The following is a 72,089-nucleotide window of genomic DNA, read 5'->3' on the forward strand; positions in this document are numbered from 1 at the left end:
TTCTGTCTGGAAAAGTTCCTTTGTCAGTCATTGTAAACTTTCTCCCTCTAAGGGTTCTTGTGTCAGATTTCAGAAAAATCTGTCTTCAAAACTTCTTGTGTCAGTTTATATAGAACTCCAGCCATTTAACGATACACACATTGTTTGTCTTATATTTTGGAAGCAAATATAGTACAGTGTGTGTAGTGGAACGACCACATAAAACTAATTGCAGGTAAGGCAGACCACATTGTTACTCATTGGAAGACTCACCAGGAAATGTGGTTCACCCCAAAAGATGTAGCTCACAAAACTCTCGTTCAACCGGTCCCTGAATATTGCTAGTCAGTCTGGGGTCAGTACCAGTTAGGATTGAAAGAGACAATAGAGAAGATCCAAAGAAGAGCTGCGTGTTTCGTAGTGAGACTGAGATGTTCAGCCAAATCCAGTGGAAGACGATACAAGAGATGCATTCTGCACCCTGGTATGTTATAATGTCAAAGCAGCGAGAGCTTACGTTTCTGTAAATGTCAACCATGCATTGCTTCTTCCAATGTATATCTTGCGAAATCACCATGAAGATCAGTGAGACTCGAACTCACATGGACGCTAATCAATAATAGCTATTCATGCGAGCCATTAGCGACTGTAACAGAAAAGGGGGAAGTAACATGATGATGATGATGATGATGATGATGATGATGTTTAGTGCGTGGGGCACTCAACAGCGCGGTTGTCAGCGCCCGTACAAATTCCCAACCATTGCTCAGCCCAATTTCGTCACTTTTATGAATGGTGACGAAATGAGGAGGACAACACCCAGTGATCTCGAGGCAGGGGAAAATCCCTGAGCCCTGCGGGAATCGAACCCGGGACCCCGTGCTCGGGAAGCGAGAACGCGACCGCGAGAGCACGATCTGCAGACAGGGAGGTAACAGTGATATACAAAGTACCCTCCACCATACACAGCAAGATGACTTGCGCAGTATTGATGTTGTTGCAGATGTCGATGGGGAGCAAATGATACAAAAAGTTTGGGCAAAACGTTATAAGTTATATGCAGTCAGTTCTCTATTAAAACCAATTGATTACATGAGTTTTCGAAGAGAGGCAGCAGAACAATGTCAGCGTTACTGAAAGGAAAAAGAACGCTACGGATACACAGAGCAGAGGTGTCCGTTTTCGCGCAGAAGGCCACTTCTGGCATAAAGAATGACACAATGTTGCACCACTACATATGCGATAGTGACCTTTTCATGGAGGAGTAAAGAAGAGTTAGCAACGGATTAAGAAGGAATGGGTTTGATGTCTGCCATGAATGATTTCGGTTGCCGTGTTAGTTTTCGGTTGTCTTGATCTAGCGTTGCGGAAGCAGCTCAAGCTGTCACGAGGCCCAGCACGTCGTGAATCATCGGCAAACCGCCTTTTCCAGCCGAGTGGCCGTCAGCTGATGATGTGGCCAGAGCATGACGGAGCAGGGAGCACCGGCTCGCTTCAGTGGAAACGTCGACAGTCTTCTCGGTAATGTGTTTCACGGGTGCAAGACTCACAAAGAGGCCCTGTTTCTTCGCATGGCGAATCACCCCACCTCTATGATCTCTCTAATTTCTCCTGTGGGGTGCTTGTAAAAGGGGATACATCTGATGTCAACAACTACCGCCCAATCTCTCTTCTGACTGCCTTATCCAAAATTCTTGAAAAAGTAATGTATTGTAGAGTAGCTTCACACCTTTGTAAAAATAAAGTTTTAACAAAATGTCAGTTTGGTTTCCAGAAGGGTTTTTCAACGGAAAATGCTATATATACTTTCAGTACTGAAACATTAAATGCTCTGAGTAGCCGGAAGTCACCCATTGGGATTTTTTGTGATCTATCAAAGGCTTTTGATTTTGTAAATCATGGAATACTTCTAGATAAGTTCTTGTACTGTGGTATGACTGGAACAGTGCTCAAATGGTTTAAATCATACCTAACTGGAAGAGTGCAGAAAGTTGAAATAAACAGTTCACATAATATGCAAAAAACTGGTGATTTCTCAAACTGGGGAACAATCAAGAATGGGGTGTCGCAATGTTCGGTCTTGGGTCCTCTCCTGTTCTTAATATACATTAATCACTTGCCATTCTATATTAATGACGATGCAAATTTGGTACTTTTTGCCGATGATACAAGTGTAGCTATCACACCCAACAGACAAGAATTAACTGGTGAAATTGTAAACGATGTTTTACAGAAAATCATTAAGTGGTTCTCTGCAAATGGGCTCTCATTAAACGTTGACAAAACACAGTATATACAGTTCCACACAGTAAATGGAATGACACCATTAATAAATACAGATTTCGATCAAAAATCGGTAGCTAAGGTAGAATATTCAAAATTTCTAGGCATATGCATTGATGAGGGGTTGAACTGGAAAAAACACACTGAGAATTTGTTGAAACGTTTGAGTTCAGCTACTTCTGCTATTAGGGTCATTGCAAATTTTGGCAATATACATCTCAGTAAATTAGCTTACCACGCCTATTTTCATTCTCTGCTTTTGTATGGCATCATATTCTGGGGTAACTCATCATTGAGTAAAAGAGTGTTCATTGCACAAAAGCATGTAATCAGAATGATTGCTGGAGCTCATCCAAGATCATCCTGCAGACACTTATTGAAAGAGCTAGGGAACTTCACTGTAGCCTCACTATATATATATATATATATATATATATATATATATATATATATATATATATATTATATATTATATATTCACTTATGAAATTCGTTATTAACAATCCGAACGAATTCAAAAGTAATAGCAGTGTACATGGCTACAACACTAGGAGAAAGGATGATCTTCACTACTCAAGGTTAAATCTAACTTTGGCTCAGAAGGGGGTAAATTATGCTGCCACAAAAGTCTTTGGTCACTTACCCAATAGCATCAAAAGTCTGACAGATAGCCATATAGCATTTAAAAGGAAATTAAAAGAATTTCTTAATGGCAACTCCTTCTACTCATTAGATGAATTTTTGGATATAGTAAATGGGTAATTTCCCAACCCCACAAAAAAAAAAAAAAAAAAAAAAAATGAAATAAAATAAAATAAATTTAAAAATACTGAGTGTCATGTAATGTTTTGCCTAATGTAATGTCTTGTATAGACACCTTTTATTAACTTGACACGTTCCACATCATTACGAAGTGTCGTATTCATGATCTATGGAACAAGTACTAATCTAATCTAATCTAATCTCTAACCAAACTTCTAAAATGTATTCGAAAAGTCGAAAATGAGTTTATTCCTTTAATATTAATAATTCCTTTAACTTATTATGTGGAGCATAGGGCTGCAACAAAGGATCGCCACCTTGTTCTGTCTTCTGCTACTATTTTCTCTTCTTCCCATCCTATTCCTTGCTGTTGACCTTTTGTCTCAGCTGCTCGCCTGCACGTCATTCTGGCTCTCCCTCGTCACCGCCGTTCCTGCGGTATCCAATAAAGTGCTTCCTTCGCGATATGTTGATTTGGTCTCCTAAGTGTATGTCCTAATCATCTCCACTTCCTGCTTCTTATTTGCAGCTCAATTGGCTTCTGGTTGCTTCTTTTCCAGAGTGTTTCGTTAGAGATGGCATTTGGCCACCGTATCCCCAGAATGTTTCCCAGACATCTGTTGTTGAATGTCTGCAACTTATGAATTATCTTCTTTGTCACTTTTCATGTTTCTCATCCCTATAGAAGAACAGAGCGTGCAGCTTTGCTTAATTCCTATTTCCTCTGTAGCTGGATCTGAAAGCGTGTACACTACTGGCCATTAAAATTGCTACACCAAGAAGAAATGCAGATGATAAGCAGGTATTCATTGGACAAATATATTATACTAAAACTGACACGTGATTACATTTTCACGCAATTTGGGTGCATAGGTCCTAGGAAACCAGTACCCAGAGCAACCACCTCTGGCCGTAATAACCGCCGTCATACGCCTGGGCATTGAGTCAAACAGAGCTTGGACGGCGTGTACAGGTACAGCTGCCCATGCAGCTTCAGGTACCACAGTTCATCAAGAGTAGTGACTGGCTTAATGTGACGAGCCAGTTGCTCGGCCACCATTGACCAGACGTTTTCAATTGGTGAGAGATCTGGAGAATGTGCTGCCCAGGGCAGCAGTCGAACGTTTTCTGTATCCAGAAAGTCCCGTACAGGACCTGCCACATCCGGTCTTGCATTATCCTGCTGAAATGTAGGGTTTCGCAGGCGTCGAATAAAGGGTAGAGCCACGGGTCGTAACACACATAAAATGTAACGTCCACTGTTCAAAGTGCCGTCAATGCGAACAAGAGGTGACCGAACGTGTAACCAATGGCACCCCATACCATCATGCCAGGTGATACGCCAGTATGGCGATGACGAATACACGTTTCCAATGTGCGTTCACCACGATGTCGCCAAACACGGATGCGACCATCATGACTCTGTAAACATAATCTGGATTCATCCGAAAAGATGACGTTTTGCCATTCGTGCACCCAGGTTCGTTGTTCAGTACACCATCGCAGGCGCTCCTATTTGTGATGCTGCGCCGAGGGTAACCGCAGCCGTGGTCTCCGAGCTGATAGTCCATGCTGCTGCAAACGTCGTCGAACTGTTCGTGCAGATGATTGTTGTCTTGCAAACGTCCCCATCTGTTGACTCAGGGATCGAGACGTGGCTGCACGATCCGTTACAGCTATGAGGGTAAGATGTCTGTCATCTCGACTGCTAGTGATACGAGGCCGTTGGGATCCAGCACGGCGTTACGTATTACCCTCCTGAACCCACCGATTCCATATTCTGCTAACAGTCATTGGATCTCGACCAACACCAACAGCAAAATCGCGATACGATAAACTGCAATCGCGATAGGCTACAATCAGACCTTTATCAAAGTCGGAAACGTGATGGTACGCATTTCTCCTCCTTAAACGAGGCAACACAATAACGTTTCACCAGGCAACGCCGGTCAACTGCTGTTTGTGTATGAGAAAACGGTTGGAAACTTTCCTCATGTCAACACGTTGTAGGTGTCGCCACCGGAGCCAACCTTGTGTGAATGCTCTGAAAAGCTAATCATTTGCATATCACAGCATCTTCTTCCTGTCGGTTAAATTTCGCGTCTGTAGCATGTCGTCTTCGTGGTGTAGCAATTTTAATTGCCTGTAGTGTAGTTTTCATATATGCACTTGACAAGAGCAGTTATTTTCTTGGGAATTCCATATTTTTCTTCTAATTATACTGTTGAAGGCTTTTTCAAAGTCTAGAAACAGCATGTATAGCGGTGATTGGTATTCAGTTGAATGTTCAGCTGCCGGCCAATGTGGCCGAGCGGTTCTAGGCGCTTCAGTCTGGAACCGCGCGACCGCTACGTTCGCAGGTTCGAATCCTGCCTCGGGTATGGGTGTGTGTGATGTCCTTAGGTTAGTAAGGTTTAAGTAGTTCTAAGTTCTAGGGAACTGATGACCTCAGATGTTAAGTCCTATAGTGCTCAGAGCCATTTGAACCATTAATGTTCAGCTATTATTCTCAAGGTGTTTATCTGGTGAATCCTGCTTGTTGTCTTCTTATTTTCTTATCTACATATAATTTTATCCTATTTAGGATTATTCGCGAGAGGATCTTACTTGGAATTGACAGCAGGGTGATGCCTCTCCAATGATCACAAACCGATAGGTCTCCTTTCTTGGGGAGCTTAATGAACAAGCATCTGTTCCAATGCGTTTAAATTAGTAATATTAATGGAATTGGACGAGATCTGAAACTTGAGAGTTTTCTGGTTGAAACCAGATAGCTGAACAGCACAACTGTCAAGCAATTTCGCAAGGCACCCAATTGCAGCTTAATCTTTTGTGTACATTTTTTTTTCTTACTCATCTTATTGCTCAGCGCCTAGCAGCTTTGAATGTAACTAATGCGCACACTTTCGCTCTCATTATATTTATTTACATTTTCTTGATGTAATGTAGATGAGCTGTTTGAGATCAGGGTGAATACCAGGTGGGCTGAGGTGTAAATTGGAATTTTGATTGAGTAGGGAGGCGTCGTAGGGTAGTCCGTGCAGTTGTACAAAGCCACTGTGTCACAATGGCGTAGTAATTATCGCGTCTGCCTACTGAGCAGGAGACCCGGGATCGAATCCCGGTCTTGTTACAAGCTTTCATTTGTCGCTTCAGTCTGCATATATACATAAAATGGTTCAAATGGCTATAAGCACTATGGGACTTTACATCTGAGGTCATCAGTTCCCTAGACTTAGAACTACTTAACCTAACTAACCTAAGGACTTCACACACATCCATGCCCGAGGCAGGATTCGAACATGCGACCGTAGCAGCAGCACGGTTCCGGACTGAAGCGCCTAGAACCACTCGGCCACAGCGGCCGGAATATACACATAATAGATGTCTAAGGCTTGAGAAGCTCTCTGGAATCACTTGGCTGTTTCTGTACAGTTAGGACAGTCCAAGAAGGCCGGCCAGTGAAAAACAGCACTACCAACATTGTATTACCCAAATAGTTGCCTAACCAACTGCAACATTCTCGCTTGCTGGGACAGGCTGCCACACGAGCAATCTCGCTAAACTAATTAAAAAAATTAAAACGGTATCAAGATGTCTGTCTGGATAATGATGTAAATTTTCCAAACAAGTAGCAGCAAAATAAAGTTTTTTGCAACTTTCGATGGTGTGCATAAAAATGTCTTATATTTTTATTTATTCAATCCTTAACTTTACCACAAACAGGAAGATCAGGTGCTCTCTTACATTAAATAAATCACTACCTTTTTATAAACTTTTATGTAACGAATTATAGTAGGATATTATCGAGCGTCAGAGACCACGCAAAGAAACTCTAACACTTTTCCGCAAGCTTTTTGTGCAGCCCAAAAGCATTGTATTACTTCTCTGGCCGTCTGCCATCTCTCTCTGTGAACAGCAACTCCATTTCACTTCACCGTCGAAGGCCTTGTTGATTTGTGATCTGTACTTTGATCGGTCACAGGATGTCTTCCTGATTCAGTTAAATTTGCTTGAGGTCTTTCCTTATTTCGTTGAACCATTTATCGACTTTAGGTGTGTTGATCTGCTTCGTTAGCCGGGTTGCATCCGTCCTGAAAAGATCTACATAAACATACGTTCTCCACAAGCCATCGTATGGTGCACAGCGGGGGTACCTTTTACCACTACTATTCATTGCCTTTCCTCTTCCACTCTCAAAGAGAGCAAAGGAAAGACGACTATCTATACGCTTCCGTTATTATTATTATTATTATTATTATTATCATTATGTAGTATTCTGCCTAGTGGCAGGTCCATGTCTTCGAACGGACAATTTCTGATTCCACTGCTCCCTGTCTTCAGCTTCTTCCTTCAGTCTGTTGTATCTCCTTCCATCTTTCATGTCGTCCAGATGCTGAATTCTTTTTCTTCCTCGTCCTGCGTTTCCTCTGAGTTTCCCTTCGATGACATCATGTATGAGTCCCTCGTGTCTAAGTACATGTCCAGTCCAGTTGGCCTTTCTCCGAAGAATTGTACGCAGAATACTTCTCTTCTCTTCTACTCTTCGCAGTACATCGTCATTTTTTATGCGATCTGTTCACTTGATCTTTTCCATTCTCCTTCAGCACCACATTTCAAAGCTCTCTAAGTAGTTTTTCTCCTTCTTTCTCATGGTCCATGTCTCTGCTCCATACAGTGTAATGCTCCAAATGTAGCACTTTATCAGTTTTTTCCTCAATGCCAAACTTAACTTGCTGGTTAGCAGAGTCCTCTTCTTGTTGAAAGCAGCTTTGGCCATGGCGATTCTTGCTCGGATTTCGTTGGTGTAGTGGGCATCCTTTTTGATAAAACTTCCCAGGTACTTGAACTGATTCACATTTTCCAGTTCCCGATTGTCAAGTTATTTTCAAGTGTTTCTCACGTTTTGATATGCGCATCACTTTTGATTTTTCGATGTTGATTTCCATGCCGTATTTTCTTCCCGTTTCCACCAAATTGTTCATCAAGTGTTGCAGCTGTCTCTGATTTTTGGCGAGCACTACCAGGTCGTCTGCATACTTGATGGTGTTAATGAGACGTCCTCTTACTTTGAAGTTTCCGCATCCTTTTAGCGCTTCTCTCGCCAGCATTTCTCCATACAGGTTGAAGAGACTTGGCGACAGACAACATCCTTGTCTGACTCCCCTTCCTATTTTCACACTGTTCGTTTCTCCATAGTTCAGTCGTAACTTTACCCTTTGTCCCAGGTACAAGTTCCTTATAAGTCTCCGATCTCTCTAGTTGATTCCTATTTCCTTAAGGATGTTTATCAATATATTCCAACTGACTATGTCGAAGGCCTTCTGCCAGTCTATAAAATAAGCGCAAACTTCTTCATTAACGGCCAAAACTCTGTCTGACAATATCCTCATCATGCCAAAGGTGTCTATGGTCCCTTTTCCTTTCCTGAAGCCAAACTGGTCTTCTCCCATCACTTCTTCAATTTTGTTTTCCAACCGTCTATTTAGTATTCTTGCAATGATCTTTGCACTTGCGATATCAGACAAATTGTTCTATAATCACTACACTTCTTGGCTTGCTTTTTCTTCTCAAGAGTAACCATTGTGGCGTCCAAAAAGTCTTCAGGCCATTCTCCAGTTTCATAGATTTTGTTTATCAGTTGTGTCAGAACTGTCAAACTTTCATTTCCGATTACTTTAAGGAAATCCACTGGTATGTCTCATCCCCTGTAGCTTTCCTACTCTTCATGTCCTTTATCGCCTTCTCTACTTCCCTTGTCAGTATACTGGGCCCTTTTTCATTTTCGTCAGTAGCTTCCTTTGGATCTATGTCGATGTCATCTGTGCGATGTTCTGTATCATATAGTTTCCTTACATATTCTTCCCATGTTTTCAGCACTTCCACTTGTTCAGTAGCCACTTGTCCTCTAGAATCTTCTACTCCGAACGTCCTTTTGTTCTCTCCTTCTCTCAGTTCCTTCGTTTTCTGGTACATGAGGTCGTACCTTCCTCTTCTTTGTAGTTCTTCTATTTCGTCACACATTTCTTGTAAGTACTTTTCCTTCGCTTTGTCTGTTTCCCTCCTGAAGGCGTTGTTAAGTCTTCTGTGTTCTTCTGCATTAACATTTTCTACACTTCCTCCTTTCCTCCATCTTCTCCAGCATCTCAATGGTGATCCAGGGTTTTCTCGCACTCTTTGTTTCGCTCCCAACTTCCGCTTCCGTTTGAGCCCTAATTTCTATTATCTTCGTCGTCCTTACTTTAATTGCAGGATATCTAAAGCTTTTTAATAGTGTTCCTCGAAAAGAACGTCATCTTCCCTCCAGGAATTCGTGTGTGTATTCCCAAAGCGTCTCCGTAAGTTTCTCTTGTTGTTCCAACCTAGCGGTAACAAATCCAGCAGTCCGCCTCTAAACTGCTTCCGTATCTTGCTGTAATCCGACCTGGTGGGGATCTCAAACACTCGAGCAGTACTCAAGAATGGGTTGCACTAGTGTTCTGCAGCGATTTACTTTACAGATGAATTACACTTTTCTAAAATTTTTCCAATAAGCTTGAGTCGAACATTCGCTTTCCCTGCTACCGTCCTTACGTGATCGTTCCTTTTCATATCGCTTTGTAATATTACGCCTAAACATCTAATCGACATGACTTTGTCAAGCAGTACATTACGATCGCTGTAATCGAACATTATGAGATTGTTTTTCCCAGCCTTCTGCATTAACTTACATTTTTCTCCGTTTGGAGCAAGCTGCCACTGCTTACACCAACTAGAAATTCTGTCTCATTCATCTTGTATCCTCCAACAATCACTCATCGTCAAAAATTTTTCGTATACCGCAGACACACCAGCAATCAGCAGCAGATTGTTGGTCACCTTGCCCGTCGGAGCATTTATGATGAAGAGAATAAGAGAGGTCCTAACACACATTCCTGGGGCACTCCTGACGATACCCTTGTCTCGAACGAACACTACCGATCGATGTCAACGTACTTAGTTCTATTTCTCAAGTCTTCGAGCCACTCACATATCTGAGAACCCATTCTGTATGCTGATACTTTCGTTGACAGTGTACGCCGGCCGGGGTGGCCGAGCGGTTCTAGGCGCTACAGTCTGGAACCACGCGACCGCTACAGTCGCAGGTTCGAATCCTGCCTCGGGCATGGATGTGTGTGATGTCCTTAGGTTAGTTAGGTTTAAGTAGTTCTAAGTTATAGGGGACTGATGACCGAAGTTAAGTCCCATAGTGCTCAGAGCCATCTGATCCATTTTTTTGTCGTCATTTGCACGTTCTATTTGGACAGAGAGGGCAGCACTGTTTACTTCCGCGGAATTTTCTAAAGTTTGTAGTTAAACCACGTTGAGTCTTTCCCCTCCTTAATTCACTTACTCGGCACATATTTCTGTAAAGTATGATCTACAATCCGTTTAAACTTTGCCCATAATTTCTCTACGTCCATCATACTGGAATTAAACGATATCATTTCAGTGCCTCGGTGGGATTCTAACTACTGCTTAGCTGATCTTTCCATAAAAAATACTCTGCTAGCATTCGTCATTGACTTACTAAATTCAGTAACCGTCGTCGCTATGACGACACCATGATCACTAATCCGTGTCTCTATACTGATATCGTCGATAAGGTCAGGCCTGCTAGTAGCTACAAGGACTAAAATATTTCCAGTACGTGTGGATTGTCGAAACAGCCACTCAAGAAATTTTTGGAAAACGTGTTCAAAAGTATTTAGCAAGACTGTCAGTCTGTACCCCCTGCAATGAATCCGTAGACGGGCCATATTGCATGATCTGCGTATTTCTGCGCTACTGACCGTAGACGTTCTCTGAAAGACTCTAGAACTCTCACAGAGGAACTGGGTAGCTGGCAAAAACATCCAACAATTAACTTGATTTCACCTTCCCCCGTTAGACGCGTCCAGATAACTCTACTGGCACACTTAAAATTCGACTTCAATACAAACAAATTTTTGTCAACACAAATGAACACTCCTCCTCCTACGGTGTCTAATCTTTCTTTCTGATACACGTTGGATGACTCGCTAAACATATCAGAGCTTTCTACTTCGGGTTTCAACCAGCTCTCGGTCTCGAGAATACTCTGAGCGTGAGAAATTTCCTGGAGGACAGCAACTTCGGGAACTTTGTTATGAATACTCCAATGATTTCCTGACAAAATTTTGACAGTCGAAGTGTCCATACTCTGAAAGCGGTCTGATTCCGGTAGCTGCGTGTCGACTGGCGAGTATTCATCAGAATACCTGAAATCCTGTAGAGCTAGAGTTATCGTTGCCTTATTGACACGATCAACCGTTCATTATCCTTGTATAACTCTTTCTATCAGTCTGGCTGTTATCTCAGGACCCATTATTTTCCGAGAGACCTTGCGCTCAAACTTCTCGGATTCTCTTAGGCGAGGCTTTCCTGTCATTCTGAAGCATTCACTTGCGTATGGACATTCGGTATTTGATCACTGCTTTATTGTGGATGACTTTAGCCAGTTGTTTTAAATTTCCTTTGTCTTGTACAGAACACGCGTTCTACGAAAAGCAGCGGCCACCTTCTCTCTTGCTATCGTTGGCTTCTGTTTCGCTAGTTTTTATCCGTATCATTCCACCAAGATATCTGAAACTGTGCACTTTTTCTATTTTAACGTACTTTGTTATCAGATGAGGCTCAGATGGATTTTGGTTATGTACTTTGTGTTCTCGAAATAAATCTGCAGGCCAGCTTTTTCTGTCGTTCAGGATATTTGTCACATTATCGATGTACATTAATGTTAACGTAAAAACAAACATTTCCCAAAAAGCGAAGAAAGAGAAAATTGCGGACGAGTGTTATAATACACTACTGGCCATTAATATCGCTACACCACGAAGATGACGTGCTACAGACGCGAAATTTAACCGACAGGAAGAAGATGCTGTGGTATGCAAATGATTAGCTTTTCAGAGCATTCACACAAGGTTGGCGCCGGTGGCAACACCTACAACGTGCCGGCATGAGGAAAGTTTCCAACCGATTTCTCATACACAAACGGCAGTTGACCGGCGTTGCTTGGTGAAACGTTGTTGTGATGCCTCGTGCAAGGAAGAGAAATGCGTACCATCACGTTTCCGACTTTGATAAAGGTCGGATTGTAGCCTATCGCGATTGCGGTTTATCGTATCGCGACATAGCTGCTCGTGTTGATCGAGATCCAATGAGTGTTAGCAGAATATGGAATCGGTGGGTTCAGGAGGGTAATACGGAACGCCGTGTGGATCCCAACGGCCTCGTATCACTAGCAGTCGAGATGACAGGCGTCTTATCCGCATGGCTCTAACGGATCGTGCAGCCACGTCTCGATCCCTGAGTCAACAGATGGGGACGTTTGCAAGACAACAACCATCTGCACGAACAGTTCGACGACGTTTGCAGCAGCATGGACTAACAGCTCGGAGACCATGGCTGCGGTTACCCTTGACGCTGCATCACAAACAGGAGCGCCTGCGATGGTGTACTCAACGACGAACCTGGGTGCACGAATGGCAAAACGCCACTTTATCGGATGAATCCAGGTTCTGTTTGCAGCATCATGATGGTCGCATCCGTGTTTGGCAACATCGCGGTGAACGCACATTGGAAGCGTGTATTCGTCATCGTCATACTGGCGTATCACCCGGCGTGATGGTATGGGGTGCCATTGGTTACACGTCTCGGTCACCTCTTGTTCGCATTGACGACACTTTGAATAGTGGACGTTAGATTTCAGATGTGTTACGACCCGTGGCTCTACCCTTCATTCGATCCCTCCGAAACTCTACATTTCAGCAGGATAATGCACGACCGCATGTTGCAGGTCCTGTACGGGCCTTTCTGGATACAGAAAATGTTCGACTGCTGCCCTGGCCTGCGCATTCTCCTGATCTCTCACCAATTAAAAACGTCTGGACAATGGTGGCCGAGCAAGTGGCTCGTCACAATACGCCAGTCACTACTCTTGATAACTATGGTATCGTGTTGAAGTTGCATGGGCAGCTGTACCTGTACACGCCATCCAAGCTCTGTTTGACTCAATGCCCAGGCGTATCAAGGCCGTTATTACGGCCAGAGGTGGTTGTTCTGGGTACTGATTTCTCAGGATGTATGCACCCAAATTGCGTGGAAATGTAATCACATGTCAGTACTAGTATAATATATTTGTCCAATGACTACCCGTTTATCATCTGCATTTCTTCTTGGTGTAGCAATTTTAATGGCCAGTAGTGCCTATCTACTCGTATAAGCGGAATTAGGCTGCACAGTGGTTAGACGCATTGGACAAGAATTTGTGAGGAGTGGAGTTCGAATCTGCAGACGACCAGCTAGATTTAATTTTTCTGTGGTTTCCGAAATTCTTTCCAGCAGTTGCTGAGACGGTTATCCGGAAAAGGACAACCTAACATGTTGGATTTTGAGGCCGCTGAATTTGAACGATGTGTTCTTAATAGAGTTTAAAGTTCCGCGACGTGACTTGGTGACTGCATTAAGTGCTGCACTTCCTAGTGGCATCAACACCTGAACTTTTTACCCAAAAGGCGTTTCCTGCTAGTTTATCCTGCTAATCTATCCTGCTCAATTATCCTTCTGTGTCAGGGTGTAATGGTGCTCGGGGAGTCACGCTCTTTCCACTCACAGCCTGCGATTTCTCCGAACTCTAGTCTTGCGATCTTTCGATATCTGTTGCGTTCGCAACACCGACGAGAGACTCGCCTGCCTGTCCCCACTATGCTCGCCGGCCAACAAAATTAAATGCAGTGCCTGACAGAAATATAAAGCAAACAGCAGAAATGGCCGGATGTTGAAATCTTTCCTGGGTATCTCAGTGACATCTTTCACTGAGTAGTGCAGTACGCTGGCTGGAGGGTAGGTTGCTAACGTCAGAAAGCCTTTTTCTCGTTACCTGCGTCTTGGCTTGAAAGAATTCTCTGTCTCTCTTCGAATTACCGTCCAGCTATATCGTGTATGCCCCGTAACACTGACTTCCTCTTCTCTTTGGCGTGCTGCTGAATGCTGAAAACTCGCCAACGGACTGCTTCTCTGCATACTATTAGACTGAAGCGCCAAGAAACTGGTATAGGCATATGTATTCAAATAGAGATATGCAAACGGGCAGAATACGGCGCTGCAGTCGGCAACGCCGATATAAGACGTCTCTGGCGCAGTTGTTAGATCGGTTACTGCTGCTGCAATGGCAGTTTATCAAGATGTGAGTGAGTTTGAACATGATGTTATAGTTGGCGCACGAGCGATAGTACACAGCATCTTCGAGGTAGCGATGAAGTGGAGATTTTCAAGCACGACCATTTGGCGAGTGTACCGTGAATATCAGGAATCCAAAAAAACAAATCTCCGGCCGGATGAAGATCCTGCAAGAACGGGACCAACGGCGATTGAAGAGAATCGTTCAACGTGACAGAAGTGCAACCTTTCCGCAAATTGATGGAGATTTCAATGCTGGAGCATCAACAAGTGTCAGTGTGCGAACCATTCAACGGAACATCATCGATATGGGCTTCCGGAGACGAAGGCCCACTCGTGTACCCTTGATGACTGCACGACACAAAACTTTACGCCTCGTCTGGGCCCGTCAACCCCGACACTGGACTGCTGATGACTGGAAACATGTTGCCTTGTCGGACAAGTTTCGTTTCAAATTTTACCGACCGCATGAACGTGTAAGGGTATGGAGACGACCTCATGAATCCGTGGACCCTGCGTATCAGCAGGTGACTGTTCAAGCTGGTGGTGGCTCTGTAAGGCTGTGCGGCATATGCAGTTGGAGTGATATGGGTCCCCTGACACGTCTAGGTACGAGTCTGACAGGTAACATGTACGTAAGCATCCGGTCTGATCGACTGGATCCATTCATGTCCACTGTGCATTACGACGGATTTGGGCAATTCCAACAGAACAATGCGATACGCCAAACTCCAGAATAGCTACAGAGTGGCTCCAGAAACACTCTTGCCAGTGGCCACCAAACTCAATAGACATGAACACTATTGAGCCTATCTGGGTTGCCTTGCAACGTGCTGTTCAGAACAGATCTCCATCCCCTCATACTCTTACGGATTTATGGACAGTACAGCAGGATTCATGGTGTCGGTTCCACCCAGCACTAATTCAGAGATCATTCGAGTCCATGCCACATCGAGTTGCGGCACTTCTGTGCATTCGCAGAGGCCCTACACGGTGTGACGTAGTTGTACCAGTTTCTTTGGCTCTTCGGTGTAAATGAGAGAATTTTATTCTTTTGTAAACGACGTACATTAGAACAGCTTTTTACACACAATAATTCTCTGTGGGGTTTGCAAATATACACTACTGGCCATTAAAATTGCTACACCACGAAGATGACGTGCTACAGACTCGAAATTTAATCGACAGGAAGAAGATGCTGTGATATGCAAATGATTAGCTTTTCAGAGCATTCACACAAGGTTGGCGCCGGTGGCGACACCTACAACGTGCTGACATGAGGAAAGTTTCCAAACGATTTCTCATACACAAACAGCACTTGACCGGCGTTGCCTGGTGAAACGTTGTAGTGATGCCTCGTGTAAGGAGGAGAAATGCGTACCATCACGTTCCCGACTTCGATAAAGGTCTGATTGTAGCATATCGCGATTGCAGTTTATCGTATCGCGACATTGCTGTTCACTTTGGTCGAGATCCAATGACTGTTAGTAGAATACGGAATCGGTGGGTTGAGGAGGGTAATACGGAACGCTGTGCTGGATCCCAACGGCCTCGTATCACTAGCAGTCGAGATGACAGGCATCTTATCGGCATGGCTGTAACGGATCGTGTAGCCACGTCTCGATCTCTGAGTCAACAGATGGGGACGTTTGCAAGACAACAACCATCTGCACGAACAGTTCGACGACGTTTGGAGCAGCATGGACTATCAGCTCGGAGACCATGGCTGCGGTTACCCTTGACGCTGCATCACAGACAGGAGCGCCTGCGATGGTGTACTGAACAACGAACCTGGGTGCACGAATGGCAAAACGTCATTTTTTCGGATGAATCCAGGTTCTGTTTACAGCATCATGATGGTCGCATCCGTGTTTGGCGACATCGCGGTGAACGCACATTGGAAGCGTGTATTCGTCATCGCCATACTGGCGTATCAAAGAGCGTGATGGTATGGGGTGCCACTGGTTACACGTCTCGGTCACGTCTTGTTCGCATTGACGGCACTTTGAACGGTGGACGTTACATTTGAGATGTGTTACGATCCGTGGCTCTACCCTTCATTCGATCCCTGCGAAACCTGCATTTCAGCAGGATAATGCACGACCGCGTGTTGCGGGTCCTGTACGGGCCTTTCTGGATACAGAAAATGTTCGACTGCTGCCCTGGCCAACACATTCTCCAGATCTCTCACCAATTGAAAATGTCTGGTCAATGGTGGCCGAGCAACTGGCTCGTCACAATACGCCAGTCAGTACTCTTGATGAACTGTAGTATCGTGTTGAAGGTGCATGGGCAGCTGTACCTGTATACGCCATCCAAGTTCTGTTTGACTCAATGCCCAGGCGTATCAAGGCCGTTATTACGGCCAGAGGTGGTTGTTCTAGGTACTGATTTCTCAGGATCTATGCACCCAGATTGCGTGAAAATGCAATCACATGTCAGTTCTAGTATAATATATTTGTCCAATGAATCTCCGTTTATCATCTGCATTTCTTCTTGGTGTAGCGATGTTAATGGTCAGTAGTGTATGTATGCAGAGTGAAGCAACCAATGAAAATTTGTACGAAGGACGAGATTCGAAGTTGGGTCTCCTGCTCATTTGACATATGCGCTAATCACTATCCATCGTGGTACAGTGGCTTTGCATAACTGTCTGGACTGTCCTAGCACGCCTCTCTGGTGGAATACGAAGTGAGCAAAACCAATGTGCCAATGTGGAGTAGTGGTTAGTGCATCTTCCTAGTGAGCAGGAGACCTTGGTTCGAATCCTGGCCTCGGTGCAAAATTTCATTCTTCGCTCCAGGCTGCTTACACACATTTTCATTTAAACTGCTCTTGGTTTACAGTTGTTCTTTGCTTTGCGATGTTTCAGTTTATATCTTCGCAAATCAGTCTCAGTTGTAGGCACTTGCAGATCAAAGGCACCGCAGATTCTAGAAAATGACCATCCCGAAGGCCAAAACTTTGGCACAGGTGGGTTTTCTCCAGCAGGAAGGGCACCCAACGGTCCTCAGGGGGAGTGGCCAGCGAAGACCATATACTCTCACAAAAAAAGCTCGCATGTCAAAATCAAAAGTGAAATACATGCTTGTGTGCTTCTTTGATTCCATGGGGATTGTTCATAAACAGTGGGTGTCTCCTGGACAAACAGTTGACCAATATTACTACAAAGAAATTTTAGAAAGACTTCGTAAAAGAGTTCTTTGTGTCTGTGCCAACATTGCTGATAATTGGATTCTGCATCACGATAATGCGCCATCCCATACTGCTCTGTCAGTACATAAATTTTTAACCTCAAAACAAATTTCAGTACTGCCACAGCCACCTTATTCACCAGATATCGCTCCATGCTACTTTTTTCTATTTCCAAGAGTCAGAACGGCGGTCAAAGGACACCATTTTCAAACAACACAAGATGTTCAAAAAGCTGTGACGAGGGTCTTGGAGGATATTACAGAAGATGAGTTCCAGAAATGTTACCATCAATGGCAGAAGCTCTGGAAGAAGTGTGTGCAATCAGAAGGGAACTACTTTGAAGGAGACAACACTAAACTTGACTAAAACGGTAAGCAATATTTTTTTACATCAGTCTCATTACTTTATCATCGCACCTCATACATGCATATTAGACGGAACAGTGTACAATATGACTTGTAAACAATGAAATACAATGAAATAGAAAGTGTTTCCTACCTCGTAGGGTTAAAACGACGATCACAATGAAGAGCCCATCCTGTTGCGGGAATCACATATTGTGTGTGCGAGGATTAGGAAATGTGGACAGATGTGACATATGAAGTACGGAGCAATTCATTCGCAACGATCTACGCCTGCATCCCAAGAAGTGATAGGTATTCACTTATCTGTCACCGGAAGCATCGTCTACACTAAAATGACGACGGAGACAGCATGCGCTGACGTGGATCTACAACACGCACACGGACTGAAGTTCAAGTATACTGACGGGAACGTTCGGGGGATGACGGAAGGCCACGCTGGCTTTGGTTCAAATGGCTCTGAGCACTATGGGACTTAACATCTGAGGTCATCAGTCCCATAGAACTTAGAACTACTTAAACCTAACTAACCTAAGGACATCACACACATCCATGCCCGAGGCAGGATTCGAACCTGCGACCGTAGCGATCGCGCGGTTCCAGACCGAAGCGCCTAGAACACCAGCGGCCAGCTGGCTTTGGTCTCCAAACAATTCGGGTGTTGGAGCTCGCTTTCGAGGAGCCCCAAGACGTGGTCACTGAGGCCTTCTGACTCGAAGGTGGAAACATTGCGGACGTTCACGACTTAACACTTGTTGATGGTGTGTCTAACAGATCAAGATCGAGCTGTGTAAACATGTACCATCCTGTCTGCTGATAGGAGGCGTGCAAGTCATCATCACATATAGCTAGCTGTGGACATTTGCAGTTTGTGGACAAGAAGGCCATGTTAAGTCCGACTGTTTCCGTCGCTGTTTGCTCCAGATCCCGACCGGCGATGCAGCTCCCAAAGCGAAAGTCGCATCTTTACCAGCACCTACGGAAATGGCTCTGAGGACTATGGGACTTAACTTCTGTGGTCATCAGTTCCCTAGAACTTAGAACTACTTAAACGTAACTATCCTAAGGACATCACACACACCCATGCCCGAGGCAGGATTCGAACCTGCGACCGTAGCGGTCGCGCTGTTCCAGGCTGAAGCGCCTAGAACCGCTCGGGCACTTCGGCCGGCACCAGCACCTACTCCTCGGGCATGTATAACCTGGATGCCTCACTTCTGCATGCGCCTGCTCTCCCACTTGCACTCCCCCTCTGGAACGACGATGTGGTCGAGATCTCACCGGCACCATCTCCTATGACGGCGACGAGATCAATAACTCTCTAGAGTTTGATGAACGGCCCGCCTGTCGTGATGAACATCGAACCTAGTGTGGTTCCTACCTCTCCTTTCCTCCAGATCGGCACGACATCTGACGACGAACGGCCGTACTCCAACACATAAAAACACCTCCGAAAACAGTGGTAGCCCAGGAAGCGGAAGAAGCGAAATGGAAAGCACTCCGATGAAACGGTACTTTATATGGCATCAAGGGTAGAGGACCAGATACCTGACAGTGATCCCAACGACAGAAGTGGCCACTCCTGATGTTCCATCTAAGGAGCGTCCTTCCCACCACCTGCCGTCCCACTGACAACGACGAATCCCGTGGAGGGAGGTTCCCCAGATGCCACCGTGCCAGTGTCACCACTCCCAGCCTTTGATGGCGCGACAATATCCCGCCATCAGTTTCGATCTCCTGGGCTGACGATGTAGAAGATGGAGCAGATCTGGAAGCTGGCACACCTGTCGGGGAGTGCCCCACAGTGGCGCCCGACCCAGTTTCAACCCAGTGATTTCGGCCACAGTGGCTGTGCCAGATATTTCACGCCATCAGGACATCTCTACAGGACCTTTCGTGCTAATAGAGGGAGTATATTCACAACAATATAGCATCGCGACAACGAATCTAGCCACCATTCGGGCTACCCACAAACTGTCAAAATTCAGAGACACAATGTAATCTGCTTATGTCGAAACTGTTGTACTCCAAGAAGTGTTTGTCACTGATTTCTACACTCCCACTGGCTACACGGCCCACATCTCTCATGCCTCTGATAACAGCAGTTGAGTGCCCACTTCCTCAGCGTAGGGCTCACCTCTTAAGATGTGCTGTATCTTCCTAATGTTAGGAGTATGGTCTTTCTGCTGTTCGCCGTCCGCATCCTCAATTTATATGCACCATCCAGATCCAGTAGACGTCGCGAACGACACACCTTCTTTGCTGACATCCTAACGCCACTTTCTGAAGGTTCCATGGGTGATCTAGTCCTGGGTGGAAACTTCAGCCGGCCGGTGTGGCCGTGCGGTTCTAGGCGCTACAGTCTGGAACCGAGCGACCGCTACAGTCGCAGGTTCGAATCCTGCCTCGGGCATGGATGCGTGTGATGTCCTTAGATTAGTTAGGTTTAATTAGTTCAAAGTTCTAGGCGACTGATGACCTACGAAGTTAAGTCGCATAGTGCTCAGAGCCATTTGAACAATTTGGAAACTTAAACTCCACACAAGGGCCCACTCATCAGCTCCCACGAGATTCCCCATGTACGGTATTTTCTGTCACCATCGACCGACTTCAACTTATCGATACACGGACGAAAGTTCATGGCACCAGCGCGGGTTTCACATACTACACAGCGAACTCGTACAGTCGCCTCGATATATCTATCTCACCTGCTCTCTTGCTGTTGGCATGCAACATGCGAATGTTTGGCCTCAAGCTTTCTCCGACGACAAGGCCTACATCTGTGATGTCGCCCTTGCTCTTCATGGGGTGTAGCACAGTCGTGGCCTATGGAAATTTATCGTTGTCCACCTGGTTGCCCCTGCTGCCGACATATGGTTGAGAACATGTGGGCCCTCTGTCGTCGACATCGCCCTGCCTACACATCCAACTTAACCTGTTGGCTATCCTGCTCAAAACTGGCTCTAAGCAAGGCTTTGATGGGATATGGAAAAGGAGTCAAGGCTTGGCATATGAGCACCATGGGCTTTTATAACGCAATCCTACATGATTGCACTTCCATGGCAATCTCTCCTGTCTGTCAGGTGATAGAGCACTGAGCTAAAGCGCAAATCCCCCCACCCATACAACGACGTTTGGAAGGGACCACTGTTAGGTCCCGTATCAATGACCATCTGCTTCACGAAACGCCGTCGACGTATCTTCTCCTCACGGGACGCCAGCATCATCATCGAGTTCTTGAACACGATCTCACCAATGCAAAAGGACGACGACATGCTGCGCAATGTGTCATTAGTCACGCTTTCCATTTTCATTTTACCAAGTTGTACGCTGCCATCCCGCGAAACCGAAATTTAATTGAGGAGGCAGTGGCACTCACCATAAACACCTATCAGAGGACGGGGGTTTACAACTTCAACAAGACGTGACCACAGATGAAGTCCTAAACGCTATCAGGCAGAAGCTGCCAGTAAGTTCCCAGGACCTGACGGCCGCCCCCTCCAGTTTTACAAGTGTTTTAGCTACCTGTTGGTACCCACTTAGATGTCCATCTGTTGTGAATTGATGAACCCAACAACGACGATTCCAGCCACCTTCCTTGATGGGATCATTATCCTGGTCTCCTGGGGATCTGTGATTACCGGACCATCAATCTACAGCAGCTCAGTGGTCAGTGCGACAGAATGTCAATCCTAAGGACCCGGGTTCGATTCCCGGCTGAGTCGGAGATTTTCTCCTCTCAGGGACTGGGTGTTGTGTTGTCCTGATCATCATCATTCCATACCCATCGACGCGCAAGTCGCAGAAGTGGCGTCAAATCGAAAGACTTGCACACAGCGAACGGTCTACCCGACGGGAGGCCCTAGTCACACGACATTTACTCTACTCTACAGCGATATGAAAATTTTCACCCGTTTGTTGGCATCACGACTGAAGAGTGCAGCACTATACGTCACGTTCCTCGATCAGACATCCGTGGGCAGTGACAATAATATTCAAACAGCCCTTTGTCGTTACAGGGACATCATCGCACTCGCCAGGTCAAGACGTCTGCCTGGTGCATTGGCATCGCTTGATTTCAGTTAGGCACTTGACCGTGTCGATCACACCTATTTTGAAGACAGTCCTCTAGTACAATGGTTTTCTGTATCACATAGGAACGGTGGCAATGTGTCTCTTGAGCGGCGCGATTTCAAGAATACTCTATAATAGACGCCTCACAGCGCCTCTAACTATGGCATGCTCCATCCGACAGCGTTGCCCAACGCCTATTGGGTCTGTCACTGCATGGACACCGCTTCTGTCGTACGGCCTATGCTGACGATGTCGTCCTCTACCTACTTAGTGAAGACGATATCCGAGCGGCTCTGACATGGGTGGCGACATATGCTGAGGTATCGGGCAGTTCTCTTAACAGTTCTGAATCGCTGGTTCTGCCCATTGGAGAGGACCTGTCTGAGAGATGTGTCGCCCCTCTAAGCGTGGCCCACCACTGTCCGCTGCTTGGGCATTAATTTTACAAATGATCTTCGTCGTTTGGAGGCAACAACCACAGCAGACGTCTCGTCCAAACGATCAGGGCTGGCCTTGTTGATCACCGGCTTAGATACCTCTACACTGTCCAGCGTGCATTATACGTGAAAGTCTACCACGCTTCTCGTGTCCCTCACGTGGCTCAACTGTTCCCGGTTCCAAAAATGGTTCAAATGGCTCTGATCACTATGGGACTTAACATCTATGGTCATCAGTCCCCTAGAACTTAGAACTACTTAAACTTAATCTATGGTCATCAGTCCCCTATAACTTAGAACTACTTAAACCTACCTAACCTAAGGACACCACACAACACCCAGTCATCACGAGGCAGAGAAAATCCCTGACCCCGCCGGGAATCGAACCCGGGAACCCGGGCGCGGGAAGCGAGAACGCTACCGCACGACCACGAGCTGCGGACGTTCCCGGTTCCGATTACCTTCGCACTTCGTATGTTAATGGTGATGGGATCCTTTGACAGTACCAGTATGTTATTCATAGTTCAATATCCATCTCTTGCTCTCCAAAGGGAGCGTGGTGGGGTTGGCTTATTCCACGTGCCCGACAGAGTTATGGCACTTTTTGTTAGCTCCCAAATCAAAGCCTCGCATGGTTGCCTGACGATCCTCGCTGGACTTCTTTTACATGAATATGAGCCGGTCTCCATGTCAGACGCTCCTTTTAGCACCTTCGGTATTTCATTCTGGAATTAAGTTACATCCTCCAGTCTTTACCACTCCCAGACATAGACTGCACACGACGCACTACAAATGCTTCTGCCCCCAGTCCCATCGAACACAAGTTTCCGAAGACCATATGCCTTCGTGTATGGAAAGCGATGCATGCAGGCTTTCTCGACACCAGCGGCCAGACCGCCTGGCATACCACGGTCAATGGCAAACAGGTCAACCAGTTTCGTTTGCACTGGATCCGTCTCGCTGACACACCCCTGTGTGTTCATTATGGTGTCCGTCTGGAGCTCGAGCAACGTATCTTGGCTTTCCTTACCTGACGGACATCTCCACCACTTTCCTGGTGCATTTATTCCCAGACTTGATTCATACCCTGCAAAGAAAACTAACGCTATGAATTGGATACGCAGCTACATGGCTCGCTACTCTTTCTGGCCGTACGAGAAGTCGGAACTGAGTAATTGGTACCTTAATGATCGACAATGGGCACTTGTTCGCAACCCCAAATACAACCAGTTCTTTTCAATTTTTCTATGGAGCGCCTTTCATGACCCATCTTCCAGTTGGAACGCCCAAGCCCTGAGATGCTGATGTTTATTTCGCCGGCATGCTGCTCTGAACGAACTGCAAACGGAATCTCCATAAAAAGTTCGAGAAGACACGTATGGATTTTCCACCACCCGAAGGAGCAAGCGACTCCCGGATTTTCGGTAAAAAAAAAAAAAGTGTTTGCACATTTCATTTGCATTGCTTCCCCGTGTGTTTTTTTTCCCATAATTTCTTCCTTTCCTACCCCCTTTCAGAAATAGGGTAGTTGCTGTGGGATAGGCAAAGATAGGCGCCGACGCCTGAAGAGTTTCAGTTTAAGTGACGGTGACAAATAGATCTTTTTTATTTGTAGTTCCATTTCCTGTCCAGGAGAGATTTAAAAAAGGTGGTTAAGGCAACCGTTTGTCATAAGCTGGACATCCGGGTTCTAGTCACGGTCCGTTACAAATCTTCATGCGTTAGCAATAAATATACACGTAAAGCCAATTCATATTCGCAGTTTGTGAATCATCATCATCATCATCATCAGCCAATTCAATCATTAAATGATGTGGCCTCTTCGAGTTGTGGATTCAGGTAGGCTTTCAGAAGTCTTCTCCAAGTGGGACGGTCTTGGGCAGTTCTCTGCCAGGTGTTACCAGCGATCTTCTTGATGTAGATGTAGACGAGTTTTGCTATTTGGGCAGCAAAATAAATGATGAGAGCCGAAGTATAAATGATATTAAATGCTGACTGGCCACGGCAAGAAATTTATTTCTGAAAGAGAGGAATTTGTTAACGGTTAAAGTTGTAGAAGGAGACCTATGCATGAATACAGCGAGCAGCTTCAAATGGATGTATGTTGCATTTGTTAGTCAGAGAAGAAGAGACTTCCACAAGATAGGCTAACCTGGTGAGTTGATGTTTAATTGCTTTGCGAATGGATGAATGTTGACATAAATGTTTATGGAACAGTACTGCCAGGTTTGTGACACCTTTTCGTGCAATGCAGGTTTTTTGAAGTGTTATATGTCTGGTGGTCTTCCTCTAGGCCTCCGGTGCTCTCTCGGACTCCACTCCAGTACTAGCTTCGTCCCTTGTGAATAATTGTTCGTAATTTTGTGTTTGACATCGGAACTGAAGTGCAGCCGATTCTAGTACTCGTGTCCTTCGACACAATGTTGGATGCGCTAGATCTGGTTATAAGAGACTGTTGTTCACTCCATTATAGGGAACGCCTCTCATATGTAAAAACGTAGAAATTTCCTTTCTGTATATACTGTAAAGTAGTAAAAAATAATTTAGTCGTGTTATTGACCAAATAGATGGGCAGTTGTAGGTACCAAAACAAAACAAAAAAAAAAAAAACGAAGAAAGAAGTTTATTACGAGTATATTTAATGCAGGTGCAGACTGCTCATGAATGTACAATGCAACCGCTAATTTTCCTAATAAGAAACCTCAGTTACGCATGTGGCCATTGGATCTTCATTGTGTTTTGTGACTAGTAACTATTTGGTTTGTAAGTATTGAAACACAACGATTACTAGAGTTTAAGTGTTCCGAATAATGAAATGCTTGGCGGTATGTGGCGATTCTAAGCTAGTTCGATTCCGACTAACGAAACAGATAGCAATTAACACCTCAAAAAACCTGCATTGCACGAAAAGGTGTCAAAAACCTGGCAGTACTGTTCCATAAACATTTATGTCAACATTCATCCATTCGCAAAGCAATTAAACATCAACTCACCAGGTTAGCCTATCTTGTAGAAGTCTCTTCTTCTCTGACTAACAAATGCAACATACATCCATTTGAAGCTGCTCGCTGTATTCATGCATAGGTCTCCTTCTACAACTTTAACCGTTAACAAATTCCTCTCTTTCAGAAATAAATTTCTTGCCGTGGCCAGTCAGCATTTCATATCATTTATACTTCGGCTCTCATCATTTATTTTGCTGCCCAAATAGCAAAACTCGTCTACTTCTTCTAGTAACTCATGTCTTAATGGAGTTCCCTCAACGTTGGCTGACTTAATTCCACAGCACTCTATCATCCCAGCTTTACTTTTGTCGATGTTCATCTTATAATCACTTTTCAACACACAATCCATTCCGTTCAACTGCTCTTCCACGTCTTTTGCTGTCGCTGACAGAATTGCCATTAGGGCTGATTCAGCAACACTTTTCCACACAAGCGGCTTATCATTTGGTTCGCCCCCCCCCCCCACTCCCCCGCCCCTTCTTTTACCTCCGCACACTTTCAGCCCTGTCAGTTTTCGCCACTATCTGTGATACGCACTGTGCACAAATCTTGCACTTGGGTGCAGCTCGCTTCTTAAGTATCCGCTGCTAATTGTGATACGTCCTGTATAGATAGCTTACAGTTGTGGCGCCTATCATCCTCTGTCGCTTGGGCCTTAAACCGACCGTGATTGTCACATCAACTTGGTGTTACAAAATCTATAACGTTCGCGAGAAGCATGGACATAAAAATTCTTAAATTGAACTGACTTTATTTTGAAAAATTAATATGTGCAAAAAATGTACAGTCTACTGTTACGCATAGCACAATATTGTTACAAATTTCATCCAACTCAGTTTTGACCTGCTCTTCAAATGTAAATGTTCAGTAACAGCATGGTACTTACTAAAATGTAGACTTTCACGGCCGGAAATATCATGTCCAATATAATTATCCGGGCTGTTATGGCGTGGTCGGTTGATGAATTCTGTGTCAATTCCCAACGTTTCACGCCCGGGTTCCCGGGTTCAGATCCCGGCGGGGTCAGGGATTTTTTCTGCCTCGTGATGACTGGGTGTTGTGTGCTATCCTTAGGTTAGTTAGGTTTAAGTAGTTCTAAGTTCTAGGGGGCTGATGACCATAGATGTTAAGTCCCATAGTGATCAGAGCCATTTGAACCATTCGCAACGTTTCGTCTCCGACTGCGGAAGATGTCTTCAAGTATACCGCAAACCCACGCACACGGACCGTTATTTGCACTGGGATTCGAACCACCACCCACAACAGAGCGGGGTGTTATCAAGACGTTAGCGGACAGAGCTAGAAATATTTGTGAACCTGAATTGCTCGACGCTGAGATGGAACATCTCCACAATGCACTAATGAAGAACGGATATTCGTCCGCCGAAATAAAACGTGCGCTGAGGAAGCCACGCAGAAATCATAGTGACGTACAGGCTACTGCAAAATCTAAGGTTTTCCTGCCGTTTGTTAAAAATGTATCGGAAAGAATAGGGAGGATCTCGACGAAGCGGAATATTACCGTAATTTACAAAACCACTGGAAAAAGCTGGAGTGTAGAGGATCCCATGCAGCTGTGGAGATGTTAATGTGGGTACCACTAAAAGAACTGTTTCTAAACGTTTGGAAGAGCACAAGGGAAATTGTAGAAGAGGAGAAACGGAACGATCAGCTGTTGCGGAGCACGCTTTCCAGCCAGGGAACCACAATATTCGTTTCGAGGAGACGCAAGTTCTAGCGGCCACAAGCGGATATTACGAAAGGCTCTACAGGGAGGCAATCGAAATCGCTAAACACCCTAATAATTTCAATCGAAAGGAGGAGGGCGTGAAATTAAACGGTATATGTATGCCGGTGTTAAAGAAGATGTGTACCACCCGTCCACTACTGGGTGATGGCAACGGCGATAGACGGCGACGGACAGCGGCTAATTGCACGGACGTTTTCAAAACACGTGACGTCACGCCGCGGCGCGGGAGCGCGCGGACACGGAAATTAGCGGCAGTCAGTAGCGAGCCAGTGGGTGTGTTGGACCTTCCATCGACCTACGGACCCCCTCGAAGATGTCTCCCGCAGTCGGAGACGAAACGTTGGGAATTGACACAGAATTCATCAACCGACCACGGCATAACAGCCCGGATAATTATAATAGACATGAGCATGATACTTGTTTTTTATGTTTCACTGCAGCTGTTACAATACTTAAATGACTGATTCTCTGCCTTATATAGTCCCGTCCAACCTGAGAAAATAAAGAAATCAGAAAATAAATCGTTTTGTTGTTCAGCAAGTTTAACTGCTTCCTATTATGATTTTCATTTGCTATGTGTCCTGCAACCTGGCACCTAACGAAGAATGGTAGTAACCAGGGAACTTCCGCCACGGGAATTTGGTTGATTTTGCGGGAGAGGACCAAATAGCGAGGTCATCGGTCCCATCGGATTAGGAAAGGATGGGGAAGGAAATCAGCCGTGCCCTTTCAAAGGAACCGTCCCGGCATTTGCATGGAGCGATTTAGGGAAATCACGGAAAACCTAAATCAGGATGGCCGGACGTGGGTTTGAACCGTAGTCCTCCAGAATGCGAGTCCAGTATGCTGACTACTGCACCACCTCGCTCGGTCTCACGGGAAGTGCTAAGTACGGTGCGCATATTGTATACACGGTGGACAAAAAAATGGTTCAAATGGCTCTGAGCACTATGGGACTTAACATCTGAGGTCATCAGTCCCCTAGAACTTAGAAGTACTTAAACCTGACTAACCTAAGGACATCACAAACATCCATGCCTGAGGCAGGATTCGAACCTGCGACCGTAGCGGTCATGCGGTTCCAGACTGAAGCGCCTAGAACCGCACGGCCACAACGGCAGGCCACGGTAGACACATCACGGTGCCCGAACAGTATGTGTGAACAAATGTTTTTGATTTAAAACGTAAATCCGTCATGTTGGGGTTTAGGTAGACAGATGTACAGGATATGACACCCTCGCCCCCCCCCCCCCCTACCAGAAGAAAACCGCCAATCTTTAGGGACAAGTTCCTTACGCCAAAGAAAAGGAAAATTGGTCTATTGAACAGAGGCTGTAGAACACCTACCTTAAGGGTATGAGCAGTTATTCACCTTCGATTTATGAAAAACATATCTTCTACTGCAAGCTCTTTGATTTTCATATTTTGGGAGGAGGTAGTGTGGACCAAAAACAGAAAAAAATGTATGGAAAACATTGGCTCTAAAATGCATACCTTACGAGCTGTGAACACTTGTTCGGTAGAAGCGATGTGTTCCATACTAGCGAAGATGAAAAAGCGCTCATAGGTCTTACTGTATACATATTAGGCACCATATTGACAGACATTTCTTTCTTGTTTTGTTCAATACTTCCTTCTCCCACTATACAGAAATCAAAGATCTTGTAGTATAAAAGAGATCTGTTTCACAGAACCGAAAATGAACAAGTGGTCATAACTTGAAAGGTATCCATTTTAGAACCCATGTTTACTGCACATTTTTAACTTATTTATGTATAAGAGGAATGGACATCTCTAAAAAGGGCCATCACAGAACTTGGGAAGGAAAACATAGGTACAAAGAAGGTAGCTGCGAAGAAACCATGGGTAACAGAAGAAATACTTCAGTTGATTGATGAAAGGAGGAAGTAAAAATATGTTCCGGGAAAAATCAGGAATACAGAAATACAAGTCGCTGAGGAATGAAATAAACAGAAAGTGCAGGGAAGCTAAGACGAAATGGCTGTAGGAAAAATGTGAAGACATCGAAAAAGATATGATTGTCGGAAGGACAGACTCAGCATACAGGAAAGTCAAAACAACCTTTGGTGACATTAAAAGCAACGGTGGTAACATTAAGAGTGCAACGGGAATTCCACTGTTAAATGCAGAGGAGAGAGCAGATAGGTGGAAAGAATACATTGAAAGCCTCTAAGAAGGTGAAGATTTGTATGATGTGATAGAAGGAGAAACAGGAGTCGATTTAGAAGAGATAGGGGATCCAGTATTAGAATCGGAATTAAAAAGAGCTTTGGAGGACTTACGGTCAAATAAGGCAGAAGGGATAGATAACATTCCATCAGAATTTCTAAAATCATTGGGGGAAGTGGCAACAAAACGACTATTCACGTTGGTGTGTGGAATATATGAGTCTGGCGATATACCATCTGACTTTCGGAAAAGCATCATCCACACAATTCCGAAGACGGCGAGAGCTGACAAGTGCGAGAATCATCAAAAATGGTTCAAATGGCTCTGAGCACTATGGGACTCAACTTCTGAGGTCATTAGTCCCCTAGAACTTAGAACTAGTTAAACCTAACTAACCTAAGGACATCACACACATCCATGCCCGAGGCAGGATTCGAACCTGCGACCGTAACGGTCTCGCGGTTCCAGACTGCAGCGCCTAGAACCGCACGGCCACTTCGGCCGGTGAGAATCATCGCACAATCAGCTTAACAGCTCATGCATCGAAGCTGCTTACAAGAATAATACACGGAAGAATGGAAAAGAAAATTGAGAATGCGCTAGGTGACGATCAGTTTGGCTTTAGGAAAAGTAAAGGGACGAGAGAGGCAATTCTGACGTTACGGCTAATAATGGAAGCAAGGCTAAAGAAAAATCAGGACACTTTCATAGGATTTGTCGACCTGGAAAAAGCGTTCGACAATATAAAATGGTACAAGCTGTTCGAGATTCTGAAAAAAGTAGGTGTAAGCTATAGGGAGAGACGGGTCATATACAATATGTACAACAACCAAGAGGGAATAATAAGAGTGGACGATCAAGAACGAAGTGCTCGTATTAAGAAGGGTGTAAGACCCCTACTCTTCAATCTGTACATCGAGGAAGCAATGATGGAAATAAAAGAAAGGTTCAGGAGTGGAATTAAAATACAAGGTGAAAGGATATCAATGATACGATTCGCTGATGACATTGCTATCCTGAGTGAAAGTGAAGAAGAATTAAATGATCTGCTGAACGGAATGAACAGTCTAATGAGTACACAGTATGGGTTGAGAGTAAATCGGAGAAAGACGAAGGTAATGAGAAGTAGTAGAAATGAGAACAGCGAGAAACTTAATATCGGGATTGATGGTCACGAAGTCAATGAAGTTAAGGAATTCTGCTACCTAGGCAGTAAAATAACCAATGACGGACGGAGCAAGGAGGACATCAAAAGCAGACTCGCTATGGCAAAAAAGGCATTTCTGGCCAAGAGAAGTCTACTAATATCAAATACCGGCCTTAATTTGAGGAAGAAATTTCTGAGGATGTACTTCTGGAGTACAGCATTGTATGGTAGTGAAACATGGACTGTGGGAAAACCGGAACAGAAGAGAATCGAAGCATTTGAGATGTGGTGCTATAGACGAATGTTGAAAATTAGGTGGACTGATAAGGTAAGGAATGAGGAGGGTCTACGCAGAATCGGAGAGGAAAGGAATATGTGGAAAACACTGATAAGGAGAAGGGACAGGATGATAGGACATCTGCTAAGACATGAGGGAATGACTTCCATGGTACTAGAGGGAGCTGTAGAGGGCAAAAACTGTAGAGGAAGACAGAGATTGGAATACGTCAAGCAAATAATTGAGGACGTAGGTTGCAAGTGCTACTCTGTGATGAAGAGGTTAGCACAGGAAAGGAATCCGTGGCGGGCCGCATCCAACCAGTCAGTAGACTGATGACTAAAAAAAATGTATAAGGAATCTACCTCTAACGTTTGTCGGTGTTTTTGGGACACACTGTATATTCAGACACTGCCTGACTGCAGACACAACTTCATAGTTGGCTACTGCTATTACTGAAATGCGAAAATTCCCTGTCCATTACAGAGGATTCAGTTACAAATTCTTCCTTCTTCTATTTGGGTTGATGTAGATGACGAAGTAAATTCCTTTGCCAGAAGTCACGGTGCAGCCCCACAGCTTTTATAAGTAATTCCTCTCCCCCCTCCCTCACCAATGCCACGTGTGACGCCTTCTGCTAACGCGTATGAGTCGCTCTCCTGGAAGACGTTGGCGTACATATGTACTGAGTGTACCCGGCAGCACGCAGACTGACGCATCGACATACTTTGTCGAACTTCGACCTTTTACTGCGTCATTAATGGAGCTACTGACAAAAAGAGGCGAGAGAGTCACTGCCATCAAAATTACCTCCTGTTGCGAAAGTCGGCCCCGAGGTATCTACATGACTCATTGTGCGGGACTCAGATACCATGTAGAAATCGTTTGATCTATATCACTGCGGTGAAATCATCAAGTGTAGAATGCAGTACTACACTTGGCTCTGCATATTATCGATACGTCACTAATTTTGCTCGTGCAGTGCATCATCGCAAATATTTGCGGATGAGAAACAACTCTGGGTAGTTAAAAACCATATAACAGGCAATACCACATAAAATATTTCTTCATTTTAGACAACCGGTTTCAACAGACTTCGCTGTCATCTTCAGGTTTGTTGAAACTGGTTGTCCTAAATAAAGAAGTATTTTATGCGATCTTGCCTGCTGAAGGGTTTTTAACTATTAAAATAGATCGCCATTCAGTATTCTCAAAATGAGAAAATTCAAGCTCTGGATAGATCCTGTCTGTCGGTTAAAGCAATTAATTTGATAACCCATTGGTCCGGTAATGCCTTTTAATCGCTTTTCCATACACGTCTTGTCGAATGCAAGGATTGATCCTCCTCATATACGATAAAAAAAATCGAAACGTCAGAGATGACACAGATTACACATTTCGTACGATCGTCTTGAAAACTGAAATTTGTACCAGAACGGGAATTGAACCCACTTTTCCTGTGTTTTTGCAAGTGGTCGCCTTATACGTTAGACCGAAATGGACTAGAAGGAAATGTCCGTCAACAAATTCCTTACACTCCTTTAAACTGAACTTAATTAGCAGTTAAATTCTTTACGGCTGCCGGCAAGTTATTGAAAATGTGTGTTTCTGAATAATGGACACTTCTCTGGAGCACAGTAACGGACTTAATATCTTTATGAGGTTTATTTTTATTTCCAGTATTGATCCCGTGAAATTAGCTGTTAGTATGAAACAACCACTGTTCTTCGAACCAACGGCTCAGTCCATAGAATCAACACTTGAAATGGGAGATCTTCACAAAGATATAAAGTCACCTACTTTCGCCCAGAAAGAAGACCGTTGTTCCAGAATGCACATTTTCAATAACTTGCTAGGAGCCCTAAAGGATTTAACTGTTAACAAGGTTCTGTTTAAGCGGAGCCTTAAGTATTTATTGACGCCCAAGTCCTTTCACTGCACTGTCGAATTTCTAGCAGAAACAACTGATGTGTATACATTATTAATTATATCAAATCACGTTTCTGTGACATAAAATCAGACTTTTCCACATCTTTAGTGCAGTAATGTGACCATTGTAAATAAGTGTTGAAAACTGATTTTCTCTTTGATGATGTGCGGCTACAATGTTGCTGTTATTGTTGTCTTCATTCCTGAGACTGGTTTGATGCAATTCTCCATGCTACTCTATCCTGTGCAAGCTTCTTCATCTCCCAGTACTTACTGCAATATACATCCTTCTGAATCTGCTTAGTGTATTCATCTCTTGGTCTCCCTCTACGATTTTTACCCACCACGCTGCCCTCCAATGCTAGATTTATGATCCCTTGATGCCTCAGAACATGTCCTACCAACCGATCCCTTCTTCTAGTCAAGTTGTGCCACAAACTCCTTTTCTCCCCAATTCTATTCAATACCTCCTCATTAGTTATGTGATCTACCCATCTAATCTTCAGCATTCTTCTGTAGCACCACATTTCAAAAGCTTCTATTCTCTTCTTGTCTAAATTATTTATCGTCCACGTTTCACTTCCATACATGGCTACACTCCATACAAATACTTTCAGAAAAGACTTCCTGACACTTAAATCTATACTCAACATTAACAAATTTCTCTTCTTCAGAAACGCTTTCCTTGCCATTGCCAGTCTACATTTTATATCCTCTCTACTTCGACCATCATCAGTTATTTTGCTCCCCAAATAGCAAAACCCCTTTACTACTTTAAGTGTCTCATTTTCTAATCTAATTCCCTCAGCATCACCCGACTTAATTCGACTACATTCCATTATCCTCGTATTGCTTTTGTTGATGTTCATCTTATATCCTCCTTTCAAGACACTGTCCATTCCGTTCAACTGCTCTTCCAAGTCCTTTGCTGTTTCTGACAGAATTACAATGTCATCGGCGAACCTCAAAGTTTTTATTTCTTCTCCTTGGACTTTAATACCTACTCCGAATTTTTCTTTTGATTCCTTTACTGCTTGCTCAATATACAGATTGAATAACATCGGGGAGAGGCTACAACCCTGTCTCACTCCCTTCCCAACTGCTGCTTCCCTTTCATGCCCCTCGACTCTTATAACTGGTTTCTGTACAAATTGTATATAGCCTTTCATAACCTACGAATTATCATTTGCACTTCACTGGATTGTACATTTATAGCTTTTTTTCCAGAATCTTGCTATCACCACTTAGATGAAAACAAGCTTAAGACTTTTTAACTTATTTCACGCCTACGACGATCATTTTACTTGGAATCTATGGAAACCTCCGTTTTTTAAAAAAAAATATACGTGTGGTGTATTTTTATGGCACGTCTTTAAAGATCTCCTCACTATGAATCCATGGAAAAGAAACTACATCTAATCTAATCTGGCACGCCTCCCCATCGATTCCAACAATTTTCAGTGATATTATTATAGCTGATACACTGTCCCATCAAAAACATATTGACACTCCCATGTAACGCGGAACTCACTACTAGATGTCACGAGAGGCCAGTATAATAAGTCTCGGGGAGTATTGTGTTGTGAGTAAGGAAGCAGTGGAAGAAAATGAGTCGCTCAGGACAGTTCAGTGGCTTAGAATGCGGAATAATCATCGGATGTCACCTGAGTAACAAATCCATCAGGGACATGTAAACCCTTCTAGAGCGGCCCAAGTCGATTGTTGGTGATGTGACTCCTAACTGGAGACGCGGAGATACAACCACTGCAAAACCACGACCAGATATACCTCGGCTACTGATAGATAGGGAACGCCGAGGACTGCGGAAGGTGGTTAAAAGTAATTGCATGAAATCATCGGTAGGAATCACTCGTAGGTTCCATTGTGCTTCCAGTAATGCAAGCGAGCACAATGACTGTCCGTACGAAGCCAAAAAAATGGAGTGGTATGGTTGAGCATCTCCTTCATAAGCCACACTTTTTGTAGTAAAAATTTAGGACACGCTTTAAGTGGTATACAGAACGATACCAGTGACTGGGAACGATTGATCTGTAGTGATGAAAAATCGCGTTATGTCTGTGGAAAAGTTTGGATTTAGCGAATGTCAGGAGAGAATTGCCTGCCGTCTTATGTAAGATCAGCAGTGGAGTAAGGCTGAAGTGCTGTTACGATATGGAGACGTTTCTCACGGTTAAGAAAACGCTAAATGCAGCACTGTGCACTACTTACAGTAGACGACCAGTTCGGAGATGATGATTATTTGTATCAGCATGACAAAGCGTCCTGTCATGAAGCAGCATCTCGCTGTCATGAAGGAGCATCTGTCAGGCAGTAGCTGAGTGGTCAGCGCGACAGAATGCCAATCCTAAGGGCCCGGGTTCGATTCCCGGCTGGATCGGAAATTTTATCCGCTCAGGGACTGGGTGTTGTGTTGTCCTAATCATGAACAATTCATCCCCATCGATGCACAGTTTGGCGCTAGCGGCCGTGCGAAGCGGAGGTCCGATACTTCCGCCTGTGCGGCGTGTGCGAGTGTTTGTTTACTTGTGGACTTTGTCTGCGCGCGGGCTAGTAACAACGATCATGGCGAACAAGTACAGGAAAACTACATTACGATTAAATTTCTGCAAAGACTACGAACGACCAAAGGCTTTAGCAGTGGAACGATTCATTCGAGATGACGTTAAGATACCGCCAAACGATATTGTCGGAATTCACCAGTCCATCGTTAGTCCCACGGTGTATGTTAAGATGGTAAATGACGCGGCTTGTGAGAGAATTCTACAGGCGACAAAAGCAGGTCTCCGATTTTGCCATAGTGGCGGGAATGTCGGCACGGTAACTGTAGAACATGCTGGTCTGGGTGTACGGACAATACGTGTTTTTGAACTACCATTTGAGCTCCCGGCTGACGAAGTTATCGAGGCTTTTAAGACATACGGCACGGTACATGGTCACACAGCAGACCGCTGGACACAATTCGCCACGTACCCCGTTCTTAACGGAGTGCGACAGATCACTATTGATCTTCAGAAGCATGTACCGTCCTATCTGACAATTGGTGGTTTTCGGGCGGTGGTGATTTACGATGGTCAACCACGTACATGTTCTGGCTGTGGCCAGGAGGGACACCTCAGGTCGAACTGTATGCAACGGCGGATTACGCAACTGCCTTCAGATGTGCGGGAGCCGTCGCCAGCGATGACAGTACTACCGATCACCTATGCCAAAGCCCTCACTGCGTCCGCTGATGACCGAAAAGACACAGCCCCGGTGGAAGATCAAGATGGCACTCTCCGAAACCTTGTAGCAGACGTCGGGATGACAGAGGATGCTGCTCCATCGAGCATACAATCTACGGCGACAACATCAGATGAGACCGAACTCCCACCAAGCACACCGATAGTACACGAAGCAGTTCCAGCCACTACGGATGCTGTTCCGTCTGGAACGCACTCTGTGACGACAACATCAGTTTCGACGTAACTCCCGCCAAGTACAACGATGGGACTCGAAACACTTCCGGTTCCTACGCATGCTTTTCTGTCGGGCAGCCGTGATTCCCTCCAATCTGAGGACACGGAAGGAAGATCACGCCAACAACGTTCCCCGAAAAGGAGGAAACGGCGTCGTCGCACGACATCTCCTAGGGATGACTCCCCTTGTCCCGACGACGATGTGCCTGTGGACCAAGACGACACAACAGCCTCTACGAAACAGGATGAGGCAATGGAAACTGTTCAATCAGACCCGCAGCGGTCTGTCACATTGCCGGTACCGGGACGTGGTGATGCTGAAGAGGAAGCACAACCAGTTGGCGCTCCAGACGCAGATGATGTGGCAATGGACACGAATATATCACTGCCTGCAAAGATGTGGTATGACGATATTGAGGAGGCGCCGGACGTCATACAGAGGCAGCCGGCACTCACGAAGACGGCCTAATAATTGCTGAAGGTGAAGGGAGAGGGACGAGAGAATGTCTTGTAACTCAGCCCCCAGCGCCGATGCAGGGAGATGATGTTGCGCATCGACAGAGTAGGATTCAACGCCATGCGAACCGTATTGCGACATTAAATATAAATGACGTGCGTTCACCGGCCAAAATACACCTACTGAAGGAAACGATTTGGGCATCTGATGTGGATATTGCTTTGCTGCAGGAAGTCCACATAGCTGCACTCCCATACATCGCAGGTTACCAATCCTATTCGTCACATGGAGATCACAATGGGAGTGGGGTGGCAGTTTACGTGCGAGATGGCTTCCCAGTGGAAAACGTGTGTTATCTTCCGTCGGCCAGGGGAATGGCTTTCACGACGTTTGGGACACGCATCATCAATCTTTATGCACCGTCGGGAAACAATCGGCGGCGGGAGAGGGCGCGATTTTATGCAGAAGACATTGCCCCACTTTTCCATGGACGTTATGAATGTGTAATAATTGGTGGAGATTTCAACTGTGTTCTCAGCCAGAAAGACCAATGGCCGCAAGCAAACATCAGCCAGGAGTTGCGAATCGTTGTCAAGGACCTTGTACTTAGTGACACGTGGGAATTACGACATGGAGATGCACCGGGATACACCTATGTGACAAGTCATTCGGCGAGCAGGTTAGATCGCATTTATATCTCACGGGCTCATGCAAATGATGTCCAGGACGCGGAACGCTGGCCATTGGCATTTTCTGATCACAGCGCTTACATCTGTACGGTGCTTCTTCCCCGTAGAGAGGTGTGGAACAGTAAGGCCCCGTGGAAATTAAACATTCAACATTTACATGATCCTGAATGAGGTCACCGGATCCTTGAGACATGGACGATGTGCGAGCGAAGGGTTGGAAGGTATGCGACGAAGCTTGATTGGTGGCTGACTTGTGCTAAACCGGCGCTTCGCCGTACGTTCATCTCATATAGCAGGGAGATGGCAGAATGGCGCCGCCGTACGACCGACTTTTATTTTGCAGCGCTGCGCGACCTGGACGATGGTCCGCCGGGACAGGACATCTGGATCGAACGCAAAAGGATAAAAGCTAAACTAGTGGCTTTAGCTCGGAAACATCTTCAGGGAACCATGGTGCGCGCCAGATGTCACGATACGATAATGCACGAGATTCCTTCCATGCACCACGTCGTGAATGAACGAAAGCACCGACGACGCGTTTTGGTACGAGAATTAATTACCCGCGAAGACCGAAGAGTGACGCGTCAAGCGGACATTGTCTCTGCATTCGTCGACCATTACCAACACACCTATCAGGAAGAAGCAGCCCCTGTCGATGACCTCGAACGTATAGCCACGTACGTCTCCCGTACACTGACGGTGGAAGCCGCGGGAACCTTACTGGAAGCCATTAGCTGTGAGGAAGTACATGATGCGATCGCAAAGGGCGCGTTGAATCGGTCCCCAGGCATTGATGGACTTCCTACTGAATTTTATCGAGAATTTCGCAACGAAATGGCACCGCGATGGACGGAAATGTACAACGAGATGTTAAATTCCGATGCGCCTTATCCACCGGCTTTTATGGAAGGCCTCTTGGTGCCAGTATATAAACCGAAGCCAGGAATTACGGTCACACATTATCGCCCCATCACCCTGCTTAATGCCGACTATAAGATCTTTGCACGGTTGCTAGCGTCGCGATGTCGTATGTCGTAGCGTTCTCTCTCCAGAACAGACGACACCGGGTGGATCGGTGAATGTGCAAACAGCTACTGGCGAATGCCGTGATGTGATAGCACTGGCGGAGGAGAGCCGGCTTAAAGCGGCGATGGTGGCGGTTGATTTTGACAGTGCTTTTGATAAGGTGCGCCACAACTATCTGTACTGGAACAAATGAGATTTCCAGACCGTTTTACTGGTCTCATTAGAAGGATTTATGGGGGCGCACAATCCTTGGTACAGGTTAATGGGCGTCTAGCAGGGCCCATTCAAATTCGACGATCCATTCGCCAGGGCTGCCCTCTTTCGATGCTGCTGTTCGCGATAGCGTTGGAACCATTAATTGGGAGGCTAACAAATTCTCTTTCTGGGATGGAACTGCGGGGCTACACCTTCAAATGTCGTGCCTATGCGGACGACCTCCTGCTGCTCGTTCGTTCTGAGGAAGAGGTGAAGACGGTCCTTGAACTGTTGTTGGACCACAGTGTGACGGCGGGTAGTACAGTGAACATGAACAAATCGGCGGCAATGCCGGTTGGAAGGGGCCTTACGCCGGAAGAAATCAGTCCGTTTCCTTATGTGCAACGATTCCGCTATCTCGGCATATACTTTACCTCATCTGTAAAACATACTGCGGCAGTTAACTACCGACGTATTTTACAGACAACACGTACCATGGTCCGACAACATCACCTACGGCGCCATGATCCTTTGCAGCGAGTCGAATATCTGAACACTTATGTGGTTTCTCGAATGGTGCATATTTCGCAGATCCTGCCCCTACCACTCACGCTCGGACGTCGACTTCAATCAGCAGTAGCCTACTTTGTGATGATTGGGTCGCCCCTCAAGGTGCGATACGCAACGCTCACGCTCCCTACGGACAAGGGGGACTCGGACTTACGAATGTTCACTGCCGAGCGACGGCGCTCCTTCTAGCCACGATGTACAAGCAATGGCGTAGCGGGGGTGATACCCTTACATCCTGCCTACTGGATTTCCTGGTTCCAGCGTCCCTCACACCTCCGGTGGCGGTGGGCAACATTACGTCACATTTAGCGCATGTATCAACATTTATCGTGGAACTTAGTTATATCAGAGACGAGCTTCCGCGCACGAGACCACCATGCGTGAAGGATTTTTATGTTTGGCTGCTACGACGGATAAGTCGTAATGTCATTGAACTCAAACACCCCAAGTTGCGTTGGCCGAAGATTTGGAGACATGTGCACCAAAAATTCCTTCCTACCTTCGTTCGGGCACTGTGGTTCTCTGTCGCCTGTGGGAAGTTCAACACCAACCAACGACTCCATGCAATTGGACTAGTGGACACTCCACCATGCCCGAAATGTCGCCAAGTGGATGGCGACCATCACCGCTTAACTTGTATCACGGTGGAGGACGTATGGCTCCTAGGAAGACAGATGATGGCTTGCTACCTCCGTGTGACCCCGCAACATATTACACCTGCTTCCTTCTTACATCCGGAGAGTGACTACTTTCCGGCGACTAAATCACACTCGATCATCTGGGTCAAAGGTTGGACGATCGCGTACCTCTATGGGGATGCTGCCAAGTCGCGACTCGACGTTTGGTATTTCTTGCAGCACGCCCACAATGAGATTCATAGATGGTCACACTATCGGAAAACCTTTGCCAACTATCTTCACGCAGTCTTCCTCGACCCCCCACGCAGTTGGGATGTGCCAGGTGCAGTCGGTGTGCACATTTGACAGCTGATAATGAACCTCACGCTTCTCTCACCGCCCCATATATAATGCACATACTATACCATGAAATGATCTACATGTTCCTTTTAACAGAGTGATCTTTATGGAAAATAAATAAATAAAAACAACATCCCTGTATCCCTGTTCCTTTACATTTGTGATTTGTTTTACAATGATTTTTGTTTTTGTTTTTTTGTTTTTGCAGAGGATGCATTTCATTTAGTGTTTGTGAACTGCCTAATTTTGTATCCAAATAAATAATAATAAAAAAAGATGGTAGAGCACTTGCCCGCGAAAGGCAAAGGTCCCGAGTTCGAAAAAAAAAAGTGGTCAACGCGACAGAATGCCAATCCTAAGGGCCCGGGTTCGATTCCCGGCTGGGTCGGAGATTTTATCCGCTCAGGGACTGGGTGTTGTGTTGTCCTAATCATCAACAATTCATCCCCATCGACGCACAAGTCGCTGATGTGACGTCAAATCGAAAGACTTGCACCCGGCGAACGGTCTACCCGACGGGAGGCCCTAGTAACACTAAATTTACATTTATCTGTCAGGCAAAGGCTTGTAGATAATAAAAGTCCAGAAATGGACAGGCCTGCCCAGAGTCCCGATCTGAACCCAATAGAATACCTCTGGGATGAATCAGAGCGTCAGCTTCATTCCAGACCCCAGTGTCCCACATCACTACCGTCTCCGGTTTTGGCTCTTGACGAAAAATGGGCTTCCATTCCTCGACAGACATGCAGATACCTAAGTGCAAGAATTCCCAGCAAAGTTCAAGTGGTCATAATGGCGAAGGTTGGACACTCTGCATATTAATACCCACTAATAGGTGTCTGGATACTTTTGATCGGACAGTCTATATATGCAAACAACTAAATTAGGGTATGTTCGTGTTGTTGTTGTTGTGGTCTTCAGTCCTGAGACTGGTTTGATGCAGCTCTCCATGCTACTCTATCCTGTGCAAGCTTCTTCATCTCCCAGTACCTACTGCAATCTACATCCTTCTGAATCTGCTTAGTGTATTCATCTCTTGGTCTCCCTCTACGATTTTTACCCTCCACGCTGCCCTCCAATACTAAATTGGTGATCCCTTGATGCCTCAGAACATGTCCTACCAACCGATCCCATCTTTTAGTCAAGTTGTGCCACAAACTCCTCTTCTCCCCAATTCTATTCAATACCTCCTATTTAGTTACGTGATCTACCCATCTAATCTTCAGCATTCTTCTGTAGCACCACATTTCGAATGCTTCTATTCTCTTCTTGTCCAAACTATTTATCGTCCATGTTTCACTTCCATACATGGCTACACTCCATACAAATACTTTCAGAAATGACTTCCTGACACTTAAATCTATACTCGATGTTAACAAATTTCTCTTCTTCAGAAAAGCTTTCCTTGCCATTGCCAGTCTACATTTTATATCCTCTCTACTTCGACCATCATCAGTTACTTTGCTCCCCAAATAGCAAAACTCCTTTACTACTTTAAGTGTCTCATTTCCTAATCTAATTCCCTCAGCATCACCCGACTTGATTCGACTACATTCCATTATCCTCGTTTTGCTTTTGTTGATGTTCATCTTATATCCTCCTTTCAAGACACTGTCCATTCCATTCAACTGCTCTTCCAAGTCCTTTGCTATCTCTGACAGAATTACAATGTCATCGGCGAACCTCAAAGTTTTTATTTCTTCTCCATGGATTTTAATACCTACTCCGAATTTTTCTTTTGTTTCCTTTACTGCTTGCTCAATATACAGATTGAACAACATCGGGGAGAGGCTACAACCCTGTCTCACTCCCTTCCCAACCACTGCTTCCCTTTCATGGCCCTCGACTCTTATAACTGCCATCTGGTTTCTGTACAAATTGTAAATAGCCTTTCGCTCCCTGTATTTTACCCCTGCCACCTTTAGAATTTGAAAGAGAGTATTCCAGTCAACATTGTCAAAAGCTTTCTCTAAGTTTACAAATGCTAGAACCGTAGGTTTGCCTTTCCTTAATCTTTCTTCTAAGATAAGTCGTAAGGTCAGTATTGCCTCACGTGTTCCAGTGTTTCTACGGAATCCAAACTGATCTTCTCCGAGGTTGGCTTCTACTAGTTTTTCCATTCGTCTGTAAAGAATTCGTGTTAGTATTTTGCAGCTGTGACTTATTATGAGTATGTTCGTATGAGCTGTAAATTAAGTACTACTCAATCGTACCCAAGTTCCATTATGCACAGAAATCATCAAAAGATTTTTTAAGCACTTCCAAAAACGTGGTCGCTTGTTTCTTTGGTTACATTAGACATATCACGATCATTACTGTGAGGACGATTAATGTTGAATATTGTACAACTATTTGTCTATCACGTGTCATCGGTGAAATCAGGGAATACAGAAAGCGTCGCGCCATTCTTCAGCACGATACTGTCGGCTACCACACAGCACTTCAAAGAACTATTATTTGACGGACAGAAACGTGGAATAATCTGGCGGGTACCAACATCAGACTGGTAAAAAGGTCTCCAAAATTGGTTTCAACTCATACAAAAGTGTATAATTTTTAAATGCGTATGAAATTATATCTTCTAGAAAGGTTTTTCTTTCATTGTTTCAGTAGTCTTACCAGCTTTGTTAGTTGGCTAAAAACGTTACAGTTAGTAGAGTGATGATAAATTATTATCATTCTTTCAGCCAGCAGGCTGGGGACAATTTAACTCATTATTTCACGCTTTTATTTTTGTAGCTCGCAAATGGTTGCTCTGTGATCAGTGTTAGTATTTAAACAATTAATTATCCAGCACCTACTGCACGACCTAGGGGTTTATTAGGACAAGTTAAAAAGATCCGTTACGATTTTTACGCTATATTAAATCATGGTGCATTTTCGCCAGTTCCAGGTATTGAGAACTTATATAAATGTTTGCAAACAGAAAAGTCGTAAAGGTGTGAGTTACAGCGTGGGTTTGCTATGTGGGGACAAACAGCACGGAGCGATGCGTGAGAGGATAGCTAACAAAAGAGACCGTACGGACATATGGCCGGAAAAGTGTTCCAATGGAGGTACGCGCACTTGAAGATGGAGATTTTTTACTCCGTCCGAACAGGCCTTGGAAGGCCCAACAGTACCGACGGCCGCCGTGTCACCCTCAGCCCACAGGAATCACTGGATGCAGATATGGAGGGGCATGTGGTCAGCACACTGCTCCTCCAGTCGTAAGTCAGTTTACGAGACCGGAGCAGCTACTTCTCAAACAAGTAGCTCCTCAGTTTGCCTCACAAGGGCTGAGTGCACCCCGCTTGCCAACAGCGCTCGGCAGACCTGATGGTCACCCATCCAAGTGCTAGCCCAGCCCGACAGCGCTTAGCTTTGGCGATATGACGGGAACCGGTGTTACCACTGCGGCAAGGCCGTTGGCTGAAGATAGAGATAAAAGATGTATACACTGACCCCGGTAACAGCACTAGGCAGATGGGCTGCCAGCGTGGCAGGGTGGAAGTCTCCACAGACACTCCCATATCACTTACACTGAGGTGACAAAAGGGATAATTCGTATTATCGTGTCGGACCTCCTTTGCCTGGCGTAGTGCAGCCAACTCGACGTGGCATGGACTCATCTCATTAAAGTCCCCTGTACAGACACTAAGCCATGCTGCTTCTGCAACTGACCGTAGCTGCGAAAGAGTTGCGGGTGCAGGATTTTGTACACAAACTAACCTCTCGATTACGTCCCATAATTGTTCGGTGGGTGGCCAAATAATTCCCTCGAACTGTCCAGAATGTTCTTCAAACCAATCGCTAACAATTGTAGCCTGACGACATAGTACACTGTCATCCACAAAAATTCCATCGCTGTTTTGAAACAAGTAGCGAACATAACTATTTTCAGTCAATGATATGTTCAGCTGGACTAAAGGATCCAGAAAATTATGGAGCCATCAGCAGCTTGCACAGTGCCTTGTTGACAACTTGGGTCCATGGTTTCGTGGGATCTGCGCCGCACTCGAACCCTACCAACAGAAATCTGACCAGGCCACGGTTTTCCAGTCATCAAGGGTCCAACCGAAGGGGTCACGAGCGCAAGGAGAGGCGCTGCAGACTATACTGTGCTGTTAGCAAAGGCACTCGAGTCGATCGTCTGCTGCCATAGCCCGTTAACACCACATTTTGCTGCACTGTCCGAACGGATACGTTCGTCGTGTGTCCCAAACTAATTTCTGCGGTAATTTCACGCATTGTTGATTGTCTGTTAACGCTGACAACTCTATCCAAAAGTCGCTAGTCTACATCTACATCTACATCCATACTGCGCAAGCCACCTGACGGTGTGTGGCGGAGGGTACCTTGAGTACCTCTACCGGTTCTCCCTTCTATTCCAGTCTCGTATTGTTCGTGGAAAGAAGGATTGTCGGTATGCCTCTGTGTGGGCTCTAATGTTTCTGATTTTATCCTCATGGTCTCTTCGCGAGATATACGTAGGAGGGAGCAATATACTGCTTGACTCCTCGGTGAAGGTATGTTCTCGAAACTTCAACAAAAGCCCGTACCGAGCTACTGAGGGTCTCTCCTGCAGAGTCTTCCACTGGAGTTTATCTATCATCTCCGTAACGCTTTCGCGATTACTAAACGATCCTGTAACGAAGGGCGCTGCTCTCCGTTGGATCTTCTCTATCTCTTCTATCAACCCTATCTGGCACGGATCCCACACTGCTGAGCAGTATTCAAGCAGTGGGCGAACAAGCGTACTGTAACCTACTTCCTTTGTCATCGGATTGCATTTCCTTAGCATTCTTCCAATGAATCCCAGTCTGGCATCTGCTTTACCGGCGATCAACTTTATATGATCATTCCATTTTAAATCACTCCTAATGCGTACTCCCAGATAATTTATGTAATTAACTGCTTCCAGTTGCTGACCTGCTATATTGTAGCTAAAGGATATGGGATCTTTCTTTCTATTTATTCGCAGCACATTACACTTGTCTACATTCGGATTCAATTGCCATTCCCTGCCCCATGCGTCAATTCGCTGCAGATCCTCCTGCATTTCAGTACAATTTTCCATTGTTACAACCTCTCGATATACCACAGCATCATCTGCAAAAAGCCTCAGTGAACTTCCGATGTCATCCACAAGGTCATTTATGTATATTGTGAATAACAACGGTCCTACGACACTCCCCTGCGGCACACCTCAAATCACTCTTACTTCGGAAGACTTCTCTCCATTGAGAATGACATGCTGCGTTCTGTTATCTAGGAACTCTTCAATCCAATCACACAATTGGTCTGATAGTGCATATGCTCTTGCTTTGTTAAGTGAAGTCCGTCAGGCACTGCGTTGTCCGTGGTGAGAGGTACTGCCTGAAATTTGGTGTTCTTGGCGCTCTGTTGACACTGTGGATTTCGAAATACTGAATACCCTAACGATTATGGCAGTAGAATGTCCCATGTGTCTAGCTCCAACTTGTACCATTCCGCGTCCAAAGTCTGTCGATTCCCGTTGTGCGTGCATAATGATATCGGAAATCTTTTCGCATGAATCACCTGAGTACAAAATGACAGCTCCGCCAATGTACTGCCCTTTTATACCTTGTGTAAGCGATACTACCGTCACCTGTATATGCGCATATCGCAATCCTATGGCTTTTGTCACCTCAGTGGACAAAGCTTAATGGCCTTATTATCTACAGTATTACCTCCACGGTGACGGTTTTGTCGCTAGTTCGTTGCATTGGCCGCCACGGTGCTGGGATTTCCGTCATCCGTCCTCTTCACAGAATAGTTTCTTTTACTAGGGGCGGTATGTTAATCCTTCACAGTATCCACCTGCCGCCTACGCAGAATCCCCATGGTATGCTGGCAGCGATCCACCAGCACTAGTTCAGCCTGGTCTGACCGGATATTATTGGTGACCGCCTCGTTGGACCAGTCATCCTTCGACAACGTCTCAGAGGCAGGGAGCATCTCTACTTCCTGCATTTCGCGTACTCGAATCACAGCGTCACGGCTGCTTACTTCCGCTAAGTGCACCGTCTTCCCAGAATGTACGTGACAGAGCTTATCCAGTTTTTATTATCCGGTTCTTATTTCGTCTGCACCAGCGTCGGCGTCAAGCAGAAAACTGGCCACACCGTTTTTAACAGGAAATTCCTCCTGCGTTAATCAACGTCAAGCATCAAACTGCAATCCTTATGAAACCAGAAACCGATCTCGGTCCTTCCGAGAATGACACCTGGCTGTTCCAACTCTCTCTTCGGCGAGTTTCAGAGGCATATAAAAGGAAATGCCAAACAGCGCCAACCTTGCGACTATGTGTTTCTGAACAACCATTTACTGGTAGGCGGTGTTAATAAAGGCCTGAAAGAATGGAAAAAAATACCAGACGAGTGCGAGTGGAGTCTACACTCTGAGGATTCCGTAAAAGCTTAATTATGAATATAGATAGCTCCTCTATAGGAGCTGGTGAATGAATTTGCGATTGACCTAAATGGCCGTATCTTTTGATGTATTGGTTTATAACCTTAAAGTTTTTACAGCACCAAGGGACAGTAAACCGCCGGCCAGGGTGGCCGAGCGGTTCTAGACGCTACAGTCCGGAACCGCGCGACCGCTACGGTCGCAGGTTCGAACCCTGCCTCGGGCATGGATGTGTGTGATGCCCTTAGGTTAGTTAGGTTTAAGTAATTCTAAGTTCTAGGGGACTGATGATCTCAGGAGTCAAGTCCCATAGTGCTCAGAGCCATTTGAACCATTTTTTACAGTAAGCTGCATTATTTGACGCAAGTGCAAACTTGATACCTCTACCCATTCCTGAGAACAGCGGGTCTTAATAGACGGACAGACGGGCAACAGATGCCAAAAAAATATTTTTTTATGTGACGTAAGTACAAGTAAGAATTTTAGGGTTTTACCTTTTCATGTCATGTGAAATATTGCTTCTTCCCAAATTTCATGATTATAGCCCAACAGAAGCAACCTATAGGTTTTGATGAGTGAGTTTTGGACTATCGACATTTATGACATAAATGTCCGTATCTTTTGATTGGACAGACTTAGAAAATTAATTTTTTTACAGCACCAAATTTCAGTTTGATACCTCTAACTGTCCTTGAAAAGAAGGAGTCTTAACAGTCGGGCAGACAGACAGGGAGACAGACAGACGAACAACAATGTGAGCCTGCAATTGTTCTTTTTGTACCGATTGAGATACGGGTTTAAAGGAAATTAATGTGAAAGCGGATAGGAAATTATTATTGCAGCTTATTACAGTCAGTATTGGCAAAATTAAGTGAGAGAATTATTACTTTTAGCGTAGAAAAAATGTTGAGTCACAAAATAAAGGTGTTTTTAAATACACAAACATTCTCCGCTCTCTGATTCCACAGTATATTCTCTAAGGGCCACAGTATATCTACTAGTAATCGACAGCTAATCGTATATAACGTTGTCTAACCTTCCTCATTCCTCAACAATTATTTTCTATCGAAATTCTAATTGTAAAGTGGTCGACCACGTTTGTGCCATTTATTCTAGTTTCTTTCTATATTGCATCTTAACTTTTTTAATTAGATAAAGGTTGTCGTTAAAGATCTGATCTAGACGAAAATTGAAGTAAAGTGTTCGTTAGAACACCGAAGTCTTTAAGTAGAGATTGTCTTATGGGACATACACTGCTCTTTTTGTTTTCGTATCTAAGACTCAGTTCGTCCACTGGGGTATTGGGAGTTCTATTGTTCATCTGGTATCAATACTCTTCCGCAGCCTGACAATTTTCACATACACGCTGTAAGGGGTTCACCACCCTGCTGGAGCAAATGTAATTTCGATGTATTGCTCACGCGCTGCCTGCGACAGAAAATATCTTTGCTGCAATGAAGTCGCAGGTCAGAGCAGTCTCGGCACTTGTCGCTCGCTGCTACCGGGCAGTTGTAGTCTGTCACTGGTACAGCGCAGTTCATATCCAAGTACTGTAAGGTAAATTTTATTATTTTTATCGGCATGAGATGTTGATATGGGTTTGTTTCATTCTTTTTGTGATTCGTCAGCACCAGTGGACCTAGATTTGTAATATTCAATTTTTCATATAATGGATCGCAGATCTTTATCGATAATGTAAATGATTTTCGGAATATAATTTTTACCAGTCAACAAAAAAAGAAACGAAGGAATAATTTTGCCTTAAGTCATAATCAGTCCTGCTCCAGTCATTTATTTAATTTTAAATATTTCAGAAATTTTCTCAGATCATAGTCATGTGTTCTTTAGTAATCAGACGACTAGCTGTGCAGCTGTGTCAATAAGCAAAGTCAGTTTTTCTAATGATTCAGATCTCGGACAAATGTTGTCCAGTATTAGTAGATAGGCCAGCACTGCACTAACCTGTGCTATTTCCGAACAGATATATAGACAGCGTTATCTGGCGACGCCATCATGAGGTAAGAAATTTTCAGATTGATTTCACAGGGCCATAGCGTAGCGCTGTTACGACAAAATTTATCAGTTATCGTGAGTTAAGATATTAACAAAAAATATCATTTTTTTATTTTATACGCGAAGGTTACAACGCTTTGACGTGCAGAGGATAGCAGTGCGAACAATGAAGTGTGGAGCTCCATTAAATTTCGGGCGTGCAGCCGCATACATTCCACTTCTTCAAACATTTCGGTTGTCTACTGTTCGGCCATCTACAGAGTGAGCCGAAAGACTGATCCCATAGCACTCGCTCCCTCCTTTGACCCCCTCGGACCGTGTCACTGCGCATGGGGCCACAGATAACAAAAGTGCGAGACACGTTGATCGGCGACAGAGAAGTACACATATGCATGAAATGAATCAGTAGTTACGCACTCGATACACGCTGGGAAGTTGATGTGTCACCATGAGCTGCAATGTGGCGATGTATTTGCGATTTCATTAAAGAAAGCGCCAGATTCCATGACTTGTCCAAGCTGAAACCGCTATATGTCTTAACTCAATTCTTCGCCAAACGGACGTCAGCAGCTTCTTTCACCACCGAATCCCAAAAGAACATGCTAGAATTTCGACATTTTCGTACATTGTAGAGCAACCAGTGTCAATGCAGTGCTGTACCACACGCGAACCAATGGGGATGTCAGAGCCTGGTGCATCTACGACATCCCGTGCCTCTTTCTCAGACTGTACGAGTTGTCTGTCCAGTGAATGAACGCCACACTCAGAAGATATCTTGTAAACGCCAACTTCCGGCACATAAAATCATCCGTAACAGAACCCAAGAGTGCTACTGTCTTAGGTGGACTGCAAAACACCATTTTTAATTTGTGTTTCCTGGGAATCCGTCCTTTTTTTTTCACGATAAGCTTCCCACGTATGGCAGGACAGCCATGGATTTAAATCTTCCTACATCATCTTCTGCGTTCCTTATGCCTACCTTTGGTTTCACCTGGCATGGCGTACCTGCTGTGGAGAATATCCGTTGGCTTGAAAAACTCTAAATGTAGGAGCTCCTCCATTAGACTGATGTGTGCTCTGTGAACCAAATTTCTAAGAACACTCAACGTCTAGGAAAGATGATGACAGCTATTTGCACGTAAATATAAATCCACATGCATTGGCTTCCGATATACTGCATGAGCCGAAGTACCATCATTTTCGCGCCGAACCAATACATGCAAAAATGGATGACATCCCTGCTTTTTGATTTCCGTTGTAAATTGGATTTGTCCATGAATGGAATTCAGATGGTTCAAAATTCTTGTAATTTATCTTCACCACAGGGCCACACTACAAACTGCTATCAACATATCTTTAAAATACTGTAGGTTTCAAACTAGCACACTCCAGAGCCTTTCCTCAGAGTCCTCCATAAAGAAATTGGCAACCAAGGGCGCCAAGGGACTACCCACAGTCAGTGTTCAAACTATCTGTTATTAAATAAAAAGTATAGGGAAGTCGTAACTTGTTTGAAAAAAGCTGAAACCTCCATGACAAAACTTTTTCCGCTAAGAGAGAGTGTTCTACCAGGGGAACCTTCGCGAGTAACGACACCACATCGAAACTGCCTAATAAATCAGAACTGTTTAGGTCCAGTGATTCAAGTTGGCGAATAAAATCTTCAGAGTTGCGTATGCGATGAGCACATTTTCCCAACCGAAGGCTCAATAACGGGATTAAGTATTTGCTGCAGGCGCAATTTTGAGTGTCATTGTTACTCGCTATTGATAGCATAGGAAAGTCTTTCCTCTGGATCTTTGGGAATCCATAAAGTCTCGGAGAAAAATGTTGTGTCTGACACGAAAAAGAAAACTATGTTTAAAATTTAGAATATTATCTATAAATCACTCGCAGCATTTCAGGTTTAGCAACCCATCTCCAGGTACCAATATGTTATATCTTCAATGACACATACGGTTATACACAACATATTTACACACACTTGAATTTCGGTGTATTTACGTGTTGTACTGGTGAGCGTACGAATGTATGTAGTGACATAGGGGTTGAAGAATGGAGAAACGAAGTCATCTCTAGTACTCCTCCACTCCTTACCACATCCCTCCCACACAACTAACATATAACAGCTTTAAACAGTAATTTATGAAAGTGAGAAGTGCTTCTATGATTGACTGAGTTACTGTAGGCATCATTGTAGATGCATTTATTACGTTGATCTGATAATCTCGATATGTGTTGCACGATTTGTAAAATAGTTTCGTATTTCAAATTATTGCTAAAAGTGATTTATAAATCAACAGCAATAATCTATTCACTTTCTTTTGCAATCCTAGCATGATTAAAGCAAAGATTTTGGTCGCGCTAACAGAGTTTAGCTTCTTCAGAAACGATATTCAAGCTATTTGATTTCGGAACATATAGTGCGTGAAAATTAAACGAAGGTGTGTATATGTGTGTATGTGCGTGTGTGTGTGTGTGTGTGTGTGTGTGTGTGTGTGTGTGTGTGTGTGTTTATGTGCGTATGTACGAATTAAGTAGGATTTTCCTCAAATGTCTCATTTTTCTACCACTGTGCACACATTTGCGATTTAATTTCTTCAACCAGCTATTCAAACATAGCGCACACCTAGAAACTCAGTATAATTTCCCCTCAGATCCATTCTTTCTGGTACTGCTCTTAAGTGATACAATTTCTCGCATGCGTCATTTGCGTAGTTCCGTGAAGAAACGAATTGGTGGAGGAACATGTCCAAAGCTTGTAGCGTTCCGGCTTGGTGTCAACCATTTTCAGTTCTTGGATACTGGCATTTCCGATTTGACAGTGAACTGCAGTAAAATAACCATATGCTAACCGCATGCACAAAACACAGATATGACGAAACACTGAAGAATATTGTGCCAGATGTATTAGATTAAATACTCTTTTAGCTTCGCTGTTGCACACCGTCGGCTGCGATGATACCGAACCCTGGTACAAGAGCTCAAACGCGATACTGCAGCTGTCAGAGCGTCAAGTACATGTTCCTCTTTTCTCAGTAGTTTTCTTCATACTCGCGCGAGCCACTACACACTGTTCGAGCTTTTGCAAATCGGTTTTAGTAACGTCGTAGCGAATAACTGAAAGTCAAGGAACGATACCTCAGAAATGTGCTTTTGTATCACCAAATTCTCATCAGGCATGGATGGATCAAGATATTTATCACTTTCTTCATTACGTTGTTAATGAATAACAGCTCCAGTTGCTACAGTTATTTACTTTACTCCACGGTCACAGTGTTCAGATTCCACAAGAAAATTGCTTCAATTTAAGGATTGAAACCAATGATGGAGTAAATTATACGACATTTTACCAAATGAAGCGGTTATACTTTAATTCAGAACACAGCTGCAGATCAGCAGCGCTTTCCAAACGCCGTGAAACTAATAATTCTTTACTTACTGAAAATGTAGCTAACGTCCTTGTCGCAGCGGTGACAGCGGATCCCGTCAGATCGCCGAAGTTAAGCGCTGTCGGCCTGGGCTAGTACTTGGATGGGTGACCATCCGGTCAGCCGAGCGCTGTTGGCAAGCGGGGTGCACTCAGCCCTTGTGAGGCAAAGTGAGGAGCTACTTGATAGAGAAGCAGCGGCTCCGCTCCCGGAAACTGACATACGGCCGGGAGAGCGGTGTGCTGACCACATACCTCTCCATATCCGCAACCAGTGACGCCTATGAGCCGAGGCGGCCGGTCAGTACCGTTGGGATTTCATGGCCTGTTCGGGAGGAGTTTTAGTTTTTTGTTCAACGTGTAAGAAAACAGCAGGAGTAGCACTGCAGTTGCCTTACTGGAAAAGGAGTTTTAAAAATTGATTTTTTTGTAGACATTCCACTTGCATCATCTCATCTAGATTAATGGTGGAACTATAACTCAGCTGTTTATACTGCGTTCTTATTTTTATCCATAATCTCGACATTAAAAATTGCTAGCAAATATTTCTTTTATTTTTATTTAATCTGATTTCATTAGGGTATTCAGGCCCTCTCTTGAATAGGAGCATGGATTTAAACACACAAATATGTTTACACCACAGTTTATTTAAATAATGATTGATAAATGGTTCAAATGGCTCTGAGAACTATGGGACTTAACTTCTGAGGACATCAGTCCCCTAGAACTTAGAACTACTTAAATCTAACTAACCTAAGGACATCACACACACCCATGCCCGAGGCAAGATTCGAACCTGCGACCGTAGCGGTTGCGCGGTTCCAAACTGTAGCGCCTAGAACCGCTCGGCCATCCCGGCCGGCAATGATTGATAATTTTGTCATAATAATAATTCTATTATCAAAAGTGAAAGTTTGATTCGTACATATTCGGAGCGTTTTGAATAACAGTACCAAAATTGTAGCGATAATAACACTCTAAAAAAAACTATTACCACTATTAATAGTAGTGGTGGAAAGTGCAAATGTGCTCTAAAGTAAGAGTAAAAAAAACTGCGTTGTTATTAGTTTTCTTTGAAGGTAGAGGTGTTATTCAGTTCACTGCTATAGTGAGGCAGATCATTCCAAACTCTTGTTCTTGGTAAGGAAAAGGATTCAGAGAGACATCCGTGCAAGGGGTGTTATTTTGCTCTGATGGGGCGAATGTTTCTGCTGCGCTGTTCACAGAGTGTACGGAAATCTATGCGCTTGCATACACACAGCCAGGATAGCAATGAATAATGTGGTGAAATATGGTCAAAATGGCTAGACTGGCTGTATCACATGGTCAGTTCTGAAACTTTAGTAGTAAATACACATCATTTGGAAGAATGTCCCCGTTCAGGTTTACTACGCCTGCAGTTATATATGAACATGACTGACGTACATTGTATGTATGTAGGCTTTCCCTTGGACTCCAGGCGAAAGCTAAAATTGGAAATCCCCTCCGGAAGATTCCCACCTGGGCATCTCTCTGCCCCACTCTCAGCCTGCTGGGACATTTGACTGAGAAGGACGAGATCCTGCAACAACCCACCCTGCTATCACGCGTTGGGAAAAAAAGACACAAAAAAGAAGAAAGGTCCACATTGACACGGCAAAATACGAGGAAGTGATTACACATAGTGCAAATGACATGGTGTATACATAAAGTGATTCAGAGTTCGCCTCCTTAGCCGACGTCGCTAACGCACGCCTGTGCGTTGGCGCTCGACTCGGAGGTAAGCTGACTCGAATCCTGGTGGTGGATGAAATGGTCAGTCTCAGTGTTTGGTCGGCAAGTGTAGTACAGGTGCTGGCGTCAAATCCCTGACCACCAGACTTTACGCCAGTGACCTGGAATTCCAAACGTCTCCGCAGTGTCTCCTGAAGTGGGGGTATGTGGCACTGCTAATGGTGATCAGTCCGTCGGACGAGGACGTTAAGTTTGGCGGTACATGTACATGCATCCACTAGACTCCCCTACACCCTGCATGTACACCTCTCACATATTCGCAAGGAAAGGGGCTAATGTGTGCGAATGAAGAACTCACTTCCCGGCAGACAGCTAAACAGTGGCTGAACCCATCTCGTGGCATATCTCAGTCAACAATGCTAAGCGACATTTACATTTGATAATACGGACTGGCTCACAGATTTATAGTCTTTTGACACTATAAGACATATTTTATATGTGTTGTACCTTCGTGTCAGGCTAAGCACTTTAAAATGGCACATTGCCGCTACCAGCTGATAGTGTGAAAATAAATGACTGTGGTCACTGCAGGGCCAAGATGGAAAATGGAGATCTCTTTTAGTATATTTATGGCTGTATCACCCGATATGAAAAGAATAGTTTTTGAAAAGCTCATTGTGCAAGTCGGCGTCTACTGGCAGTAACGGGCTGAATATGACCACCCCATCTGTTTGTTCATACTACACTCCTGGAAATGGAAAAAAGAACACATTGACACCGGTGTGTCAGACCCACCATACTTGCTCCGGACACTGCGAGAGGGCTGTACAAGCAATGATCACACGCACGGCACAGCGGACACACCAGGAACCGCGGTGTTGGCCGTCGAATGGCGCTAGCTGCGCAGCATTTGTGCACCGCCGCCGTCAGTGTCAGCCAGTTTGCCGTGGCATACGGAGCTCCATCGCAGTCTTTAACACTGGTAGCATGCCGCGACAGCGTGGACGTGAACCGTATGTGCAGTTGACGGACTTTGAGCGAGGGCGTATAGTGGGCATGCGGGAGGCCGGGTGGACGTACCGCCGAATTGCTCAACACGTGGGGCGTGAGGTCTCCACAGTACATCGATGTTGTCGCCAGTGGTCGGCGGAAGGTGCACGTGCCCGTCGACCTGGGACCGGACCGCAGCGACGCACGGATGCACGCCAAGACCGTAGGATCCTACGCAGTGCCGTAGGGGACCGCACCGCCACTTCCCAGCAAATTAGGGACACTGTTGCTCCTGGGGTATCGGCGAGAACCATTCGCAACCGTCTCCATGAAGCTGGGCTACGGTCCCGCACACCGTTAGGCCGTCTTCCGCTCACGCCCCAACATCGTGCAGCCCGCCTCCAGTGGTGTCGCGACAGGCGTGAATGGAGGGACGAATGGAGACGTGTCGTCTTCAGCGATGAGAGTCGCTTCTGCCTTGGTGCCAATGATGGTCGTATGCGTGTTTGGCGCCGTGCAGGTGAGCGCCACAATCAGGACTGCATACGACCGAGGCACACAGGGCCAACACCCGGCATCATGGTGTGGGGAGCGATCTCCTACACTGGCCGTACACCACTGGTGATCGTCGAGGGGACACTGAATAGTGCACGGTACATCCAAACCGTCATCGAACCCATCGTTCTACCATTCCTAGACCGGCAAGGGAACTTGCTGTTCCAACAGGACAATGCACGTCCGCATGTATCCCGTGCCACCCAACGTGCTCTAGAAGGTGTAAGTCAACTACCCTGGCCAGCAAGATCTCCGGATCTGTCCCCCATTGAGCATGTTTGGGACTGCATGAAGCGTCGTCTCACGCGGTCTGCACGTCCAGCACGAACGCTGGTCCAACTGAGGCGCCAGGTGGAAATGGCATGGCAAGCCGTTCCACAGGACTACATCCAGCATCTCTACGATCGTCTCCATGGGAGAATAGCAGCCTGCATTGCTGCGAAAGGTGGATACACACTGTACTAGTGCCGACATTGTGCATCCTCTGTTGCCTGTGTCTATGTGCCTGTGGTTCTGTCAGTGTGATCATGTGATGTATCTGACCCCAGGAATGTGTCAATAAAGTTTCCCCTTCCTGGGACAATGAATTCACGGTGTTCTTATTTCAATTTCCAGGAGTGTATTTGCGCTCAAAGAGAAAGTAAGTTGTCGACAGGACATACCGAAACAGCTCTGTAAAGTGCGTATCAAACTTGTCGCCAATTAATTCCAAAGACTCTCTAAGTGGGTCTCGGGTGAAGAGAGAAAGCTCATCAAAACAATCCATGAGACTTCCGGAGCGGCATTTGTTTGGAACTGTTTACGCTGAGACAACTTCATCAGTAGATAAGAGACTGCTTATTTAGTTGCACGAAGACGAGTGAACTTATTAATTATATCGTCCACTTCAGAACTTTCTTTTGCCCTGCAGGATTTATGATATCAGTTCCCTCCAGCACTACTTCAGACATTAGTCGAGTCCGCGCTACGTCGTTCTGCAGCAATGCTGCGTTCTCGCGGAGGCCCTACACGATACTGGGCAGATGTAACACATCCTTTGGCTCTTCAGTGTAGATTGCGAATGTCTGAATCAGTTGCCGTATTTCTGTAATCTATCACGAAACAGTGATGTTGCAAAACTGTTGTATTTCGGTGGCACAGTGGTGAAATATCATGAAGGATGTATGCTAGTAGTGTAAGTTTCTTTACAAACCGCTATCTGCTAATGAAGAATTTCTCGGTCAACGCCCGAATGCTCGAAAGGTAACGGCCTCGACCAACTTTGTTCGCGTATGAGCATTTATTAGGAGCCGATGTACTGTCTTGTGAGTTCGAATGGCTCATTAACTTCAACAAGAAGACCGTTTGTAGAGTTTGATCGCTAAGCGCCAGTTCAGAAGTTACGGAAATACGTGATCTTAGCATTGTTGTTGTTGTGGTGGTCTTCAGTCCTGAGACTGGTTTGATGCAGCTCTCCATGCTACTCTATCCTGTGCAAGCTTCTTCATCTCCCAGTACCTACTGCAGCCTACATCCTTCTGAATCTGCTTAGTGTAGTCATCTCTCGGTCTCCCTCTACGATTTTTATCCTCCACGCTGCCCTCCAATACTAAATTGGTGATCCCTCGATGTCTCAGAACATGTCCTACCAACCAGTACCTTCTTCTAGTCAAGTTGTGCCACAAGCATCTCTTCTCCCCAATTCTATTCAATACCTCCTCATTAGTTATGTGATCTACCCACCTAATCTTCAGCATTCTTCTCTAGCACCACAATTCGAAAGCTTCTATTCTCTTCTTGTCTAAACTATTTATCGCCCGTGTTTCACTTCCATACATGGCTACACTCCATACAAATACTTACAGAAACGACTTCCTGACATTTAAATCTATACTCGATGTTAACAAATTTTTCATCTTCAGAAACGCTTTCCTTGCCATTGCCAGCCTACTTTTTATATCCTCTCTACTTCGACCATCATCAGTAATTTTGCTACCCAAATAGCAAAACTCCTTTACTACTTTAAGTGTCTCATTTCCTAATCTAATTCCCTCAACATCACCCGACTTAATTCGACTACATTCCATTATCCTCGTTTTGCTTTTGTTGATCTTATACCCTCCTTTCAAAGACACTGTGCATTCCATTCAACTGCTCTTCCAAGTCCTTTGCTGTCTCTGACAGAATTACAATGTCATCGGCGAACCTCAAAGTTTTTATTTCTTCTCCATGGATTTTAATAGCTACTCCGAACTTACCTTTTGTTTCCTTTATGGCTTGCTCAATATACAGATTGAATAACATCGGGGGTAGGCTACAACCCTGTCTCATTCCCTTCCCAACCACTGCTTCCCTTTCATACCCCTCGACTCTTATAACTGCCATCTGCTTTCTGTACAAATTGTAAATAGCAGTCCGCTCCCTGTATTTTACCCCTGCTACCTTCAGAATTTGAAAGAGAGTATTCCAACCAACATTGTCAAAAGCTTTCTCTAAATCCACAAATGCTAGAATCGTAGGTTTGCCTTTCCTTAATCTATTTTCTAAGATAAGTCGTAGGGTCAGTATTGCCTCACGTGTTCCAACATTTCTACGGAATCCAAACTAATCTTCCCCGAGGTCGGCTTCTACCAGTTTTTTCATTCGTCTGTAAAGAATTCGATCTAGTATTTTGCAACCGTGGCTTATTAAACTGATAGTTCGGTAATTTTCACATCTGTGAACACCTGCTTTCTTTGGGATTGGAATTATTAAATTCTTCTTGAAGTTTGTGGGTATTTCGCGTGTCTCATACATCTTGCTCACCAGATGGTAGAGTTTTGTTAGGATTGGCTCTCCCAAGGCTGTCAGTAGTTCTAATGGAATGTTGTCTACTCCGGGGGCCTTGTTTCGACTGAGGTCTTTCAGTGCTCTGTCAAACTCTTCACGCAGTATCATATCTCCCATTTCATCTTCATCTACATCCTCTTCCATTTCCATAATACTGTTCTCAAGTACATCGCCCTTGTATAGACCCTCTACATACTCCTTCCATCTTTCTGCTTTCGCTTCTCTGCTTAGAACTGGGTTTCCATCAAAGGTCTTGATATTCATGCAAGTGGTTTTCGTTTCTCCAAAGGTCTCTTTAATTTTCCTGTAGGCAGTATCTATCTTACCCCTAGTGAGATAAGCGTCTGCATCCTTACATTTGTCCTCTGGCCATCCCTGCTTAGCCAATTTTGCACTTCCTGTTGATATCATTTTTGAGACGTTTGTTATTCATTTTTACCTGTTTCATTTACTGCATTTTTATATTTTCTCCTTTCATCAATGAAATTCAATATTTCTTCTGTTACCCAAGGGTTTATTGTTAGTAAGAAATGCACAGCTGGCAGAGACCTGGAGCGGTTGTGGTGGTTTGGCCGCGCGAGGGGGGAAGGGAGGGGGGTTGGAGTCTCGCAGCGCAACGGCCATCAGCATTCCTGAGTGGACGCGCCGAGGAGCACGAGAAAGCGATTTCTGGGAAGCTGTATTTGGAGCATATCTGGGTGACGTGAGTCAGCGCAGAGTCCCGCGCCTGCTGCTGGTGGCAATGCTTAGGTAACGGCCTCGCGGCGTGCCAAGGCGGGCGGTGCGTCACGTCACGCCGCCAGTTCCTGTGTGGTGTACTAGGTCAGGGCAGGGAGGCGCGATCCGTTGCACAAGCCCGCAGATTCACTTTGCCTTTGCATCTACGTAAATACAGTGCATATACACTGACGAAAAAAAATCTCAACAACAAAAATTAATTAATGTAGAGTAATAAAATTATGGGAAAACGTTTATCTGGGTAACATATTATAGTGATTAACATCGCAAGATCACAGGATAGGGTAAGCGTGAGGTACGCCCTTGCAAATGTGATATACTGGTACATTAATAACCGGCTTAATCGCCAGAATGTTGAACACGGGCATGCAAATGCGCAAGCATTGTGTCCTACAGCTGCCGGGATGTCAGGTTGAGGGATGGAGTTCCATGTCAGTTGCACCTGATTGGTCAATACGGGGATGGTTAATGCTGTCAAGTCCAGCAAGAGAGGCATTTTCACAGCGGACGATAGCCAGTGTAAACCAACCACTACCAGAATTTCCGGTAGCAACATCCAAGGTAAAATTAACCCTGCATCCGCGAAAGAATATAGGTCCATTCAGTATAACAGCTTGGGCCGTTCCATTTCGTCCAAGTTTATTCTCAAGGCTAATAATATGTATGTAGACTGGCATGCGATGGCGGCGTTGACGATGCACACGTCGACGAGGCATAGTGCTTCAATACTGCTGCAGATATAAGCGGGCAGTGCACTCCAGCGGAACCATTGCGCTGTGAGCTGTATCTGCAACAGCATTGAAGCACTATGCCTCATTGAAGTGTGTATCGTCAACGCCGCCATCGCATGCTAGTCTACAAACATATTATTAGCCTTGAGAATAAATTGGGAGGAAATGGAACGGCCCAAGCTGTTATACTGATTGGACCTATATTCTTTCGCGGATGCAGGGTTAATTTTACCTTGGATGTCGCTACCGGAAATTCTGGTAGTGGTTGGTTTACACTGGCTATCGTCCGCTGTGAAAACGTCTCTCTTCCTGGACTTGAATCTTTTGCCGACCGAGATGTTATCGCCTACAAGACGTGGCATTGTGATATCGACCCGAAGACGCAAAGCAGACCTAGTTATATGTATAGTAATATGCCATTTACATTGTATACACGCTCTTGTAGAAAAGTTAGATCGAAGGCACCTTGCCACGATTCGCGCGGCTTCTTCCGTCGGAGGTTCGAGCCCTTCCTCGGGCATGAGCGTGTGTGTTGTCCTTAGCGTAAGTTAAAGTTAGATTAAGTAGTGTGTAAGCCTAGGGACCGATGATCTCAACAGTATGATCCCACAGGAGCTTACCACAAATTTCCAAATTTCGTAATAGAAAAAAATGCTATTTGTGGATGATGTTGGAAACGTCATCTGATGACGCCCCATGTTGCTCGATTGGAGACAGATATGATAATCGAGCAGGACAAGGCAACATGTCGACACTCTGTAGAACATGGTCGGCCTCTGTGACCGAGCGGTTCTGGGCGCTTCAGTACGGAACCGCGCGACTGCTACGGGTGCTGGTTCGAATCCTGCCTCGTACATGGATGTGTGTGATGTCCTTAGGTTAGTTAGGTTTAAGTAGTTTTAAGGTCTAGGGGACTGATGACCTCAAAAAAGAAAGTGGTTCAAATGGCTCTGATCACTATGGGACTTAACTTCTGACGTCATCAGCCCCCTAGAACTTACAACAACTTAAAGCTAACTAACCTAAGGTCATCCCACACATCCATGCCCGAGGCAGGATTCGAACCTCCCACCGTAGCGGTCGCGCGGTTCCAGACTGAAGCGCCTAGAACCGCTCGGCCACGGCGGCCGGCCACTGATGACCTCAGATGTTAAGTCCCATAGTGCTCAGAGCCATTTGAACCATTTGTAGAACATGCTGGGTTACAAGAGTGGTATGTGGGGGAGCACTATCCTGTTGAAAAACACCCCCTGGAATGCTGTTCATCGATACAAATTTGCAGTCAGTGTGCGTAGGACAACCACGAGAGTGCTCCAACTAGTATACTAAACTGCACCCCAGACCATAGCTTCAGATGTAGTTCCAGTGTGTCTATCACAGACAGGTTGTGACTTAGTTCCAGTGTGTCTAGCACGCAGACATGTTGTGTGCAGGACCTGAAATAGCCTCCTGACCCACACACGGCCATCGCTGACACAGAGGCATAATCGTATGTCATGAGAAAACACAAAAGACCTCCTCCCCGCCCTCAGTCAGCTCTCGCTTGATACCACTGAACTCGCAAATGGCTGCGGTTTGGGGTCGGTGGAATGCACGCTACAGGGCGGCTGGCTCGGAGCCGTCTTTGGAGTTGTAACAGGCCACTGTGGTGCCAGCTGTTGTTGAGACTGCTAGTGCAGATGCAGTACGATGCGCCAGAGCCATACGCCGAACATAATGGTCTTCCCGCTCGGTAGTGCTAAGTGGCCGTCAGCAAGCCTGTCTTCTTACGAACGTCCGTTCTCGTGACCACCGCTGCCAGTAATCATTATTGCTTCTGCTGGGTACAGTATTGGACTTCAAGATACAAATGTTCAACCTAGTCCTCATGTAGGCATAAATCCTACATATGCTTTAAGTACTGGCAGTTTAAACAGTGTGTTGTTAAATATACAGATACCCAAATGTTGTTTGAAGTTATTGCTAAATGTTCTGTTTATTCAGATGATTTGGAAACTCATTATCCTAGAGCAAATGTACCAAATGTTCAATTATCTGATATGATTTATATGTCAAATGTGAAAAGGAATGAGGAATCATCGGTGTATAAGGGACAATATGAAATTAAACAAGCATAAATATAATATGTTGTATTTATTATACATTATACAGGGCGAAAAGTATTTAAACCGACAAACTCTGGAAGGTTTTAGGGGACATCAAAACAAATATTTATCCCTAATGTCATTTTTTCCTATGAGGATTATTTAAACTGGTGGAGGCCACATTACGCTCTTCAGTTGTTAGAGGCCGTATTAAGATCTTCGGTTGTTACAGGGCGTATTACCTCTTCAGTTGTAGGCAACTGCTGTCCACCAGTGTAGTAGTGCATTCTCTCTGTTTACTAAAGGAGCGATACACCTGGAGTACACTGATATGGTTGGTGCGTACTGCGTAGCGCACCACAACGGACGAGCTGCACAGCGGGCTTATCAACAACAATATCCTAATCGCCGTATCCCGCATCATAAGCCCTTTGCTGCTGTGTACCAACGTCTGCGGGAGACCGGGTCATTTAGCGGATTACCTGGACAGGGACGCCGTCGCACGGTAACAACGCTGCAATTTGAGGAGCTGCCTTGAAGCATGTGGAGCGGCATCCTTCAATCAGCACTCGTGCAATTGTACGTAACATGGGGACGAATCAGACGAATGTAAGAACAGTCCTTCGAGAGCAATTGTTACGTCCATTTCACTTACAGCGTGTCCACAACCTGGAACCAGTTGATTATCCACCCAGAGCATTGCCAGAATTGCTGGAAGACGTCCCGCTCCCTACAAGACAACGCATGTGGTTCCAACATGACGGGGCGCCGGCACATTTCGGTCGTCGTCTGCGTCGATTCCTGGACCGACGGTTAACAGAAACGTGGATTGGCAGAGGTGGTCCTGTACCATGGCCTGCTCGATCCGCAGATATGTCCCCTCTGGACTTTTTTGTGTGGGGGGAGATGCGCAACCTTGTTTACGCATCTCCTGTTGCATCAGAAGAGGATCTGGTTGCCCGGATAGTAGCAGCAGCAGGAACAATTCAGGATACTCCTGGGGTTTTTGCCCGTGTCAGACAGAACATGATCCGATGGTGTAATCTTTGTTTACGTGTCAAAGGAGGCAATTTTGAAAATCTGCTGTAATTGGAATTGGGTTGTGTTAATGCGTTGTCTCTTGATCACAAAAAAATGGAAAAGTGCTTCTTGGTTTAATTAATTTGCCGCCAGATAAATCTTCCTCTACCGGTTTAAATACTCCTCATAGGAAAAAATGACATTAGGGAAAAATATTTGTTTTGATGTCCCCTACAACCTCCCAGAGTTTGTCGGCTTAAATACTTTTCACACTTTATATAATTGTATATACATACATAAATAAAAGGCATCATTTCTTGTATTTTGTGTTACAATTTATTCCCCTTAACATGACACATCATACTGTAAGTAGGCTGTTTAGGTTGTTATATTGGTAACGCCACCGCCACGTAGCGCTCTGTATGAAAATCACTGGCTGTGCTGTGTGCAGTCTGTGGCTGGTTTACATTGTTGTTCGCTATTGTAGTGTTGGGCAGTCGGCTGTTAACAGCGCGCAGCGTTGCGCAGTTCGAGCTGTGCCGCCAGCAGTGGTGGATGTGGGGAGATAGATGGCAGAGTTTTGAGAGCCGATGATCTTGACGTGTGTCCATCAAAGACAGTAAATTTGTAAGACTGGATGTCATGAACTTATATATATATATATATATATATATATATATATATATATATAGAGAGAGAGAGAGAGAGAGAGAGAGGCACCCACATGCCTTGCTCATACTGTGGCATCAAGCAGTCAGGCCTGCAAGATGAGTGGTCTGCCAAGCGAGTGGATTCATTCTTAATTTGTCGAGTAACACGAACTCTAGTACTCACACTTAAGTTACAAGTTATCCTCCTATATGATTAATACGCAACGGAAACACGCATCAGACTAACAGTAATTTACAGAACTCTGACTGTACACTACGCACTGGCAATACCACATTTTCCTTCCCTTTTTATTTAACGGCTTTTGTCAACACGTGGCCACCGCACTGAATATGAATGGCGCACACATTATAAATTCGGGACATTTTGACAACATACAATTCGAAGGAAGAGTCCATCAATCTTTTTCTTTTCACTATCTTATTTATTCCGATAAATTCTCTAACCGAAACACACAAATTCTACAACCCACAACAATAACACATGAGAAATTCCGCCCAGTGGGCATGGCTTTACAATGGTGAATCTGTATATTATGGTCTCGTAATTACTTTTAACGCTACAGTGCACTTTCTGGATAGGATGGTGGATCTTTTATTATACCTCACGCTTCGACTCTCACAATCATCATCACGAAACTTTCCTCCAGACCGAGCGGTACCGAAGGAACAAGCATAACCCACTAATCTTTTGAAACTACCTTGCTACTCTCCCATGCAAACCACACATACCCAAATTACATGACATACACCACACTACAACATGAAATACTACACAGAGAATGGTCACAACATTATCACTTTCAGCTTTCCCACTACAATTAATATTTATCCCAGTTCCACACGACACTGCCCCACTTCGTAATTCTACTTTCCTACTGTGAACTCTGGAGATATATGCACGTCTTCCTGTGCAATGCAAGCCAAGTGGCGTTGCTGGATAGACGGCCGACTCACCTTGATTCTCTCTCAGAGTTTAAATCTAGCGTCACACGGAATCATATCACGCAAAGTAATATTAAGAACATCACACACGCGAGTCCTCAACTGATACCATGGACGAGTACTTCTCTTTATCCTTTGCCTCATACACAGATTGAGACTCACACAGTACTCACCACGTGGAAGTACTCGTCTCTAATTTCAAGTCCTGCACACGCCATTTCTTAAATATTTCAACTTATGGTACACACGCTATTTCTTAAATATTTCAACTTATTGTACACACGCTAGTAATTCAGCTTAACTTAAGAACACGAAAGTATTTCAACTTATTGCTACACGTGGTTTCATTGTGACCGTTGGTCACTCCCGAAGATTACTACAATCCCTTTAATATTACCTGCCTGACATTTAATTCTCCTCACAAAAGTTCCTGAAATAGAGAAATTATTATTTCAAACTACTCTTAAATATTCCACATGCATACCATGTCTCCACTCTTTCGTCATTAAGGAGCACAACTAAAACAGGTCTTAACAGCACAAGATCCAGCGGCAGAGTGCTGAAATATGGCCGTTCTCGAGTTGCTCTCGCACCTCTGTCGAAGTGGGGGGAGCACCTTCTTACCGTATTGGTCAGCCACATTTCAGGCGCTCAAAGCTCAGGCAAATTTCATCTCTTTGGTCCCACCAAAGGTGGTCAAAGGATCGACTCAAAGATGATCATATATTCACATTCACTATCTGCGGTTAGCAGACGACCATACATTCATTCATTTCACAGATCTCACCAAACTGGATGTAGGGATTTACTTTGCGGGAGTGCACATGTGATCAATTAAATAAATAAATTGTCATTCTTTCCCACACTGGTATCCGGCTTCGCTGTATTAATTGAAATTGAGTTATTTTACCAAAAAAAAATGTGTTGTTCTGACAAAAATAATCAAGTATTTCGTACCTATTTTCAATGTCGGGCGGTACTGTACCCTTTCAATATATATATATATATATATATATATATATATATATATATATATATATATATATATGACTTTTGACCGAGTAAAGCATAGCATCATAACGATGAAACATTTCGAGCAATGTGAATTTTCCGGTCTTGTGAAATATTTTGAAGACATGTTGCGCAAGAATCAGTACTTGTAAAACCCATACGGCCCCTCAGAACTCATCCGCATTTGCTTAATCAAATTGCCTGAACATTTACGGCATATTATTTTGGCAGGACGTTGCAAAGACGACATTGAAGCTTTGCAGGAACTGTTACAAGAATTGGAAATTGACACTGACAATCGCGAAACGCGAAAACAGGAGCACAACAATTACAGGTCACATCCGTCACAATTCCACGATGACAGAAATAATAACTGGACACAACAAGGCTATTCTTACAATGTAAATCGTGACCAAAACAGACACCACCCGTATAACAACCGTTGGCAGAGTAGTAATAATTACAGGGAAAAATCACCCCTCCGCAGTAATGACTATCACAGAGACAATCAGAGAAACAGACAATATCGGAACCAAAATAATTATTATCAAGGGAGACAGAATAACTTCAGACGCAATGGTCCAGCGCGCAGTTACGATTCCGGGAGAAATTCTCCACCACGTGACCGACAAGAAAGGAACTATGGAATCTACCGACAGACGATATGATCGTAACGACAGACCTGAATTGCATCAGAACTGGCGGGATTCAAACAGGGCAGGGCCCTCTCGACAAGGTGAATTTGTAGAAGTTAGGTCTCCAAATCCCAATAACGACGCGCGCCAACAGAGAGACAATAGGCAATGACTCACACCGCTGGCAGCCACAAAACGTACTTACGAAGCTAACGACGTAGCTGCCGTGGCTAGTAATTACGTAAAAATGGAAGATATTAGGGACATGTTACTCCAGGAACACGACGTAAAACATAACAACATTGCGTATCCTGTGATTCACATTACAGTAAATGACGTAAAATTTACGGCAGTACTTGACTCTGGCAGTCCCATTCCAGTAATTAGTGAAACAGCCTACTTACAATACATTTGTAAAAGCTGGAAAAATGCCAGAGGATATGGTTTTTTAGTAGCATATTTTAACTCGTCATATTTTGAGCATCGAATGGTTTTGAATCTTATATTTTTAAAGTCTGAATGGGAACATGCAATAGGCTGGCTGTTACTAATGAGAAGAACTGGCATCCTCCTCAAAATAGCATCACCTTTATACTTTACACTTATGTTACATGTCCAAGGTCAGGCCGGGGTCCCCAGGGTCACATAGCGGCTGTCAACGTGACGTTGAGATAATGGTCCGTTTAGGACCTTATCTGGACAAGCACCTACGACAGTGAAAGGTTGCCCCTGGCAGCACGTGTACGTATCTTCTGTAGCGCCATGTTTGCATAATCGAAAAGCAGTACATAAGGGACGGGTTTGAGAGTTGATGTACCATGTCGTCTACAAACATATCACCATCGTCGTCTGCATCACCTGTGCCAGAAACCACACCAGTAAGCACATTACAGAATAATGGTGTATTCATTAGAAGATTTGTGCCGACATGTAGTTATAGGGAACTTGCGTAATGCATTGGATGCATTGACTTTGCCTTTATCAGTAATATTGAAGACAGATATACTTATGAATTTCCGACATGACAAATTTAATTATGTGTTAGGACGGTATCGGTTGGATAGCTCATTTATATATCCTAATCGGGTAATGTGCCTATCATAGATGAAATTCTACGAACCGCGGCGGACTGTGGGAAATAATTTCGTACAGAGAAGTACAAATCGTGGCATGAAATATGTCATTTAAGAACGTGCAAATTAAATAATGGTATGTTTCCTCATAATGAGTTTAAGATTAATTTTCGTTTCTTTGAATTATATGTGACGTTCATACTACCTTTTGGTAACGTTGCTGGTATGTTCAAAATATGTGAAAGATGTTTAGGTAAATGTATTCATGTACAATATGATGAACGTTTTACTAGAGCTCTAAATATTTCTTCAGTATTGTAGAAGGAACATCCAGCTTCTCGTAGCCCTATTGCACGACCTCGTTCAAACTCAATGAGTTGTTGATAATGGAGTCTTTGTCGCCTTAAAGGCATTCTCGACTAACATCACCTCACCACGTCAAATCCCAAAAGGTAACTAACGCTCACGACCGTTCCAACGAGTATTTCAAGCAAACCTGATTATCATCCTCATATTGGCGCTGCTAGCGCCTCTTATGCGACTGGCGCGAAATCTGAATAGCTATCATCTCTCAGATGTAGAAAGACGCCTACCAACTGTCGTTTATGTCGCACAACTCCTTCTTCGTGTCGCTTTTTTCCCGTCATTTTACATTAGCGTTGCTTTTAAAGCCGCATTGACTCTTATCGAATACGACTGCTTCAAAAATATGTAAAGGTTTTTCAGCCGGCCGCTGTGGCCGAGCGGTTCTAGGCGCTTCAGTCCGGAACCACTCGGCTGCTACGGTCGCAGGTTCGAATCCTGCCTCGGGCATGGATGTGTGTGGTGTCCTTAGGTTAGTTAGATTTAAGTGGTTGTAAGTCTAGGGGACTGATGACCTCAGATGTTAAGTGCCATAGTGCTTAGAGCCATTTGAACCATTTAAAAGGTTTTTCAGACCGCTACCAGTCACAATTTTTGTTGACTTACTTACATTATCTAATAATCTAACGCGTTTCGGGGTACAAGTGGTAATACAGGTAACGTTCAACAAAAGTACACGTATATACTAAAATTATTTTTTACAGTTTTGGTATGTGCACTTCAAGCCATTGCTACGGCTCCCTGGATCTCGTTAACCACTGTTTATAAACTTGCAAAGGAAACACGATCAACTCTACCGTACAGTAGAAACAACATGGCGGTCAAACCAAAGGTTCCTAGAATGAAAGGAGACGAGGTACTGGCGGAATTAAAGCTGTGACGACGGGGCGTGAGTCGTGCTTGGGTAGCTCAGTTGGTAGAGCACTTGCCCGCGAAAGGCAAAGGTCCCGTGTTCAAGTCTCGGTCCGACATACAGTTTTAATCTGCCATGAAGTTTGAAACACGTATGTAACGTAGCAGCGATGGTGAGGCATGATAAAATCTTTCACCAGAGAGCCATTTATCGTGGTTAGTCTGCGCTTGACCGCGCCAGTGTTGCGAGCAGTAGTCTGTTAGTAGTCGTCGTGCAGTCGGTCAGTAGTAGTCATGCAGTACAGTTGCGAGCAGTGTCAGTGGACAGTCTGTCGGTAGTAGCAGCCCAGTGCAGTTGTGTGTGAGGAGTCGGCGGGCGTCGACATGGCATTCTGGTCAAGATTCAGGACGAGGTATATTATTTTTTAAACAAGGTAATGAATCAGCAATGCCCTTGCCTAATAATGTAAATCAATTGTAACTAATTTGTGCAATAATCGCCCCAATAATAATTTTGATTTCAAAGCAATTTTTTACAAAATAACCATTTAATTGAACCAACGATTTCCTTCCAATTCCTTTAAAGTAAAGTTTCAGTTAAATTAAAAAAAAAAAATATTATTTGCAATGCATTTCCTCCAAGCCGTGGCCAACAATAAGAGCAGAAATTTGACATGCAGTTTCAATGAGGTAAGAAATTAATTATGATTTTTTGCACAGGGCCAAAGACCGATATTTCGGTTTAATTGAGTTATCATTTATCACTGAGATTTTCTTATCACTGAATTGACTTTCATTTTTTTGTGAGGAACTTACACCTAGAGTCAGATTGCGATTCTCATTTTTTATTGTCATTAAATTTAATTGCTAGGGAGGTTACGCTTGGCTCCATTTCTATTAAATATTGTCAATAAAATTTCTGTGGGGAGGTTACACTACACTGAATTGACTTTCATTTTTTTGTGAGGAACTTACACCTTGAGTCAGATTGCGATTCTCATTTTTTATTGTCATTAAATTTAATTGCTAGGGAGGTTACGCTTGGCTCCATTTCTATTAAATATTGTCAATAAAATTTCTGTGGGGAGGTTACAAGTTTCAAACCAAAGGTTGTTTTGATTGAACTATCGATGAGTCGACCCTGCTTGCTATATCATCGGTACACGTTGCTGACACATCTCTGGTGATGGTCAACAAAATGCAGGGGTTATACAAAAATGCGGAAACACCGCGAGAAATGCATGCTTCAACATAAACGCAAATTCTGACTAAGCCTGCAGATTGCGCTGTCGTATTCGATCAGTAACGGCACCTGTGCAATGTCCTGAACACGTTATGAGTCTGAGCCCTGATCAGGACAGTGATATGTGTAGTTGTCAATGCATTATGACGGATTTAAATGAACTAGAACGTGGGCACATAGTTTGTACTCGCATGGCGGGTGTTCCCATATCCAAGGTAACCGAAGTGGCTCAAATGGCTCTCAGCACTATGGGACTTAACTTCTGAGGTCATCAGTCCCCTAGAACGTAGAACTACTTAAACCTTACTAACCCAAGGACATCACACACATCCATGCCCGAGGCAGGATTCGAACCTGCGACCGTAGCAGCAGTGCGGTTGCGGACTGAAGCGCCTAGAACCGCTCGGCCACAGTGGAAGAAAGTCATTTGGTCGGATGAGTCTTGATCCCCACCATTTCCAACTTCTGTCCGAGTTTACGTCCAAAAAGTGAAACATGGCGGAAGGTTCCGTGATGGTTTGGGCAGCCATATCGTGGTGTTCCATGGGCCATGTAGTTGTTCTGCAAGGTCGCATTACTGCCAATGATTATGTGACCAGTTTGGCTGATCAGGTCCATCCCGTGGTGCGACGCATGTTCCCCAATGGGGATGGGTTCCAAGACGACAGGGCCCCTGTTCACACACCTCGCATCGTCCAGGACTTATTTGTGAGCACGAGAATGAATTTTCGCATCGTTCCTGGTCACCGAAGTTCAAAAAATGGTTCAAATGGCTCTAAGCACTATGGGACTTACCATCAGAGGTCATCAGTCCCCTAGACTTAGAATAAACCTGACTAACCTAAGGACATCACACAGATCCATGCCCGAGGCAGGATTCGAACCTGCACCGTGGTTCCGGACTGAAGCGCCTAGAACCGCTCGGCCACATCGGCCGGCGTCACCACAGTTACCAGATCTCAATATTATCTAACATTTGTGCCCCTACTTTAGAGAGAAGTGTACGTGATCGCTGTCCATCGTCATCGTTAGTTGAACATGCCACTGTTTTGCAGAAAAAAAGATAAAAAGATGTAGCTGGAAACGTTGCGGGACCTATATTTATCCATTCCAAGGCGACTGCAAGCTGTTTTGAATGGGTTTCCTACCCCGTATAAGGTATGGTTATGTACTGTCTTTTTGATGTTCCCAAATTTTTGTCTATCCCTTTACATTACAATAAGGGAAACTGGGACAATTTGATGTTAATAACGAGAGCATAAAAAGTTTTTAATGAGTTATAAAGATATTGTTATCGGAATACAGATTCGTATATAGTCTTAAACGTTACGTATTTCCCATTTTAGCAATACTGAATTGTAGTTGATGAGGAAATGTACGTTACTGAAATCTAATTTCGTTTAGGCCGCGCGGGATTAGCCGAGCGGTCTAGGGAGCTGCAGTCGTCGACTGTGCGGCTGGTCCCGGCGGAGGTTCGAGTCCTCCCTCGGGCATTGGTGTGTGTGTTTGTTCTTAGGATGATTTAGGTTAAGTAGTGTGTAAGCTTAGGGACTGATGACCTTAGCAGCTAAGTCCCATAAGATTTCACATACATTTTTTAAAAATTTCGTTTAGAACCTCGTTTTTCCATTTCTGGGCATGGATGAACAATTCCATCATCTTCTCCAGCTCGTTTCTGAAGTGTGCAGTACTTTTCTGATCGTTGTTTATTGCAACACTGTGTCCTGTTACGATTGTATGCTTCGCTATAGTCCATTTGCCGGCTTTATCAAGTCTGAGGCAGTCAATACGTTGCTCGAAACAGCTTTTAAAATTTCTGCTCGTTTGATGAGAGTAGTACTTGTTGCAATGACTACGTGTTACTTTGTAAATTCCTGACTTGCTCAATTTCTCAGCTGGTTCTAAGAAGTCATGCACCTGTTCCTTCCTTAAGATGTTGGTTGTGGAAGAAATGATGCTAATAACCGCGTTTTCAAACGTAATAGTGGATGTAACACAAAACACCACAAGAAGACAACTATTTCATGTGAACAAAATGAGGAATTATTTTTAAAAAATATGTGACGGTTTCCATTTACGATTTTTCATTTCTTTGAAACCACTCTAGAAATATCACGACCAGAAACTTGACATTCAACATGCTTTGAAAGAAGGGAGAAATACAAATACGATATCTTGCCGGTATAAGGCACACAGACCACACTTCATGCGAAATAAAAGTATCACAAATTGTATTCTCTTCTTCTGGTGATAGTCAAATTCAATTGGATCCCACTCCAAACGTAAATGGTTACGAAAACATACTCGACATCTTAGCTACAAATAATCCAGAGCAAATATGTAGTATTATCATAGATGCAGTTTATAGTGGCCACAAGGTCGTTGTAGCGAGACTGAATACCGTAACACTTAACGAATGAAAAAGATACGCAAAACGTATATTTGAAAAATAGAAAAACATCCGTTCGACGCCTTCCGAACTATGAAAGAGTAGACCAGATGTGGTTTAAATTCAAAGAAATACATTGGTCTTCAAAATTAAAGCAACAAACCGCTATTTCCCCGTTCTGTGCCTAATTCATGATATAAACATACAAACTCTCAACAGATGTCCGTACGATCGTGTTGCGGCGCGGGATTAGCCGAACGGTCTGAGCGCTGCTGTCATGGACTGTACGGCTGGTCCCGGCGGACGTTCAAGTCCTCCCTCGGGCATGGATGTGTGTGGTTGTCCTTAGGATAATTTAGATTAAGTAGTGTGTAAGCTTAGGGACTGATGACCTTAGCAGTTAAGTCCCATAAG

Source organism: Schistocerca serialis, chromosome 2 (genome assembly GCF_023864345.2).
Source record: "Schistocerca serialis cubense isolate TAMUIC-IGC-003099 chromosome 2, iqSchSeri2.2, whole genome shotgun sequence".
Classification (NCBI taxonomy): domain Eukaryota; kingdom Metazoa; phylum Arthropoda; class Insecta; order Orthoptera; family Acrididae; genus Schistocerca; species Schistocerca serialis.